This window comes from Bubalus kerabau, chromosome 19, assembly GCF_029407905.1.
Source record: "Bubalus kerabau isolate K-KA32 ecotype Philippines breed swamp buffalo chromosome 19, PCC_UOA_SB_1v2, whole genome shotgun sequence".
Lineage (NCBI taxonomy): Eukaryota > Metazoa > Chordata > Mammalia > Artiodactyla > Bovidae > Bubalus > Bubalus kerabau.
In genome coordinates, this window is record NC_073642.1 from 10,749,711 (window position 1) to 10,821,799 (window position 72,089).

The following is a 72,089-nucleotide window of genomic DNA, read 5'->3' on the forward strand; positions in this document are numbered from 1 at the left end:
TTGGAGAATGAGTATAGATTTTCATAAACTTTATAAGGTGATCTATAGAAGCAGTTCCATATATGAATTACTTACTGGAGCAAGGCAGCCTGTCTCCTACTACCTGCCACACACAGCTATTAATCTCACATCTTTTTTTTTTTCACTCTCTACTGATTTGCAAGGACACTAGAAGATTTTTGGTGTTTTTTCCCCCCACCTGGCAGGAACAGCAGCACATCCTGTGTGTCTTGCGGGAGGGTTTTGTTAGGTCTGATGCTCTCTGACATAAGCTAGTTCACAGAGGTCTTGCTGGTAAACACATGCCATGAAATGCCATATGGCTTCTCTTCATTGGTGGCAACGCTGCTGATTGGACCTGATAAGCAGGAAGTAGCTAGCACCCTCGCTACTAGTAAGGAAGGAACTAGTGGTAAAGAGCCTGCCTGCCAGTGCAGGAGATGCAAGACACGTGGGTGTGATCCCTGGGTCAGGAGGATCCCTGGAGGAGGGCATGGCAACCCACTCCAGCATTCTCGCCTGGAGAATCTCATGGACAGAGGGGCCTGGCGGGCTACGGTCCATGGGGTCGCAAAGAGTCAGACGTGACTGAAGAGACTTAGCACAGCACAGCTAACACCCCCAATAAGATATTTAGGATACATAAATGCCAGCAAGAAATAAAGACATATGAAAATTTGCAAGCCTGCCACCTTGGTGATATTTTTGGACACCCAATGACTTGGAATACAATGGAATATCCCTCTAAACAAAAAGCAGTTACTACATCTCACACTGCACAGTAGCTGTCTTTGGATTTTAAAGGCAATGAAGGCCACAATGAGTGTGCTCAGATCAGATCTGGCTACCTCATGCGAAGAGTTGACTCATTGGAAAAGACTCTGATGCTGGGAGGGATTGGGGGCAGGAGGAGAAGGGGACGACAGAGGATGAGATGGCTGGATGGCATCACTGACTTGATGGGCGTGAGTCTCAGTGAACTCCGGAAGTTGGTGATGGACAGGGAGGCCTGGCGTGCTGCGATTCATGGGGTCGCAAAGAGTTGGACACGACTGAGCTAACATAACTCATTTATTAAGTAATCTATAAAGTGGCCAGTTTTTAAAGAAGAATCTATAAAGGAGCCAGTAATCTATAAATATTGGAGTAATACACGAAGTGGCCAGTTATTAGAGAAAAATAAAGCCCTTTATCACCCATTCTATAATGCAGACTGCTCTGTTAATTCATGTCTGTGACTCAGAAGAGTCACCAGCAGGCAGGCATGTTGTTTAGAGCATCTTATAAACCACATTAGAGGAATCAGAGTGCAGACCCTCAGAGGTTTGTTTAGAAAAAGAAAAAAAGTCATGAGTTTGGGCAGATAATTCTTCTCCTTCTGAGAAAACACTTACATTATTTCTGGGCTCTGATAGCATCTGAAAGAGTCTGTCATACACTGGTATTGTACGGTCCATTAAACCAGGACATTGGGTGTTTACAACAGCAACTCCTCCATCAAGTGAAATGTAAGTTATCGTCTTTGAGCAGATCCTGAAAGTTACATGTAAGTATTTAGTCTCAGCCATACCTGTTGGTCTCCTCTTGCCCAACCCACAGCCATGACCTCACGGGAAATTCATCATTAGTGAGGAGAAAAAAACTTGAACCTCGGTTACCAATGTTCCTTTGCAATACACTGGTACCAACCAGAAGCTGCTTTTAGTATTACAGACACAAACAGGAAAGCTCCTGAAAGTAGTGAAGGAAAATCTGCACAGTGGAGAGAAGTTTAAACAATGTGTTTGGTGGTCCACAGTATCTGGACTGAAAAAGATGATCAAAGATATTGATTCATGGGCATCAAGAAAACTAAATGGTTAGAGACTTTGAAGGGAAAAGATTGATGATAAAGAGGCCTGGGAAGAGATTTCTACATGAAACTCTCTTCAAACACACACACAAGTTGGAGATATTTTTCTCTCAGGTGAATGCTTGCCAAATGGCTTTCATTGCAGGGTAGGCTGTCAATCATCAAACAGTAAACATTACAAATTCTAAAGGTGAGCGTGAGCCCCTTCCAGCAGGAATGCCTTATTAGCTGTTACAGTATCCCACCTACCACTGCTTCTGAGGGGAGATACATTCTTCTGACAAGAAACACACTTGTCAACAACAACAGCAGTGAGCTGTAGTGGGCTCATAAATAATGAACTGATCTTCCCATGTGGCCCATTACTCAGAAGCAGCAGGCCTGATAAAATGGCAGAGTAACCTATCGAAATCTCGGGTTTATAGTATCAGTGGGGAGACGACAACCTGACATACTGGGGTTTCATTCAAGGGTCCTTATATTTTTGAGCCATATAAGATGTGGCTTTCCCCATAGCCTGAATTGAGAATTTGCAAAAATCGAGGCGTGGAAATGGGAATGATTTCTGCCTCTATTAGCGCTAAATAATCCACTCACAGAAATTTTGCCTCCTTTGGAACTTTACTTAGAGGTATTCATTCCCCAGAAAGGTATGCTCTTACTAAGGGGAAGAGCATAGTTTCATTGAATCGGAATTTGAGACTGCCACCTGGCCAATAGGGGTTTCTCTCATCACTGAACCAAATAGGAGCATGATTCGACTGGCAGAGGTGATTGTTCTGACTGTCAGGGCAAAATTAGGCTGTTGCAGTGCAGTGGAGGAAGCCGGATATTGTCTGAACCTAGGATATCCTGTGGCCTGTGTCTTAATACTTCCATGTTCCACAATACATGTTAATTACAACTAGAGCAACCAATTTAAATTCAGAATCATGAAGATTTGGTGCTAACCGAAGAAAAGGGCAACGGGAAATGGGTAGTTCAAGAAAATGTTCTAAAATACCAACTGGGGCTTTGTGACCAATTACAGCAGCATTATTGCTTGCATAATTTATATCAGGTTATTTATTCCTTGCATAATTTTATATATATATAGATTTTTTTCTTCCAGTTTTACTGAGAAGTAATTGACACACAGCACTTTTTATAGTGTCCAGCATAATGATTTGACTTATACACATCATGAAATAATTACAATAATTTAGTGAATATCCATCACTTCATATAAGCACAAAAGTAAAGAGAAAAAAAAATTCTTGTGATAAGAACTTCTAGGATTTAATCTCTTAACAACTTTTGTATATCTTATGTTACTCTCTAAGTCGTGTCCAACTCTTTGGGACCCCATGGACTGTAGCTGGCCAGGCTCCTCTGTCCATGAAATTCTCCAGGCAAGAATACTGGAGTGAGTGGCCATTCGTTTCTGCAGGGGAATCTTCCTGACCGAGGGACTGAATCTGGGTCTCCTGCATTGCAAGTAGATTCTTCACCATCTGAGCCACCCGGGGAAGCCCATAACACTGCACATGCTCACATCTGCATGTGGGTGTGTGTTCAGTCCTCTCTGACTTTTGTGACCCCATGGACTGCTGTCTGCCAAGGTCCTCTGTCCATGGAATCTTCCAGACGTGAATACTGGAATGGATCACTATTTCCTATTCCACAGGATCTTCCAAACCCAGCAATCGAAACTGTGTCTCCAGCATCTCCTGCATTGGTAGGCAGATTATTTACTTTTGCCCCACCTGGGAAGTGATGATTATATTTATCATGTTGTAGATTACAATCCCTTGTTGGTCAGTCGCTAAGTCGTGTTCAACTCTGCGACACGGTGAACTGCAGCACACCAGGCTTCCCTGTCCTTCACCATCTCCCAGAGTTTGCTCAGACTCGTATCCATTGAGATGATGCCATCCAACCACCTCATCCTCTGTTGCCCCCTTCTCCTCCTGCCTGCAAGCTTTCCTAACATCCGGGTCTTTTCCAATGAGTCGGCTCTTCCCATCAGTATTGGAGTTTTAGCTTCAGCATCAGTCCTTCCAATGAACATTCAGTATTGATTTTCTTCAGGATTGACTAGTTTGATCTCCTTGCAGTCCAAGGGCCTCTCAAGAGTCTTCTCCAGAACCACAGTTCAAAAGCATCAATTCTTCAGTGTTCAGCCTTCTTTATGGTCCAGCTCTGACATCTGTACATGACCACTGGAAAAACCATAGCTTTGACCACACAGACCTTTGTTGGCAAAATAATGTCTCTACTTATTAATATGCTTTCTAGGTTTGTCATAGCTTTTCTTCTAAAGAGCAAGTGTCTCTTAAATTTCCTACCTGCAGTCACCATCCACAGTGATTTTGGAACCCAAGAAAATAAAATCTGTCACTGTTTCCATTGTTTTCTCATCTATTTGCCATGAAGTGATGGGCCTAGATGCCAGGATTTTAGTTTTTTGAATGCTGAGTTTTAAGCCAGCTTTTTCACTCTGTTCTTTCACCTTCATCAAGAGACTCTTTAGTTCCTCTGCATATCTGAGGTGTTGATCTGCATATCTGAGTTTGTTGACATTTCTCCTAGCAATCTTGATTCCAGTCTGTGAGTCACCTGGGCTGGCATTTCGAATGATGTACTCTGCATATAAATTAAATAAACAGGATGACGATATACACCCTTCCTATACTCCTTACCCAATTTTGAACCAGTCCATTATTCCATGCTTGATTTTAAGTGTTGCGTTTCTTAGGAGACAAGTAAGGTGGTCTGGTATTCCCATCTCTTTAAGAATTTTCCACAGTTTATTGTAATTTACAACATCCCTAGTGTTTATTAATCTTAGAACTGGATGTTTGTACCTTTCAGCAGCCTATACCTAATCCCCTCCTTCCCTATTCCTGGAAACCAGGAATCTATTGTCTTTTTCTAAGAGTTTGTTTGTTTGTTTTCAAATATAGTTGACTTTCAACACTAAGTTAGCTCCTGTTGCACAATATAGTGATTTGGTGTTTCTGTGTATTTCAAAACGATCATCATATTGAGTCTAGTTATGATATGTCATCCTGCAAATATATTACCTTTGTTGACTGTATTTCTCACACTGTATTTCGCACCTGTGACTGACTCATTTATTTTGCAGCTGGGAATTTGTACCTCTTAGTCTGCCTCACCTATTTCTCCCCCATCCCCTTCTATATTGCATACATGACATTCATATGGATAAGCTAATTTTGTCTTCCTCCTATTCTCTTACAATTATATACAAATTTTGTATCCAAATTTATATTTAGGTTACAAATTATTCAGTTAAAAGGTTGAGACTACACTGCAGGAGAAATATACATCTCCTGTGAAAAAGTTCAGTGATCTTTTTCACAAGGTAGGTACCATGACTACTGAGACTTTGAGTCTCTGCTTTTTGGACTGTAGATGGAAGCATCTTTGTTTGAGTCCCTTTGTTTGAGGGACTGTCTTCCTCTTAGAGTCAAACACAAAGTTGTTGTTGCATGATAATTCAAACACATGCAGAAGGATGAGTGTGCGTTCTGAGAATTCAAAGGGTGAACATGCCAATTATTTGTATATTGTCACTCAACTACAAATCTACTTTTCTATATTCCACACCGTGACACCAGGGCTGAGAAAATGTCATTTTGCAGACTTCTTTGAAACTGACTTCCTCTCAGGTTCAGAAAACAGGAAACATTAGAAGAAGAATAGAAAGTGAGAGAAGAAGAAAAGGGACTAAAAGGAAAATTTTTAAAACTTTTCTTTTTTGTTAGCCACTTCCTATCATCATCCAGACTCACCTCAACACACCTTTGTCTAAGGAATTAGCAGCAGAAGCAGGTCATATAAGCTCTTCAGTGTTTTGAGTGCCATGTTCCTAGGCTATCTCCAGTTCTCTGGCTCTGAAGCTGTAATTTTGGATATACTAAAGCATTATTTGTTGTTGTTGTTGTTTGCTCTTTCAATCCTCAGATACTTCCTAATATTAAATTCACTTCAATATATAAAATTAGTGTGTGTTAGTCGCTCTGCTGCTGCTGCTAAGTCGCATCAGTCGTGTCCAACTCTGTGCGACCCCATAGACAGCAGCCCACCAGGCTCCCCCGTCCCTGGGATTCTCCAGGCAAGAACACTGGAGTGGGTGTTAGTCACTCAGTATCCAACTCTTGGCAGCTCCACAGACTGTAGCCCGTCAGGCTCTTCTGTCCATGGAATTTTCCAGGCAAGAATACTGGAGTGGGTAGCCATTCCCTTCTCCAGGATATCTCACTGACCCAGGGATCAAACCTGGGTCTCCCGCATTGCAGGCGGATTCTTTTACTGTCTGAGCCACCATTACATCTGTTAAAACACAGGGTGGTTTCTCTCTTATCTGATCTTGCCTCAGAAAATAACAAATAAAACATGCTATTGTTTGGGTCTGGGGATTATTTATAAAAGTATTCAGTGGTATTTTAAAATTGACTTTAGAAGGTCCTATCTTGTTCTACTTAATCACTCATAATAAATGTTTAAAGTTGAAGTCATAGATCCAAATTAGATAAGCGATGAAATTCAGAACCCTTGAGCTACAAAGATTTTCTTCCAATAGGAAAGGCTATGTAGACACAAATAGAGTATTGCATTACATGCGATTGAAGATCAACGGTTTTCCAGGTGAGGTCTGTGAACTTTTGAGAGTCCCCGAGACACTGTCTTGATTTTAAAACTATTTCCTTAATACTATTGAGACATTGTTTGCTGCTTTCACAGTGGTTACAGATGTACTGATGGAGCAAAAGAAATGGGAAATAAAAGTGCTGGTGTCACTGCTTGAGTCAAAGCAACTGACATGAAAATATACTATACTATATTCTTCACCATTAAACACTCCTTGGTTAAAAAAAAAAAGTGAAAAAAAAATGTGAACTGAATGCCCTTAATAAAACAGTAAAGATGATAAACTTTATTAAGTCCCGATCCTTGAGTATAGGCCTTTTTGTTGTTTTTTAAAAATATTGTTTGACAAAATGCTAAATGTGTATACAGCACTTCTTTGGCATATCAAATGGTGGTCCCCAAGAAAAGCACAAGAGTTTGAATTGTGAGTGTGACATTTTTGTCATGGACTATTATTTTAAATTTAAAGAATGACAGATAAAATATAGTTATTTAGTTTTAAGTATTTAGCAGACGATTTTTCAGAAGTTCGCTATGTGAACTTATCCTTCCAAGAAAAGCCATTGACTTGTTTTTCTTGACAAAGATGGAATTTGAGCTCTCAAGCAAAAACAACAGTTTTGGAGAATTGGTATTCACCTCCACAAAGTGATGTCTTCTCCAAAACGTAAACTCATATCAATGGTAATGTTAATAACTGTGTGGGTTGTTTAAATTTTATTTGATAAATTATGTCAACATTTATAATATCTATATAATTTACTGCTAATTCTTAGCTAATATCTTACAAATTAACCAAAGCATGATGATATAAAATCATATCTGAGTAAAACATCCAAAATGCAAGATATAAGAAATAGTTTTAATGTAACTGAGTTTATTAATATGATTTAAGATTCTACTTTCAGTTAATCTTTTAAAAACTTCCATTTTTCAAATTATGGTGCAATATCAAAGAAGAATATATATGATTATCAAAAAGAGCTGATAAAACATTTTTTCCTCTTCTAATTCAATGTCAGTTTAAAGCTAAGCATTCATCTTTTTCAACCAAGAGAACATATCACAACAGATTGCTTTCACAGGCAGGTATGAAATCCCAGTCCTCTTTTGTTAAGCTGGACATTAAAAAGATTTATGGAAATGAAAATCAGTTCTACCTTTTCCCTATTTTTTATTTTTCCATTGAAAATGGTACGTGTGTGTGCTCATTCACTTCAGTCATGCCAGACTCTTTCCGACCCCATGGACTGTAGCCCATCAGGCTCCTCTATCAGCGGGCTTCTCCAGGCAAGAATACTGGAATGGGTTGTCATGCCCTCCTCTGTGGGATCATCCCTACCCAGGGATTGAACCCTCATCTCCTGCATTGTACATGGATTCTTTCCCAACTGAGCCACCTGGGAAGCCCTGAAATGCTATACAGATATGTTAACATGAAATGGGATTGTTACTGTTATTTCTAAAATATTTAATAAATGTTTAAAAATGATTATCAGTCTTAATTTCTTATATGGTAAACATTCATAGATAGAAGCCCTTTGGAATTTCTCACAAACAAAAGCCCTTCGGAATCCTTAATAAATTTTAAGCATAAAAATAGGTAGGGAGCCCAAAATTTTGAGACCTACAGAGATGTGATTATTTCTCCATGAAAATGTAAATACTAATTTGGGGCTTCCCTGGTGGCTCAGACAGTAAAAGAATCCACCTTTCAATTTAAATTGGGCAGGAGTACTATCAATTGATCAATAGGAATCATATTTTCATTAATCTTTGTGTCAAAGTTAGAAGTTGATATTCAACTTAAACATGAAATAATAAGACTCAAGCTAGCCTTATCAATTTTGAGGATCTTGAAGTTTTCTGGTGAGAATTCATTGTTCAGAGATAGCATGTTTAAGTGCATATGGTTTTCTTTTGTTTTATTACCCAGCTCTTGGGTTCACACAGGCATAAGCTTTCTTCCGTATATGACTGCCACAAGTGAGAAGTTCACACACAGCAACACTAGTTCCATGCTCCTGATCTGTCTTCTGAGTTATTTAAAAATCAGGCTGATTGCATTACAAGCTTATTACAATTCACTGTTGAAAAGAGATCAACGCAAAAGGAAATTTCCTCTCCAGGATCACAAAGTCACCCTCCAGCTTGGAGTTCAAATAAGTACTATGGCTATCTTTAAAGAGATTCTACTAATTATTACAATCCAGCCAAACTGTGAATTTACCTCTAAAAATAGCCTTTTTGGTGGCTGTATTAGTCAAGATAAAACAATCCTTGCACATGTATATGTTCAAGGCTAACGAGAAGTGCCATCTGTAGAACTGGGATATTTTTACACTCCTCCCTATTATACAAAACAATAAACCCTCTCCAGCTGATTTCTCTCATTGTGAAATGCAAATTGCCTATAAAAGTCCTCAGGGTGTGAGAAGACACTTATCAAACAGACATTACACATGCATTCATAGAAACTATGCAGCCTCAGACTCTATTTAAGATGCATTAAGGACCAAAAACATAGGTGTGAACCTGTCTGTGTAGCTATAACAATTATGGCCTGAAGTAGCTATGTTGGTTAAGATATGTAGATTACTCAACTGCTCCCACTAACTTTTGATCTACTACACACCTGCCTCCTACCAAGAGAAGTAAAATCTTCAGAACAATAAAAAAAAATGAAACAAAACACATTATGTGTGAGGGTTGAAAGACTGTCCTAAATTATTAATCTGGCTTTTACCAGTTAGCTGCATTTTACATGTGACATACTCAATATTATACTCTTTGCTTATTCCCCCGTGGAGATTTGCACATTCCCCTGTGTGATAAATTGACTGTTGGTAACAGGTAATGCAAGTTCCATGGGGTTAATGACCTTGAAGAATCCACATAAACTTTCATCCAGAAATTCACCGCTGCCCTTGGTGCATAAATAGTCAAACAAGGAAAAAAAAGAAAAGAATAACATTTCACAGAAAAGTGTTCAGGCTTCAATTTGTACTAGGAGAGAAAAAAAGTCTGCAAAGGCATTAGAATAAAATCTAAATTGAAAATACAAGGAAGATGTTAAAATTTTCAAATAAAATTAGCTGAAGATGTTCTAAGAGACGAAATCTTGGAGACCAGTAACATGTGAGTTATTTTTATATTTCCCATGATGCTTATGTCTTAGATACTATAGGCAATATAATATATATATATATAATAGATAAATGTATCTTAGATACTATAGGCAATATAATATATATATAATAGATAAATGTAAATATATAATAGATAAATTATATATATAATAGATAAATATATATAATAGATAAATAAATATATATAATAGATAAATGTAAATAGATAAATATAATATATATATAATAGATAAATAGATAAATATCTTAAATAAATGAAATGAATATCTTAAAAATAAAATCAAGATGCTTTATAAGCATAAAATGAAAAACACAAGGTCTGATTTAGATAAAACATTTAAATTCTGCTTTCTGAGGGAAATATTATGCATAATTATACCTCATCATGAGATTTCATTTGTTTTCCAAGGACCGTTTATAAAATTTGAATTTGCATTTCAGCAAGTTAAATTTTTTACAAACCTTATACTGAATTCAAGCTGCTTGTTCTATGAGAGAAGCAATTAAGGGCCAATCATTTTTAATACATCATAAATAATCTTCACACTTGCTGTTAAGTTAATTAATATAATCAGTAAAGGCAAATGCATCAAAATGAAGCTTATTTTGCAAACATGCAAAATGTTCTGCCTCATTGCCCTACCACCGAGACTAAATGACATTTTACTAACAACTGTTTCCAAGTTGAGCCCAAATTTCATCTTTTAAAAAGGATCACCTGAAGGAACACAGTGATGTCAATGGATATTCAAAATGATTGGCCATGGAAGTGGTGGTGGTCCATCTAGCTACCTAGAAAACATTCAGATACACTGGTACTAACCCAGAGCCAGAGGATTTGGTTTTAAAAACATAGTACAAATGATAACATAATTAAGGCAATCCCACTCTCATTCATTTTAAAAGTAATTTCTTTGGTGTTGAGTCTTTCCCTAGGATATTGCCTATTCAGGTAACTTGTCCAGAGAAGCCAACATATTACCAAAAAGCTGTTGAACTAGTCTATAGATTATTCTTCAGTTTTGTCTATCCATTTGTATGATATCTACAAATTAGTAAACTACCATTTTACAGTACTCACAAATGGTTTCATTTTCTCCAACTCTCATATGTATTGAAACATGTTCTACAACAAGATAAATTTCATTTTCAAAGGCAGAGACACAATTTCTGAGTACGAATAGCAACATGAAGAAGAGACTGCCTTTTTCTCTTCCTAAGACCTGAATAATGATAACAATAAAAACACTTACCAAAAGCAATCAAATCAGGAAAGGAATATGTATGTAAAATAAAAATTCAAAAGGTGAAGTGATGAAAAAAGGCAGAATATTCTAGTGCAGTTTGAGAAAGATGGGAGTACTACTTACCTGCAACCTATCTTCCAGAAATTCTACCAAAATATAGTATTGTCAAGTTTTGAAGTTTTGGACTTATGCCAATAATTAATTTATTAGACTATGTACTGTGGGCATGCCCTTCCACATCTATTCCATTTGCCTGAAGAGTGGAAGCAGTTCCTTGGAAGGGATGAGTGAAATGGAGCAAATGAACAGCTGGAACTAACTCTGACACGTCAGTAGATGTAACCTCTACTGTGTTTTGGGAGAGAGACCTAAATCCTAGAGTAGCCCCACCCACCTTGTTAGGTAATACTGGTGTGGCAAAGTCAAGAAATTACAGAAGCGAGTGCGGAACTTCATTCCAAAAGCAAACCCAGAACTTGGCATTAGGAAAAGAATGTGGCTTCTCCTCCCTAGAACCATCCTCTATGAGTCCGTGGAAGATTAATTCACAGAAAATAAACATGAATCAGAGAAGGTTAGACGCGAGTCAAAGAAAAGTTACCCACACTGTATTAGGGCCAGCAGCAACCCATACAAAGACTCATCCTTCAGTTCAGTCACTCAGTCATGTCCAACTCTTTGTTACCCCATGGACTGCAGCATGCCAAGTTGCCCTGTCCATCACCATCTCCTGGAGCTTGCTCAAACTCATGTCCATAGAATCGGTGATGCCATCCAACCATCTCATTGTCTGTCATCCCCTTCTCCTCCTGCAATCTTTCCCAGCATCAGGGTCTTTTCCAATGAGTCCACTCTTTGCATCAGTGGCCAAAGTATTGGAGTTTCAGCTTCAGCATCAGTCCTTCCAATGAATATTCAGGACCGATTTCCTTTTAGATTGACTGCTTTTATCTCCTTGCTGTCCAAGTGACTCTCAAAGAGTCTTCTGCAACATCACAGTTCAAAAGCATCATTCTTCAATGCTGAGCTTTCATTATAGTCCAACTGCCACATCCATACATGACTACTGGAAAAATCATAGCTTTGACCAGACGGACCTTTGTCGGGAAAGTAATGTCTCTGCTTTTTAATATGCTGTCTAGGTGGTCATAGCTTTCTTCCAAGGAGCAAGTGTCTTTTAATTTCATGGCTGCAGTCATCATCTGCAGTGATTTTGGAGCCCAAGAAAATAAAATCTATGACTGTTTCCAGTGTTTCCCTATTTGCCATGAAATGATGGGACTGAATGTCATGATCTTTGTTTTTTGAATGTTGAGTTTTAAGCCAGCCTTTTCACTCTCTTCCATCTTTATCATGAGGCTCTTTAATTCGTCTTTGCTTTCTGCCATAAGGGGGGTGTTATGTGTATCTCTGAAGTTATTGATATTTCTCCCTCAAATCTTGATCCAGCTGTGCTTCATCCAGTCTAGCGTTTTTCGTGATGTACTCTGCATATAAGTTAAATAAGCAAGATGACAGTTACACACGCTTGACCTACTCCTTTACCAGTTTAGAACTAGTCCTTTACCAGTTTAGAACTAGTCCTTTACCAATTTAGAACTAGTCCTTTACCAGTTTAGAACTAGTCCTTTACCAGTTTAGAACTAGTCCGTTGTTCATGTCTGGTTCTAAATGTTGCTTCTTGACCTGCATACAGATTTCTCAGGAAATGGAACATAAAAATTATACAAAGCCGTAGGCCAAGGATCACAAACTGGGAGGAATGTATTTTGTCTCACTTGTGCATTCTCTCTTTTTAAAAATTGTACCTCAGAGTTTTGATGTAGAGCATCCATGACCTGGTTTTTCATGGGCCCCATCACTTCATCTAAAGTAACCCAACTTACTTTATACATTTCTGGTAGGCACCAGCCCTGTGTCAGCCTTTAAGGTTATGACTTCTGACAGAAAGTGAGATTTCCTTGGACCTAAGGAAAAAATTAGTTGTCTGAGTGGTATATTATCTCCCAGATAAAAAAAATTATTAGCTTAGAAACAGAGCTTGGTTAAATATTGAACTTGAAGGGTAAGGAAAGAAATATTCAGATACCCAGGCAAAGAAAACAAATTAATTATAAGAGGAAAACAGAAAGGTCAGAAAGGGTTTGTTCATTTTATACACATATACACCCAGACATATTTATACATGCATGATATATGTGTGTGTATAATACTCACATGTGAAAATATGCATATATACTCAATAACACCCTATAATGGAGTAGCAACTACAAAGTCTTGAGAGAGACAAAGTTTGGATCCAAATTTTAAACCCAAGAAATAATCTGACTTTCAAATATGAAATATAAATATAATTGTCATTCAAATATAAAAGCATCAGTCGGGTAGACTAGCTACAGAATGTCATACCATCAACTCTTTAAAAAGTTACTAGATATTGTAAAGCTTTGGAAGATGTGATCAAAGGACTGATGCAATTCTCAGGCCAAGAGATGTTGGAAAAATGCCTAAAATAACCCTGATGGAAGGAAAATAACCTTTAAAAAGTATATCCAGATAAATTGTCCTTGATTTTTAAAATTGTAATTATGCAAAAGCCCAGGTAGGTAGCCCCAGTGAGACGTCAACCACAACAAAACCAGACCTACCTGGTGATCAAACTCAGGTAAGCATGATTTGGTGGGTGATCAGAAGTGAACACTGAACCCATTCATGCATAGAATTAATATTAAACAGTTGTGAACCACACAGTTATAGAACAGAATCTCAGTGTTACATATCCAGAAATAAAAAAGTTTATTCTATAAGTAAAAAAACTGAGAGATAAGGGAAGACTTTTTTTTTTTTTTTTAATGTTACAGTACAATTTTTCTTTCTTTCAGAGCAGGGGATCGATTGTCTTCATCTGAAATTGAAACAGGTTATGAAAAGATGGATTCAAACACTTTATGTTTTATTTTCTCTTTATATTTCTTTTTCATCCTTAGAGATTTCAGGAAGCAATGAAAAATATAAAATGCATACACTCATATGTATATATTAATATATGTTTATGTATGGTTTTTCCAGTAATCATGTATTGATGTGAGAGTCAGACTATAGAGAAAGCTGAGCGCTGAAGAATTGATGCTTTTGAAGTGTGGTGCTGGAGAAGACTCTTGAGAGTTTCTTGGACTGCAAGGAGATCCAGCCAGTCCATGCTAAAGAAAGTCAGTCCTGAATATTCACCGGAAGGACTGATGTTGAAGCTAAAACTCTAATATGTTGGCCACTTGATGTGAAGAGCTGACTCATTTGAAAAGATGATGCTAGGAAAGATTGAAGGCAGGAGGAGAAGGGGACAAGAGAGGATGAGCTGGTTGGATGGCATCACTGACTCAATGGACATGAGTTTGAGTAACCTCCGGAAGTTGGTGATGGACAGGGAGGCCTGGCATGCTGCAGTCCACGGGGTCGCAAAGAGTCGGACACAACTGAGCGACTGAACTGAACTAAACTGATGTATATTTCAGTGGGCTTCCCTAGTGGTTCATAAGGTCAAGAATCTGCCTGCAATGTAGGAGACCTTGGTTCAAGCCCTGAATCAAGGAAATCCCCTGGAGAACATAATGGCTATGCATGGCAAGGAGATCAAACCAGTCAATCCTAAAGGAAATCAGTCCCAAATATTCATTGGAAGGACTGATGCTGAAGCTGAAGCCCCAATACTTTGGCCACCTGATGTGAAGAACTGACTCACTGGAAAATACCATATTTCCCTAATGCTGGGAAAGATTGAAGGCAGGAGGAGAAAGGGATGACAGACTATGAGATGGTTGGATGGCATCACTGATGCAATGGACATGAGTTTGAGCAAGCTCTGGGAGTTGGCGATGGACAGGGAAGCTTGGTGTGCTTCATTCCATGGGGTCACGAAGAGGCAGACACAACTGAGCAACTGAACTGAAATGATTTTTGCCTGGAGAATCCCAAGGACAAAGGATCCTGGAAGACTATATAGCTCATGAGGTCTCAAAGAGTTGGACATGGCTGAGCAACTAACACTTCATATTACAGCAATTTCTTTTGTTTCCTTTTATCTGTTAAATTCAATTAAAAAACCACAAAGTTTATTAATTTTTATTAAAATGTACAGTAGTGTGAAACCATTTTCATAAAATTATTTGTCTGTATACTATTGTATCTGAACACTGATATACAAATATATATTAGTAAGTGAAGGTGAAAGTGGCTCAGTCGCGTACGTCTCTTTGCGACTCCATGGACTATACAGTCCATGGACTTCTGCAGGCCAGGATACTGGAGTGGGTAGCCTTTCCCTTCTCCAGGGCATCTTCCCAATCCAGGGATTCAACCCAGGTCTCCCACATTGCACGTGGATTCTTTACCAGCTGAGCCACAAGGGAAGCACAAGAATACTGGAGTGGGTAGCCTATCCCTTCTCCAGCGAATCTTCCTGACCCAGGAACTGAACCGGGGTCTTCTGCATTGCAGATGGATTCTTTACCAACTGAGTGATCAGGGAAGAAGCCATATAGTAATAATATTCATTTAATTATGGCAATTTCTAAGAGATGAGCATTGGATTGATTTTCTTTCCTTTTACTTTTTAATTTTTTGGTTCTTTGAAATAGTTAAATCATTAAAATGAGCTTGAAGTACTTTTTAAAAAACAATGAAATAGTTTAAAAACTAAGAATTAAGGCTAAAGTTTTGGGTTTTTGCATTATGCTTTTATGCTGTTGCAGAGTTATTTTTTTTAAACCTGAATTTCAGATGAAGTATATCCATATCTTCAATGCCTTAGGCCCTTCTTATGCAGCCTCAAAGTGATAAAATTTGGTAGAGAAAGCTTTCAGGCAGCAACCACTGTTTTCTCAGATATGATGACACACACAAAAAGGGAATATTTTTTCTTTTACTTTTTGACAAGGTAACATATTCATATAATACAACAATTAAAAGCATAAGACACACTTTTACCTAAAAAGGGCAGATTTTTGTTGTCAAAAGAAAAAACTGCAATTAATTATCATGTTTTCATTCTTCCTTGTATCATAATTCCCACCATCTTTTTGCTCTCTGGCATTTTAATATCAACTGATAATTTCCATCTTCTCAACTATTATTCTGTCCTCTGACACCCCTGGCTCCCCCATGACCTCCATACCTTGTGACTTCTTACCTTGACCCCTTCTTGGATGGGTATCTCACAATGGTCACCCCCATCAGCTAAGTGCTGCTTTTTGTGCCAAGTATTGGGACTTCAGCATGGCAACCCACTCCAGTATTCCTGTCTGGAGAATCCCTATGGACAGAGGAGCCTATAGGGCTACAGGCCACGGGGTTGCAAAGAGTCAGACACCACTGAGTGACTAAGCGCACATTGACAACCCAGGTCTCCCACATTGCAGGCAGATTCTTTACCGTCTGAGCCACCTCAGTTCAGTTCAGTCGCTCAGTCCTGTCCAACTCTTTGCAACCCCATGGACTGCAGCATGCCAGCCTTCCCTGTCCATCACCAACTCCTGGAGCTTACTCAAACTCATATCCATCACGTCGGTGATGCCGTCCAACCATCTCATCTTCTGTCGTCCCCTTCTCCTCCCGCCTTCAATCTTTCCCAGTACCAGGGTCTTTTTCAATGAGTTGGTTCTTCACATCAGGTGGCCAGAGTATTGGAGTTTCACCTTCAGCTGGGTAAGTTAACCCATTTTCAGCAAGTTCCAAGACCTCTGGAAAGAAGGTAAGCACAAAGTGAATACACATTTCTCAGATACATGTATCTAACTTATTAGTCATTGAAAATATAGATATTCTAAGCAGAACTGTTTTATATACAACAAAGAAAATATTGGGGAGCCACTATGGTCTTAGAATTGTGTGGCTTTTAATTGCCAAGTAATTGTCATAGGTCAATAATCTGATGTTAATGTATTTGAAATTATATAACAAATAAATTGGGAGGGGGACAGCACTCAGTAGAATATCAGATTGACCTGGAGTTGTTTTCGGATTTTCGCCTACTAACTTGGAATCTTGGAGGAATTATTTTAATGACTCTGAGCCTCAGTTTCCCTTTCTGTGGAGACTATAACACCTATCTGGGAGAAACACTTGGGTTTCCAGTATTTGCTTCTGTCATTCCTGGGCTCATCTTTTATCTCTTTCATAGTAAGATGGGTCATGTAACTGGCTCTGACTCAAAGGCATACATCATTCATGCAATAAGGCAGAGGAAAACCCTTTTGCAACCTTCTAACTCTCTCTCTTATATAAAGAGTTGAGGCCCTTATTAAAGAAGCAAGGCAGAAGATTGAAGAAGCCAGTATCCTCAGACTTGCAATATGGATCTGCAGTGGACTTTGTGTAAATGATAAGGTTCATTCTTAAGCCTCTGAAGGCTTGAAATTGTTTACCATACAGGATAAGCTCAGTCTGATCTAATTTGGTAAAGTCACTTCAGTCCTGTCGGATTATTTGTGACCCGATGGACTGCAGCCCTCCAGGCTCCTCTGTCCATGGGATTTCCCAGGCAATAATACTGGAGTAGGTTGCCATTTCCTCCTCCAGGGGATCTTCCTGACCCAGGGATTGAACCCGTGTCTCTTACATTTCCTGCACTGGCATGCAGGCTCCTTACCACTAGTGCTACCTGATCTAATATAGGGTGAGGAAACTGTGTCAGCTGAGGGTGGTAAAGAAAGGCGTAGGAAAGTATCATCCATGTTTGTTGTCCAGTCGCTCAGTCATGTCCGACTCTTTGCGACCCCATGAACTGCAGCAAGCACCTTAGCCAGGAGCAAAATGCATGCTAAACCTGTGGATACTTGGCAAGCGGACTACTTGCCTGAAGAACTTGTATCTCCAGGGGAAGGGATTGAAGACACAGCTTCGTCCTCATTGCTAGTGGCTAATAGCTACATTTGGCGAAGTATTACAAGAAAGGTATGAGTCTAGAAAAAAAAAAAAAAAAACTGGCGAATTTTCAAACAGTAGCAAGATTTAGTAAGAATAGAGAAACCCAAGAAATTTAGAGTATTTCGTGTTGACACCAAGGAGTAAGAGATAAAATTTTTAAAGATTTTGAGGGACAAATGCAGATTTTTAAAAAAAATTGTTTTACTTGATGTCCAAATGCCTCAGTTGACTAAAATAACTTAGGATAGAGATAAGATCAAGGATGTGGCTTTCCCACAAAAACCTGACAGCCCCCACGTAACACAGAAGCAGGAGATAAGGGGATGTAGCAAACCAAAGGGTTTTATGATGGCATCAGTCTCCCCCCAGTTATAAGGTGGCAAATTATCAAAAGAGAACTTTAAAACAATTATAAAACCAGTTGAAGATCAGCTTGACTTTATCATCTCCATATGCCAACAATCCTATGCCACCATGTCAGGGATACAATTCTCGATCAGTCTGAGGCCAACCAGTCTTTCCTCTCTTTTTAAAGCATTCTGAGCTTCCCTGGTGGCTCAGAAGGTAAAGAATCTGCAGTAAATTCTCCTGCCGTGCAGGAGACCTGACTTCAGTTCCTGGGTTGGGAAGATCCCCTGGAGAATGGAATGGTTACCCACTCCAGTATTCTGACCTGGAGAGTCCCATGGACAGGGGGGCCTGGCAGACTACAGTCCGTGGGGTGGCAAAGAGTCAGACACGCCTGAGTGACTTAGCACACACATGAAAGAGTGAGAAAGCAAATCAATATTTCAGACCGGAGAACCCTGTCATCATGAAGACAGGAGTTACTAAGTTCTTGAGTTGCACTGGTTGAGAATCTCTAGGCTTGGGGTAAAAAAGCCTATGCTTGTGAAGCACTCCTCAGTCCTCTAATATTCAGTAGTCAGGAATTGGACTTAGAGAGTTTCTCAGTCCCCAAGAGGGATGTATTTCCTCATATCCACTTTAGATGTGGCCAAGGAAAATAATAGACAAGAGAAAATTCTCCAGAGGACAAAGTATCTGCTACATAATGAGAGGTATACCTGTATTACCAAAAAGAGAAATACAAGGTCATATAATGTGCTCCAAACTCAAAAATATGAAGATTTAGGTTTAATGTTCTACATGGCTGTTGGATACAATGATTTACACTTATATAAAATGTATAATATCAAAATGATATTTGGCAAAACTAATACAATTTTGTAAAGTTTAAAAATAAAATAAAATCTAAAAAATAAAATCAAAAAAAAATAAAATTGTCACTTCTGAGAACTTACAAGCAGCAAAAAAAATAAATAAATAAATAAATAAAATGTATAATAGATACTGGGTTTCCCTGGTGGCTCGTATTATATTAACACAAGCATGCCTGGGTTTACTAAACTTTATTTTATTACACCTCACCAATACTGCATTTTTGCAAATTGGATGTTATGGTTACCATGCGTCAAGCAAGTTTATTGGTCACATTTATCTAACAGCACTATTTTTTAATTAAATTAGTTTTAAACATTTTTATTTTGTATTGGGGTATAGCCAATGATCAACACTGTGATAGTTTCAGGTGAATGGTGAAGGAACTCAGCCATACATCTACGTATATCCATTCTCACATCATGGGCTCAGTGGACATGAGTTTGAGCAAATTCCAAGAGATGGTGAAGGATGGAGATGCCGTGCTGTACCCAATGGGGTCAACAAAGAGCTGCACATGACTTAGTGACTAAACAACAGCAACATTGTCCCCCCAGTTCCGCTCCTATCCAAGCGGCCATATAACACTGAGCAGAGTTCCATGTGCTAAACTGTAGGTCCTTGTTGGTTATTCAGTTTAAATATAGTGCTCATGTCCATTTCCAACTCCCTAACTATCCCTTCCGCCCATCATTTCCCTACTTACTTTCAAAACAGAAAGAGACTCACAGACTGCACTAACAGTATTATTTTTTAAATTAGAATTTGTACATTTAAAACATATGATGCTATTGCACAGAGTCCAGTATAGTGTACACATAACATACACGCACTGGGAATATTCAAAATATTCATGCACCTTACTTTGTTGTGATATTTGTTCTATTGCTGTGGCCTGGAACAAAACTTGCATTATCTCTAAGATACACCTTAATAATAATAATAATAATAAAAATAATAATAAATGTGCAGTTTATTGTTGTTCAGCTTCTCAGTATTATCCAGCTCTTTATAACCCCATGGACTGCAGCTCACCAGGCTCCTCTGTTCTCCACCGTCTTCCAGAGTTGGCTCAAATTCATGTTCATTGAGTCAGTGATGCTATCTATCTCATCCTCTGCCATCCCCTTCTCCTCCCGCCTTCAATCTTTCCCAGTATCAGGGTCTTTTCCAATGAGTTGGTGTTTCACATCAGGTGGCCAAAGTATTGGAGCTTCATCTTCAGCCTCAGTCTTTCCAACAATATGTACATGGGCACATTTTAATTGTTTACTTTAAATGTTCTATGGCTTAATTTCTTATTTACTTGTTCTGTTAGATGTTGATGGGTGTTAAACTCTACTGTTATCATGGATTTTTCCACTTTTCATAACTCTGTCAATTTTGCTTGGTGTAGTTTGAGGCTCTGTTACTGCTGCTGCTAAGTCGCTTCAGTCGTGTCCAACTCTGTGCGACCCCATAGCCGGCAGCCCACCAGGCTCCCCCATCCCTGGGATTCTCCAGGCAAGAACGCTGGAGTGGGTTGCCATTTTCTCCTCCAATGCATGAAAGTGTAAAGTGAAAGTGAAGTCGCTCAGTTGTGTTTGACTCTTAGCCACCCCATGGACTGCAGCCTACCAGGCTCCTCCATCCATGGCAGGAGAAGCATTTTCATTTCCTCCGTCCATTTTCTAGGCAAGAGTACTGGAGTGGGTTGCCATTGCCTTCTCCTGTTACTATATATACACATATCAAAAATATTACATTTTCTTGACTCCGTTTTTATTATAAAAGTTTCTCTTTGTTTCTAGTAATGTTTCCTATCCTAGAGCTTACTTGTTCTGGTAGTATACTCATATTTCAATTAATGTACATATGTTATATTTTTTCATGTCCCTTCCTTTCAACATTTCTGTGTCCTTATATTTAAGATGCTTCCCTTAGAATTTGCATCTATGTGGCCTTTGCTTTTTATAGCTTTCAATTGGAGAATGTAATCTATCTACATTTGATGTAATTACTGTTATATTTGAATTTGTCATTTTTCTACTTCTTTGCTATTTGACCTAGTTATTTTCTTTCCTCAGCTCTTTCCTTCTTTGGGATTAATCATATTATTATTATTACTATTATTTTCTTATTTCTTCTCTCTTAGCTTGTTATTTAGGTATCATTTTATTCCTCTTTTGGGCTTCTCTAGGGGCTCAGTGGTAAATAAATCCACCTGCCAATGCAGGAGATGAGGATTTGATCCCTTAATTGGGAAGATTGCCTAGAGAAGGAAATGGCAACCCACTCCAGCACTCTTGCCTGGGAAATCCCATGGACAGAGGAGCCTGGCAGGCTGCAGTCCATGAGGTCACAGAGGGGTTGGACATGCCTTAGCAACTAAACAACAACAATATTCGTCTTTTAGGGATTCCCCAGATATTACCATAAAAATCTTTTGACTGACTTGATGAAATAGAAATTATTGCTTTGAACACTTCTCATGCAATTCTAGAACCTTAGAACACTTTCACCAGAAACCTGTGAATAAACTGGAAGGCTTACTGGAAGCGGCTCAAGAACTTTGTTAGAAAGAAACCATTCCAACACAGCTGAGAAGAGACAAAAATGAAGAAGTCCATTTCCTTCTTCTACCACCTCATGCTGATTGCATCTTGTCCTCCAAGTGAAAATGACATGTGTATGACCCCTCCCAAGTCACAGTTTTGCCTCCAAGCACCATTGCCGGGGTAGCATACAGCATTTAGCCCACTGTTGTACCACAAAGGACAGGAAAAGTAATTGGGACCTATTAGCAGAAGTTTTCATAATGACATTGGCAATATAAGCCCATTGTCTTCATGAATTAGGATCTGTGTTAACTATTATAGATGAAAGATCATTTTTGCTTGGGTATAGCAACTATCAAATAAATTGCAAGGAACAGTAACAAATTAAAGTAAAAGGCTTCAAATGGTGTTTTCAAAATTATATTCTTAGTGTAAATTATCTTTGAGAAAAACTATATCAGATTTTCCAATGTCTCCTACTTTAGAACATCTCAGGTAAAAAATGTTTAACAGTCACAACTGAATTTCAAATAGATATCAAAGATAATCTTTAAAAAGAATATTTTTTTAAAGGGGAGCAAAAGTCTATGCCCTACAATGCTTTATCCTGATATGATCAGGCATATTTGTTGTCTCCTATTTCAGTCTAAGGGCTTCTCAATCTAAAAAAGCAATACTGACTGAGGAAAATAATTCCATTACCTGAGCTACCTACCACATCACTGGCTAGAGTCTTTGAGAAACTGTAAGCTACCATTTGTAGGTATGGTGGTGGTTTCGTCGCTAAGTCTTGTCTGAATCTTGTGACCCCATGGACTGTAGCCCACCAGGCTCCTCTGTCCAAGGGATTCTCCAGGCAAGAAAACTGGAGTGGGTTGCCATTTTCTCCTCCAATTGTAAGTATGGTCAGTGAAATCAGCACACGACTGTTCACTAAATCTGAGAGCATAACAGTGACTTTCTCCAACAGAACAATGTAATACCATAAAAGACCTTAGCAATTATCTGCCTAGAAATCTGCAAACTTACTTTGTAATGGGTCAAATAATAAATATTTAAGCTTTGTGATCTCTGTCATAAACAGTAAACTCTATTGTCGTTGGACAAAAGTGGCTGTAGACAATACATAAACGGACTTGGCTATAATCCAATAAAACTTTATTAACAAAAGCAAACATTAGGTGATATATGAGGTGTGTTTCCTTGTTTCCCAATCACAGATCTGTTTCAGACTCTTCACTGAACATAAGGCAAAGCTAAGCACAAAGCCATCGCAATTTGCTCAAGAATATCCAGTCACCAAGTTGCCCTAGCAGTTCAGTTCTCATTAGAGGAACTTTTTCATATTAAAACAAACAGAATTAATTTTAGTAAAACTCTCTCATTCTCAGTTTCCTCATTGAAAAAAAATTAGAATAATGATAATGATAGAACATACCTTGCCTTTCATACAGAGTTTGGACAAGTGGAAATTCTCCTTGACTGTAGCAAATGTTCTTAGCACAAGGTCTTGATATAATGTTTGTGTAAAGACAAACAGGCACACTCACAATTGTACTGCACAACCAGAGGTGTGAGTGTATATGTGTGAGATGACTGTTCATGGAAATCTAGATCAATGGGACTTGGACACATACTGCCTTAGTGCACAGGGCAAAGAGAGCTTGGCACAGTATTTTCATATTTTATTGACAGCTACTCACTGCTTTGCTTTTCATATTTTGGCCAGAAAATATCACGCTGAAGTTTTATTAGAATAAAAGGAATAAAAATCAAGGGACCCTCAACAGACAAATCTACAAAGCCCAGGTTTGCTAGATAGATTTGTTGATGAATCTGGCACCTCTGAGATGGAGACCCCTTGCAAAGTGTCTCTGTCCATGATGGTCAAGGTTTCTAGAACCTTGTTGTGTGCTGAGCACTGGTGAAAGAAGTTCATGTGCAGGAGCTCGCTGAATGCTCACACAACATCAGGAGGTCTTCAGTCAGGCATAAATCTTCTTCTGGGCATTAAACGCTGGGATATGGCAGGAAAGCAAAATGAAAAAGTTTCCATTCTTGTGTGTTACACTCTTCAATAACTATATATATGATTCTGGGTGTTGGTAAGTGATATTAAGAAAAATAAAGTCCAACCCAATATATTAACACATTTATGCAGAATCTAGAAAAATGGTATAGATTATCTTATTTGCAAAGCAGAAGTAGAGACACAGACATAAAGAACAAAATATATGGATACCAAAGGGGGAAAAAGGGTTGAGAAGAATTTGGAGGTTGACATTGACATATATACACTATTGCTACTGTGTATAAAATAGATAACTGATGAGAACCTACTGTATAGCACAGGGAACTCTTATCAGTGCTATGTTGGTGACCTAAATGGGCAGGAAATCCAAAAAAGAGGGGATGTATGTATACACATAGCTGATTACTTTAATGTACAGTAGAAACTAATGCAGCTCTGTAAAGCAACTATACTCCAATAAAAATTAATTTAAAAAATAAAAGTAAGGTAAGGAGATGAAGAGATGGCAGAGCTCTTTAAAAGGATGACCAAGGACATTGACTCCTTTCAAGCATAAGCCTGAATAAAGTAGGTGAGCAAGCTAGGAGCACTCCTGGAGGAGTATGACCAACTTAGACAGCATATTAAAAAGCAGAGACATTACTTTGCCAACAAAGGTCCATCTACTCAAGGCTATGGTTTTTCCAGTAGTCATGTATGGATGTGAGAGTGGGACTGTAAAGAAAGCTGAGCACAGAAGAATTGATATTTTTGAGCTGTAATGTTGGAGAAGACTCTTGAGAGTCCCTTGGACAGCAAGGAGGTCCAACCAGTTCATCCTAAAGGAAATCAGTCCTGCGTGTTCATTGGAAGGACCGATATTGAAGCTGAAACTCCAATACTTTGGCCACCTGATGTGAAGAGCTGACTCATTTGAAAAGACTCTGATGCTGGAAGGCAGGAGGAGACGAGAACGACAGAGATGAGATGGTTGGATGGCATCACGGACTCAATGGACATGAGTTTGAGTAAACTCTGGGAGTTGGTGATGGACAGGGGAGCTTGGCGTGCTTCAGTCCATGGGGTTGCAAAGAGTTGGACATGACTGAGTGACTGAACTGAACTGAACTGAAGTGAATAATATGCAATGCAATATGTGTTATAATGATTGGGAAACTTACTGCTCATAATTTCCGTGTTGGCAGCCTGGAAGAACATACCTACACATCAACACAGTAAACTTGTAAAGATGATCAGAAAAGCTTCAGAAAATCCCGTTTTGATGAGATGACTGGAGCATTGCCAAACAAAATGACTTTAGTACTCGAGGACATTGTCAGTCTGCAGAATAGCTTGCTAGTGGGGTAAGTGCTGAATTCACTCCGTGGTAGCCCCAGCATCCACAAGACATTTCGGTGTGATTTTAGAATCAAACTATGTGACCCACATGTATACATATTCAGTCATGATTAAAGTTGGATCAGTGAACATGCTTTGACCTCCAAGGTCTCCTGACAACATTTTTATGACTCACTTGCCTCAAAAATGGGAGAATAAGGGCTTGTTAGACTGAAAAAGAAAGGTGGAGTAGAGTCTGTTTTGGAGGATAGTCTTTTTGAATGTCGGTTCTGATATGAATGATTTAAACAGAGATCATGGTGTGTCCTTTCAAAAAAAAAAAATCAGACTCCAGTAGACATTCTGATGGTACTCCTGTTTCTCATGAGGAAAGCCTCATGAGGATTATTCAAACAGAAAATAACAAATTAACCCAAAGGAAAAAAAAAAGTTAATGTCTTAGAGAGAAATTTTTAATGACAGCATGATGTCCATTTTACAGAATTTAATTCAAATAACAGGCAATACGCTTCCCAACTGGAACATTAGTTCTGTTTCCCAGCTACTTCATCATTATGTCTTCATTATGTTTTACCTTAAAGTTGCTTCCACCACATCAGAAATAATTTACCCGTAGCCAGGTTTTAAATCAAGGATATTCATCAACGCACACTGGTTTGAAGTGATGATGTTATTTTCAATACCAGGGACCGAAAAGAAATGAGTTGAAAATGTTAAATGTGGTTCAAGTTCTTGTCACACCACAAGGAAAACATATTTCAAGCCAAATTAATTTAGGAAGTAAGACATTCGAAAGCATCCTCCAGTCAACTACAGTTTGACATATTGTGATTGTCTTGATGAATAATGCAGCAAGATGTGAATTTCTCCAATACACTCACCAAATGAAGAGGAAAACAGAGAAGATAATATTCTTAACTAGTTACTCTTCAGACTTTTCCAAAAAGAACACTATTTGCAATACAGTTTCAAAGAACAGTGGGTCTTGAGCTGGGCCATGACCAGACTAGCTTGCTGGTCAATTCATGTATAACGTAGGTTCAACTTCACTTGGGCTGGAGCCTGGAGCCCAAAGCCTGTCCCCAGACTGAAATTCTTCTGTACTTCAGTTTTCCTTTTGTTCCGACGGCACTTCTCTCAACGGTGCTTGACAATGAGTGATGCTCTAAAACCCTGCTCTTTCACACCCGGTGGGTGACCTATAACTTTTCATGGGTCACCTTTGACCTGGGAGCTGACAGTTTGATTTATTGTCCGGTGTTATGATTTATGAGTATCTCCTCAGAATAATTAACAGACAACAGGTGGCAGCATAATAATTTTGATTACCCAGCGGTTCATGAAACCACGACAAAGGTGACTTCATTTTCTGAATAAGAGAAGGACAATAATTAGAAATTAAACAAAGAAATGCTTTTATGCCATAGTTTTCAGCCTTTTGTCCGTCACAACAGAAGACTTATTTAAGAAGCCTGCATTCCTCTTAGACACCAGGGAAAAAAATAAGGGACTTCTACTCAGTGAATATCAGAAGACACTTTCATCACCGTATGGATAGAATTATTTTCCTTTCTTTGGTGAAGTCTTGATTAATTGAGTTATGTCAGACCTGTCATGCAGACCACCTTTCAGCATCCCGTTTTTGACAATGGCCATTGCCCAGGGGAGAGCTGATGGTCAAAGGAAGTTTGGGAAAGCATTTAATTTTCTATAAAGCACTCTAAAGTAATTCAACCAACTATACTTCTAAACATTTCTGCCTGAGTATGCAAACAAAAGCCAAAAATACTCCCCTGCACAGAGTTTATTTTTATTTCAGAGTCTCAAAAAGCAATCTACATGTTTGTTTGTTTTTTTAAGTACTATACTATTATGGTCCCTGTTAGTTTCAACTTCCTCCCCTATTCTCAGTTTTTGTGATGTTTTTCTTCAGGAGACACTACATCTCTTTTATTCAAGTCAAGGGGGGAAGCCTCACTAGAGATTTTATTATGGGCACCTCACTCTCCTAGGGATTGACATTTATTTCCAAATGAATCCTCCATGCGTTTAGGTAAGCACCTACCTTTAAGAATGCCTAATGCCTTTTTTGTAATACTAAATAAAAATCAAGTCAGGTAAGATTTATTCCCCATAGCTCTCCATTTAATCTCTGCCGAAAATGGACCTAAGTGTTACTAATGAAATTGAAGTACACAGGCCTCTGAATATGTAACAGTCCTGCCTGCCACCCAAATGAGAGGTGGCTAAGGACCTCCCGTGCATATGAAATGCCATTTTGTACAGCTCCACCACAGTGATATTACAGGCTTATCATTTTAATTGACTTTCTGACATATAAAAATATTCCTGCAATCCTGCTTTACATTATAGTTTAATAACAGCTTAACACACATCTATGAAATATTCATTCCTGTTACATTCAAATTTTAAAATATCTGATGGAGAGCCTGGTTAATAGATAAAGGAGAGTTCCTGGAATATTAAAGACACTTAGGTGCAGGTAGGGTCCTCCACTGGAAAAGAAAGCACAATTACCATGAAGACTGCTGATTTTTATTTATTTTTTTTTAATTCAGAAAGATCCTCTTGAACCAAACTCTGGTGAATATAAGGGCAATTCTGTGGCAGGTTTTTTTTTTCTCTCTGACTACAGCTGCAAATTTCCTGTTTCTGTTCCATCAGCCTCACTAAACACAGCCATATTTCTGAAGAAAAATAGCAGAAATACCAGATTCATACATTTATGAATTGAAGCATTCTAGGGATAAAAACCTGCGTATTTAGCAAACACCTCAGTAAACCCAGCGCCACAGAAAATCCACCATTTGGTTATCATGTTTCCAGGATCTCCACCCACCTTTCAGCTTCAGCGAGCAAGTTGGGGAGAAAGTTTACTTTTCACACATGATACATGTGAGAATCATGAGGTGATTTTGGTACTTTGTTCCCTATCAATTTTTAAATTAATTATCTGGAAGCAAGCAGCGGTTAATTTTGGCCATAGACTTTTTGATTAGAAGCTTTGACCCCTTTTGCCTTTCGGCATCTTCTATACAATCCCCTGACATGCAGGGTAACCCTTGACACCTGACTCAACACAAAGTCACACCCTGGCCGGGCCATCTTCCACATTCAGCAATCCTTTTGTTGCCGTGGGACATTCACCCACCTCCATCCTCCCCTAAGAAACGCCGCTCCCTTGTCTTCCCCTTAAGCCTCTGCATCAAACTTACTTCCCAAGGAAAAGAACAGCTCCACGCCCCCACCCATACCGACTTTGTACCATTACTTCTGTTTTTACAAACTTTTCACTACGGCATCATCCCATATGTTTGTGCAGCGCACAAGAAGGCTTCTTTAGAAAGCGCTGATGCTAATTATAAATTTAATTTGCATTTTAATTAGAATGGTAGCAAATTAAAAGCGTGGCAGCTGGAGAATTTTGAACGCTTTGCAGAGATTTGGTGTCAGTATCTCCCTGTTTTTGACTTTGCAGCCCTTTCTCTTTTTCTCCCTTGCTATCTTTCCTTCACACAAGCTTATTGGCAATTTTTCTCCCCTCATCCCTCAGTCTCTCTCATTCCTTTCATTTGTACATTTTTCTATTCCTCCACTCTCCCCCTCCCCTAAGGATCAACTTATGCATTCTTTCTTTCTCGTGCTGATAAACGGTTGGTGCCTGGCTGGTGCCAGCAATCGGTGTGCAGTGGTGATAGTGTGTGTGCAGAGCCTTTTAAAAGCCCCTTCTGGTGTTGCTCAGTTTTGCGCTCCACGTCTGTCATACAGGTAGGAATCTGGTATTTCCTTTCCTGGAAGAAGGGACCTTTTGGACTCCTTGAGCCTCTGTTTACCACAAATTTTGGTCTCAATAACAGTGTCTTTAAATGACTCAAAATCCTGGCCACAGGCCTTGGACGCATTAATAATATATTCATCAGGCCCTCAGATGCCCCCTCCACTTCTGAGCAGAGGCATTGTTCAGGGTATACCTTTGGGCAAAAGCCCTGTGCCGTCAGCCCGCGGACTCCAGTGGCTGCGTCTCTCAGAGCTGTCTCTCACTTGGGATGTGAGCATGTCTGTTTGTAGCGCTCACGTGAGCACACTGAGGCAGTTCTGTCGTTTTCCCTATGTTGTGTCTCCATGGTCATTTTCCTTCCTTCTGTTCGCTTCCCCCACAGTGTCCTTGCTCAATAATTTTCATTAATTGATTGACAGCTCTGATAGACCCAACTAACCTCTATCTCACTCTCATGTCTGTTTTTAAATAAGTACTTGTACGTCCAATGACCTTGTCGCCTCATCAGCTATCAGAAAATGAGCATGCAGATATGGAAGGAGCTGATTAGCAAAATAAGCAATAGATCTCGTTGCTGGCTGAAGTCCACTGTGAGCAGTGACAGTGAAACTTTGCCATTTTACATTTCCGAAAGCATTAAAAAATAAAAGGGTAAGCAATAAACCGGTGATGCTGAAATGCACTGGCGTCTGTTCAAACGTTTTAGGAACAAGCCCCTGCCCATCATTTGGTCACCCTGAAGGAAGAGGAGGAAGGTGTGGGGTTCATGCCTCAACAGCTCAGGGAAGGAAGACACCTAGCAGTCACCTCACTGGTCCTCCTTAAACCTTGAACACAAACAGTTCTGACTGAGAGCATCATTCATGCTAAGAGCAGTTTGCTTCTACAGAATTCTGTGTGCACACTGTGTGTGTGTGTGTGTGTGTGTGTGTGTGTGTGTGTTACTTTTTCTCTACCTGGGTATTCTTGATTTGGGGGTATGCTAGATAGATCAACCTTCAAGAGTTACTATTGATAATGAGCTCTATGACTCTCATCCACCTAATAAGCAGGGAAATGTACTTCTACATGATCAAACTCCCAACACTGTACTAAATACTAAGACAAGATAAAGGATGGTAATCTGCATCTAATAGCAGCAAAAACTTGTTATAGCCTATTTTAAATATGCCGATTTTTATCCAAGTCAGTAGTCATACCCTATGAATGAGACTGAATTAGAAAGTTACTAATTACTTAATGGTAAGACATCACCTTTCTCAAACTACCAAAATACATACAATAAACCCACTGATACAAATGTCAAAATTTACATTTTAATTCCAAATAATTTTTAGTGGATACTACCACTCATTTTACTTGATGAATATTTTATGTTTTTCATTTCAAGGGTCTCGAACATGATTTAAAAACTATTTGGTAAAACAAATACAATATTGTAAAGTTTAAAAATAAAATAAAATTAAAAAAAATAAAATTAAAAAAAACTATTTACATCAGGGATGCTGATAAAAGTGGAATTTCCTAAAGGAAGAATTGTTTTACAAGTACCGTCTATAATTTACACCAAGTTTTGGAAGTCAGAGACACTTAAGTTGCCAAATAAACTATTTTGTATTTTTATAAGGTTGATTGAGGTTATTTCAGAAATAAAAAAGCCTGCCACAAAATTAAGTTCTTTAAAATTTGGACCCAGAAGAGTTAGAAAAACAGACGGCATTAGCATTTACTTTAAGTATAGGGGTGAACTGATAAGATGTGCTGAAAGTAACATTTTGATGATGGCAAAGGTATCTAGAGTTTCACAGTTTGATTTACTGTTAATTTAAACTTTGTTGTAAAGAGTGTTTTATTACATAAAAATTTGCTTCTTTATAATTTTCATTTGAGAATTCTATCTTGAATTTTCAAAAGCAGGAGTATCTCTGTGATACTGGCATTTTAAAAATGTTAATAAGCATATTGCCATCAAAGAGTAATTGCTTAAAATAGTGGATAATGGTATGCAAAACGTTGGCCATGACTTGCCCTAATTAAGTAACACAATTACAAGACAAAATAGTGAAAATAAAAGTTCTCATTTCTTGTGCCACTGTGGCATCCACCACTTGCCTTCTTCTTAGCCAAAATATACCCACTGTACTTTAAAACCATACATGTCAATCCCCTGGCTTTGAAAGGAAACACACATTTTTGATGGCATTTTGAGATGGACAAGGCGGTTTTCCGAGATACATCTTTTTCACTGCCACTTTGGAAAGGTTTAGTTTTTCTTCATGTAATTTTTTGCAGCTGTACAAAACACTTTCATTAACCCAAGAATGGATTATTTGGAGTGCTAATTAATTGATTCTTCAAAATGCCAATTGACACACTCCCAGGGAAAACCTGATCTAAGCAACTATGTTAATCAGGCCATTGTACTTGCGCTTCTGTCTGAATATCAGACCATCTGAAATGAGGAGAACTTTGCCATTACTCGCCTGGCCCTCTCACGGGCAGCTAATTAATATGAGCTGAATATGACGGTTGTACTTGTACGTTCGCCGTACTGCCTGACAATAACTCTATAAAATTACATTTCAGCTAAAGAATGGAAACAGTGTTAAATACCATTATTTGCCTTCCTTTGATGTCTCAGAGTCATTATGAAAGCAATTACAGCAGTTTCTCTGTCTGTATGTCTACGGGGTATTTATTATCTGTATCTGTCTGAATCCTTTGCCAGGTGGAGAATATATGGCATATTAAAGACAAGGGAATTCAGCCACAATTATCAGGATGGGAACAGAGAAAGAAACGAAATCAGAGTTTTGTGGATGATCCTGCCAGAAAACAGTAATTTGATATTGAAGTCTGGTGATCTGCAGGAAACTTACAGGCTCTTTTTATTTATTTAAATTAAAAAAAAAAAGAAAATTCTCCAGGTTCACAAAGCTCATGAATCTAGGGCAAAATTAATCAAAACCAATAGGGAACTGCAAAACACAAAAACAAAAGGGAAAAAAAAAAAACCTCAGGGCAGCAGCAGAAAACATATTTTGCTTCTTAATTATAAGCGAATATTCTCCTTTTCCACAAGCCCTTTCCTAAACAATCGGTGCGGTCCACAAGATGGGTTTTTGCTTTTCCAGGTAAAATGACTCATGGTCTTTTTCGCACATGGAGTGACAGACACCAAGGATTCAATTTTCTGGTCACCTCCAGGACTTTCCCAGTGCTGTTGAAATCTGGCATAATTCCGACATATCCCTGTGCCGCTCAGGTCTAACTCCTCGCTATGAAAGATGTCTCTGCACTTCAAAGGACACTTCTGACTGACAGGCAAGGCATGATGGCTGCCCGCCCTGTGGTGGAGTTTTTCTCCAGGGCAGGGTCTGAGGACCAGCCTCTATATGATTCAATTCAGAGAATATTGATTGCGTCTCCCTGTGTGTTCAGCATTCCGTGAATGCTGTGGCGAAGGAGAGATGAAAAAGGCGGGTGGGTGGGTTGAGGTCTCTCCCGCTTCGAAGGACTGAAGGAGAGAGACAGAGCCCAACCATCCTTTAGCCAGGCTTTGAGCAAAGTCCTTGATGTGCATTATCATGTTTCATCTGTGTAATGGCATACGAGGTGGCTTCTATTATCTCCATTCGTGGATCAACAAATCACTGTGCCCAAGGGTGAGGCAGTTTGCCCAAAGTCACACAATTGAGTGGCAGGGCTGGGCTTCAAACTACCTTCTGTCTGGTTCCAAAGCCTTGCTCTCTCTCCTAGCTCACATTCCTGCAAATGCCTAAGATCTTATTGGGGGCAACCATAGATGCTGTGGGTACCACTTGTTGCCAAGAAGAGGGAGAAAGAAGACAGTCTACAGGGAGAAGCTGGAGTTTTGATTTGTGCAGCCTCCTGCAGATGGACAGAACCACAAGGAGGAAGGGAGTCCCTACCTTTCCTCTCCTTCAGGATTCCTCACTAAGACCCAAACATGGTCTCCTACATAATGAAGTTAATAAATGTGATTTGCAAAACGCTGCACAGAGAAATGTGTTCATTAATATTACTGATCCTAAACAGATTGACATAGGATTAGCCAAGATATATTTGAAGGACACTGAAGAGATAGGCTGGTTAGAATGAAGGGTTGGAATTCTGATGTGCTGTGTCCATAAAGCTTTGATGGGCACTGCCTTGTATATCCAGAGAGCAGGGCCCTTCTGGGTGGAGATAAGTGGATACGAAGATGCTAGGCAAAGAGAACTTAAAATAGTACAGGCACTACAACCAAGAGTTTGACAATCTCAGCTATGACTAACGGTTCTTTTTTTTTTTTTTCCTTCTTCATCTGCTGCTGCTTCTTTTTTGACCGGTGCATTGGAAAAGTTAAACCACTGTCCAGAGCAGGAAGGATGCTGTAACAGGCCATCAGTATCACAGTCTGAATGGTATCTTGCTTGCAAATATAAAATTGTTTCAACTACTGTAAACATAAAGTCAGCTGCTGAAACAGTTAACAAAAGGCTTACATGAATTGGACAAAGGGCTGAATGTATATTCGTGATGCTAACACCTGGAGTCAGGGAAAATATAGATATTTATTTAACAAGAAGGACCATGGAAACATTTTATTTTTTTGTCCCAAGTAACTTTAACTCAAGTAACTCAACAGAGTTCATGGAGTTGGCAATTCCAGTACCTACAAAGACTGGATCTGAATTGAATCATGTTTCTGTTTTGTCTCCAGAAAAAAATGTTTGTATATTTTTCAAGTATGTGAGTAATAAACTAACTTATGTATTTGTATTAATAAACAAAGTAGTAAACCACTTGTAAAGGAGGAAAAACAACAAGGGCAATAAATTAAGACCAACCTGGGTTCAAGGTTGAATCTTTCCATTTCCATCTCTGTGCATTAGAGGATGATTTTTTTTTCTTTTCCCCTTGAAGAGAAATATCATTTGCTTCCCATGGTTACTATGATGTCTTAAGTAAAATAAAAGATACAAATTATCTAGCAATATATATGGCATGTAGTAGATGCACCATACGTTATCACTCCTTTTCAGTTTTTAATTTGGTGCACAAAATTTTATTTGGAGTAGAAAGAGAAATTGTCATACAAGCTTCAATAGCAATTAGGACTGGGAATGGCTTAAATAATTTCAGCTTTTAAAGACACTTTGTATGTTTCTTTCATGAGAAATTCAATTCTTGTAATCCATGATGATTTTTATTTTGAAGGTTTGTAATCATCACTAAACATTCATTAGGGAAAAAAATTCAACATGCCTGTATCATGGGTACATGTCTGTATCACGGGTGAGGTTATACTGCAGTAACAAACCATTACCAACAACGTAACTCAAAACCCTCAGGGTCTCAGAGCAGCATGAGGTGTTTTCCCATGTCTGCTTCACATCCTGTGGAGACTCTGCAGGATCTGCTCCATGCTGTCCCCACTCAGGGACTTCAAATTTTTCTTATTCCTGTGGCAGAGGGGAAGGAAGCTCGAGGGTCCCTCTCGGACGAGTAGATGCTCCAGCCTGGAAGTGACCCGGGTCACCTCTTCTCACAGCTGATGCACCTGAAGCAGTCACAGGGCCCTACCTAACTCCAAGACCCCAACTTTTTCAAGCCTACCATTTCCCCAGAGGGAAAACTGGGGGTAAGTTGTGAACTGGTTGCTACACTGGTCTTAGAGGACCATTTTCACACGTTTTCAACCTGCTTATAAACATCTGAGTTTAAAACTTAATGGAAGAGCAGAGTGCAAAATCAAACCACTTTTTTACAACTATAAACATGTCTCATAATACTCTTTTCCAAGTTATTAAGTACCAGGTTGTCTTGATTTTTTTCCTTTGGGATCAGGTCGGTCACAAGCATGAAGACCCGTGAGACTCTTTGAAGCTGAGCAGACCTCTTGGATATTGGCTGCAAACTCGGGTGAAAGCTTTTCTCCTGGCCATCGTCAGCACTCCCTTTTGTGCCCTGATCAATACCTCTAGCTACAAAAAGCATCAAACATCTCAAAGACATCCCAAAGGCACAGGTCGCCAAAGGGAATAAAAAGAAAACACCGCATACATTAACGTTCTCCTTAGGCTGCGCAGACATCCTTGTAGGCCCGAGGCCTACAAGAGGCCAGTGGTGATTGGGATGCTTCAAATTAGAGACTTGAACAACATTTCTTTATGAAATAGCTTTTTGAGCCTCTAGAGAAAAGAATTCTCATTCAAAGAGTGACAGTTTCCTGTTTCGCAACCTGCATTTTCTCACCAAGTAGGTGAGAAAGGACAAAAAAAAAGAAAAAAAAAAAAAAAAAAAAAACACAGGAGAATGATGCCAAGGATACTGATAAATATATAATAACAACAATAAAGATCGAAAATAATGTAAATACCAGGTGTTGACAAGAATGTGGGGTCAGCTAGCAATCTCATCCATCGCTGGTGATAGCGTACATAGAAAAAAACAATTCTTGAGGGCAACTTGGAAATATGCAGCAAAATTCTCAAAAAAGAAAAATGCATGCCCTTTTACTCAGCAATTTCACTGTTAGGATTCTACCTTAAGGAAGTAATCAGAGATGTGTTTAAAGGCATGTTTATATGAATTATCATCATATTACTTATAACAGTGAAATAATAAAATATGCTGAATATACAATAGGAATTTAATTAAGTACATTCTATATGTGAAATGCTGATAAGCTGTTGAAACTCACATATGTGGGTGCATTCTATATGAGCAGAGAAAAAAACACTGGAGCAAAGCAAACAATTCTAAAGATATTTGATACAAGACAGAAGAGTAGGATATGACAAATTTGTCCTTTTTGCTTCTTTTTCATTTTTTTGGCCCATGTACATTATTTGGAAAAAAAAGAAAAAAAGATAGAAGTAAATAAAAGTAAGCTTTTAGTATGACCCCTTAGAGTTACTTGCTAAGTTATGAAGGTGGGTTCTCATACATCCCAAAATGTATATGAGGTAGACAAGGAAGTACAATTACTCCTATTTTCCAGAAGAAAAAATGAGGTTCAGAAATTTTGAACACTATCTTAAACTGGTTTTATAACTGCAGTGGGCCTGTGTAAATATTAGTATCTAATGATACAATCAAGATAAACCAGTAATTTGTAAATTAATGAGAATATACACTGAAAAGTGAACTGAAGGGACTCGCCCTGTTTGTCCAGTGGTTAAAAATTCATCTTGCAATGCAGAGAGTGCAGGTTCCAGCCCTGATCAGGGAACTAAGATTTCACATGCCCTGGGGCAACTGAGCCCACTGCAATTACTGAGCCCTTGCAATGGCAGATCCTCATGATGCAGCTAAGATCTACCATGACCAAATAAATAAATAAACATAAAAAAAAAAAAAGGAAAGAGAAGTGAACTGAAGCAGTAAGTTACTTAAAATATCTTTTGTATTATGTTATATATACTTTAATTTTAAAGCATCAAATTTTAGTTGTCATATTAAGATGGAAAATAAGTCTTTTTTTCTTTAAGGGTAAGATGTTAGACTCAAGAGATAGGAATGAATTGTTAATATATCACTTTTTTGAAACACATTCTGACATTTGTTAATTAAACTTTTCTTAAGGTTTAATGCACTGTCAACAGAGGGCACATTTTCAGGAAAGCCTTGTGATCCTCCCAAGATTTAAAATAATCCAAAAGCTCATTTTGACATTCTACCTAATGTAGATAAAAGAGTATTTTAAGCTCATGCAAATCTAAAAAAACAGGGAAATTTGATTCATCCCATTAATTAGTAGGTAACACACTTATGTTTCTCTGAAAGGATGATTAATGCAGATTTAAACACCCTTTTTGGTTTTACAAAGTTAATACTATTTAATTACATGAGATTAAAGTTATACCATACCACATAGTTCATTCAGTATAGATGGGGTCAAAAGTTACAGTGTTTAGCCAAAATCACCTTTTGCATTTTTCCAATATTGAATAAACATGGCAATTTTAAATTATAAATGCTGACATATTTAAGAGGTTTCTCATGTCTTTTAATTTGAGCTTAACAATCTTCTCTCCTGATATCACTAATTTTCTTGGGGTCATAATTCCATACAATGAAATGAACCAAGAGTGAGGATAAAACCCAATCTGTAATCTGAATGTTATCGGATTACAGTCAAGGTGTTATCTGATCAAAAGCTTCCTACAGAATGTGTAAATGTAATTAATGTGGTGGCTTGCTAGGGAAGTAGATACCCTGCTATCTGCTCAGTCTTACACAGAATCTGGGAGACCTATGCCTCTTAGCGACCCTCTCCAGTATTCTTGCTTGGAAAATTCCATGGACAGAAGAGCTTGGCAGGCTGCAGTCCATGGGGTGGCAGAGCTCAACACTACTGAGCACGCACGAATGCACACACGCCTCTAGTCACTCTCCAGAAGCGAGTCAGGTAGAGTGGGAGCAGCATGGACGCTAGCCCACCTTCTTAGCCATGCGACCTCCAGCCGGTGTACAAACAGGCAACACACAGGCTGCATCAAGTCTTGCAGTGAGTAAAAGGTGACAGTGTGTGTAAAGGAGATGGTGTACTAAAGGTGTTTCATGAATATCAGTTTCCTTGCCTCTCCCCCACCCCCATAACAAAACATTAGACTGTAAGGGTTCTAACATCAGGCAGAGGCAATCTATCTATCAAAAGATGAAGTGCATCTGCAAACTGGTTTAACTGGAATGACATGTCAGTCTGAACTGATAATCATAAATATATGAGGCAGATATTATAAAATACCTAGACATTTTATGTAATGATGGATTTTTAAAAGAAGAATGAAAATGGGGAGAGGGCAGAATTAATAATAAATACTATTTACTTAAATCATTAATTAAAGATCTGATTTAGGTTTGGTTCTTTTCCAAAGTGACAGAAAAAGCATGCTTTACTAATTCTGATTCCATCACAAAAGTGAAAAACTGAGAAAAAGGAGTGCTGACCTCCAGATTAGAAATGAAATTAAAATACCCAGATGGAATCTTGGCTTTGGACAAGGTCAATGCGACACAACACTGTCCACATATCTGACAGCGGTGGATTCCTTTCCTGGAGTCTGTTATGGGGACTTGTCTTGCTGCCATATTCACTGATCCAGACATCGAGTCACCACACTGAAGTCAGTCCAGAACTCTGCTGAACACCAGAGATGCAAGTAAGAATAAAATTTAAAACTCGACTGCAAATCTCTCCATAAAAATTAGAATAGTAACTGTCTGCACTTATATCACAGTTTCTAAAGAACTTTGGTGTGTCTTCTGTTTGTTAACAACCCTGTACAGCAGTCATTATCAATAACCCCCACTTTCAGAAATGTGAGATGGAGGCACAACCAACTAAGGCCATTTCTTGAAGAACTACTCACTCAGTGGCAGAAATTCAAGACATCTGTAATCCATGATCCTTGATTGAAATTTGGATTAAAAAAAAAAAAAAAACAAAACTAAACTAAAAGCAAAGCAAGCATACCAAGAAGAAAGAGAGTTTTGCAGATGATGGACTGTGAAATCCAGGAAGTGAAGGGGAAGGGCTTAGGCGGTTGGGAAGGGCGGGAGGAGAGGCAGAGGAAGCAAAGTGCGGGGGTTCATGGTGATCAGAGCATGAAACAGGACAGCAGGACCCACGCACCAAGGTTGAAGGCCATACAGGACATAAATGGCAGAGCGAGAGAGATCTGAATGGATACAAGGCAGACATAGTAGAGAGAATGCAAAAACAAAGGGGCAAGGCACATGGGTGCTCAACTCCAGATCTGATCAGCAGTCAACTTCTTCAAGCTCCTTACTTTCCCAAGACGACTCTTTCTTCCACAGGGAAGCGGCAAAAGGGGTTGAAATGTCTCGCCTACAGGGTGGGCCACTCCGAGTCTGGCCCTCATACTAACTGTCCTCTCTGAGAGAGAGGTCCGTGGAGCTCGCTGCTCTCAGTCTAAGCCTGCAACAGTTTTCAACACCCATGTGATTTGCCCCTCTGGCATCTGGTGAAGCTTGTGAACCTTTCTCTGCATGTTTCTGAGTACAAAGGTAACCTAAGTGGGCTTAGAGAGAAAACAATCATTGAGAAATAGTTTGTAAAATATAACTTTAAAGTATAAAGTTTTCTATAAAGAGAGCTGAGCACCAAAGAATTGACGCTTTTGAGCTGTGGTGTTGGAGAAGACTCTGGAGAGTCCCTTGGACTGCAAGGAGATCCAACAAGTCAACCCTAAAGGAAATCAGTTCCTGAATATTCATTAGAAGGACTGATTTGGAAGTTGAAACTCCTGATGCGAAGAACTGACTCATTTAAAAAGACCCTGATGCTGGGAAAGATTGAGGATGAGAGGAGGAGGGGACAATAGAGGATGAGATGGTTGGATGCCATGAACGACTCAATGGACAAGAGTTTGAGTAAACTCTGGGAGTTGGTGATGGACAGGGAGGCCTGGCATGCTGCGATTCATGGGGTTGCAAAGAGTCGGACACAACTGAGCAACTGAACTGAACTGACTGAAAGTATAATAGAGAAAGATATGGGCTGGTCTCTTCAAACATTAACAGTGAGTCTGATAGCTATCATACTTTGAGATAGTGTGAGCATAAACCTTGTTTTATCATCCTGGAATGTGAACACATCCTGGAATGTGAAGTCAAGTGGGCCTTAGGAAGCATCACTATGAACAAAGTTAGTGGAGGTGATGGAATTCCAGTTGAGCCATTTCATGGACTGTAGCTCTCCAGGCTCCTTCATCCATGGGATTTCCCAGGCAAGAATCCTGACGTGTGTTGCCATTTCTTCCTCCAGGGGATCTTCCCAACCCAAGGATTGAACCTGTGTTTTCTGCATTGGCAGGTGGATTCTTTACCACACAGCCACCTGGGAAACTGGATCACCTCTTCTGTGGCCCTTAATATAGCGTTTGTAAGTTTTCTTAAATGCTGTGTTTTTCATATCTTCTTTGTGCTTTGTGTCCAAATTAAGATCCCAGTTATTACCTATTCTCCAAAATCCAGTTTCAAATAAACCAACTTTAAAAATGAGTTTTAACCTAGAATCCACTGTAATGACTTTTTTTGAGATATTCTAAACTAATTTTTAAAAGTCTTTCTACCAAGTCTTCTCACTTATAAAAAAAAAATAGATAAAATACAGAACATTTAGATATCTTATATAATGGACAGAAAGATGTCTTGAAATACAATTCTATCATGTATTGACCATGTTGGTCTTTGAGAATAAAGGCCACTTAATTGCTGTCGTATCTATTTAAACCACACTTCATTTAGGTGGCTTCAATAAGAGTATATGTAATAACATAGCTAAAAAACACAAATGAAAATAACTCATGCAAGAAAAAAAAGTCCAGGTCAGGAAATGTATATGAAATAGAAATTAAAGGAGATAGTTATTATAAGTAAGCATCCAGAGGATCAATGTAAGAAATAACTGATGGTCATTAATTTTAGAAGAAAGGTTAAAACTTCTGGTTTACAGGAAAGTCCAAACATTCCTAGGGCTTTTCTAGTGGCTCAGTGGTAAAGAACCAGGCTGCCAATGCAGGAGATGTGGGTTCAATCCCTGGGTTGGGAAGATCCTCTGGAAAAGGAAATGGCAACCTACTCCAATATTCCTGCCTGGAGAATCCCACGGACAAAGGAGCCTGGAGGGCTATAGTCCATGTGGTTGCAAAAGAGTCAGACATGACTTAGCAACAAGAACTAGTCTTTCCCAGAAGTAAATTTCAAAGCAGTTTCTCCATGGAACCTTATGCAGGAACACTGACTGGTGACAAGGAGCATACCTTCAGTAACTTTCTCACAGCAGAAAATGGTAATGTGTTACATATAGCTGATCTTGTTGTATTCTTTTGACTTGACTGTGAAAACAGTGTGAGTTAATATGGACTGTTATGGACCACGTGCACACTTAAAATCCATCCTTTGGGTACTGTGGCTGGGAGGCTGTTAGGTGGACTCAGCGAGCCACCTTCTGGTGTTCACATTGTTGGCTAGTTAAAATAGGAAAAAGGAGTCCAAATGGCGGTGGCTATATCATGTATGAAACGAGTTGCCAGTCCAGGTTCGATGCACAATACTGGATGCTTGGGGCTGGTGCACTGGGACGACCCAGAGGGGTGGAATGGGGAGGGAGGAGGGAGGGGGGTTCGGTATGGGGAACACATGTATACCTGTGGCAGATTCATTTTGATATTTGGCAAAACTAATACAGTTATGTAAAGTTTAAAAATAAAATAAAATTAAAAAAAAAAAAGACAAGGAAGGGGAAAGCCCGTGAAAATAGAACAAAGGAAGGTCTGAGGACTGGAGTGAGGACCTCAGGTAGAACAAACAGCCCAGCTGGCCAGCCCAATTGACATAGGGCAGGCCCAGGGGGAAGAGAAAAAACATATAAAAAGAGGAGCCAAAATTGGGCTGGGGGGCCTCTCTTCTCTTCATGTCTTTTGGGTCAGCATGCCTCACACCTCGAGGATGTATCTTCCTTTATTTTCTAAATCAAACTGAGCTGTAACTCTGGTCTGTCAAGAGGGCTATAATGCTGGTCGCTTCAGATCTTTGTTGCGACTAGACAGAACCACGGAAATCACACCCTCCCCGACAATACCTTATATGATTCCTGTTCCTTGAGTGTGGACGGGACCTTGTTTCTAAGCTATGGAATGAAGTGCAGGTGATGGGATGTCAGTTTCCTGACAGTGTTACCTGAGATTGGGACTTGCATCTTGCTAGCAGGCTCTGTTGAACCTCTGCCTTGCAGCCTCTGATGGTTAAGACTTCTTAGGGAAAGTCCCATGTTACAAGGAGCTAGGAGGCATCCTCCAGTCAACAGCCCTGAGCAAACGGCTGAATTCTTCTCACACCATCTGAGCTTGGAGTTAAGTCCTTTCACAGTTGAATCTCAAAAGGTGGCCCCACCCAGGTCATCACCTTCACTGTTAAAGCCAGAGGACCAGCTAAGCTATGCCCAAATCCCTAATCCACAGGAACTGTAAGATAATAGATGGGTGCCATCTTAAATGGGGGATTTTGTGATAATTTCTTATACAGAAATGGATAAGACACAATAAATAAGATAAAATACAGTTTTAAGAAGTAGAAAAGAGGCTATATTTGTGTTAGGCTGTGTGTACCACTTGCGTGGTGCTCCAGAATATTGGATAGTATGATGTTTCAGCTTTTGGTCACTTTGCTAGCTTTTATGATCTCATAGTCTCTCGTTAGCACAGATGCCAAATCACAAGCAGAAAAGCTTATGGTTCGTATGTGAATAACCTTGCCATAAAATCAGAATTATGGAGATTAACTATGTGCATTCAGATAATTAGAAAATCATAAAGTCATAAAACAAACATGGAATGTGTATATTGTTGGGCTTATGACAGGTGGCATGAGACAATTCCGCTAGCTACTTCAAGCTTCCCCATATAGTTTGACATACAATCAAGGAAAAACCAGTGGTTTCAGGGAAATATACATATTCAGAGGGGAACACGGGCTCTGGATGAAGATGTTTAGTACAGAGAGTAATCTAATTTGGGGGAGGAAAGATCCAGAAATTGGGAGATGGATTAAAGTGTTTATTTGGTCATTCATTCAGCAAATAACTTTTTACAATCTTCCGTGAGCCAGGCCTTTATTAGATGATAAAGATTTTTGTCTTGCCATCAAACTCACTGTCCAGCATGAATAAAGACTATGATCATGTATTGGAAAAGTATGTTCTAGGATATGACAAGAACTCTACACACTTTGACACATTTATTCAGAAAACAGAAGTTTGATATTTATCCCAATTTAATTGGTCAGCAAACTGAGGTTTAGAAATCACACAGCAAGCACACAGAAAAGCTGAAATTTGATCCTGAGTCGTTTGACTGTAGAAATTGCTTTTGACCTTTCTTACTGTCTTCTGGTGCAATGAGAGTACTAACTTAAAAAATTTTTGCAACCTAAAAGTTGAGGTTATATTTTATTTGGTGGGAATTTTTAGGACTTTTTGTTTGCCTAGAAAACAGCATCTCAGGTGACCCCAAGATAATTGCTCTGATGAGGTGGGGAAGTCAGGTTATATAGAAGTTTGCAACAAAGGGCAGGTGGTCTGAATATCATGTTATTGCTAATTAATGAAAGAAAATCAAATATTTCAAGATAAGGAACTTAGCACTTTTCTATGTGTGGAAAGATATAAGAGTCTGGGCTCACTGAAATGATTCTTTTGACACACACTTCAGCAATCTGAGGGCTTTCCCTAGTAAAGAGTCTGCTGCAACACGAGAGACCCAGGTGTGATCCCTGGGTTGGGAAGATCTCCTGGAGAAGGGAATGGCTACCCACTCCAGTATTCTTGCCTGGAGAGTTCCTTGGAGAGGAGAGCCTGATGGGTTACAGTAAATTGGGTCACAGAGTCAGACACTGCTGAGCAACTAACATATCATCAACAGCCATCTAGGGCCAGGACCTTGTTTTCAGGTCCTGAGTCCCTCGGGGCTCACCACAGGGAGTGGCTGTAATCTGATGGTTGGTAGATGGCAGGTATTCTTCTCATTCCTGAGTGCCCTTAGGGCTCACCAGCTCACATTGGAGGGCTATAATCTTTAATGACTGTGACATCCTTGTTTACTACTGTGGCAGGAAATATTTCACTTCTCAAGAGTCTGATGCCAAAAAGTCGGCCTCTGGGCACCAGTGCGAAGTCAAATCTCAGAGACAGAGTTTTGGGTGAAGCAGAAAAGAAAAGCTTTTTGGCTTTGACAGGCAGAGTGGGGACACTCTGGGCTCTTGTCTCTCAAAAGGGTGTGACCTGAGTTGGGAGGATTTGATGAGTTTTATAGTTTAGTCTAGGCTATGGTTTTTCCAGTAGTCATTATGGATGTGAGAGTTGGACTATAAAGAAAGCTGAGAGCCAAGGAATTGATACTTTCGAACTGTGGTATTGGAGAAGACTCTTGAGAGTCCCTTGGACTGCAAGGAGATCCAACCAGTCCATCCTAAAAACTCCAATAATTTGGCCACCTGATGCAAAGAACTGACTCACTGGAAAAGACCCTGATGTTGGGAAAGATTGAAGATGGGAGAAGAAGGGGATGACAGAGGATGAGATGGTTGGATGGCATCACTGCCTCAATGGATACAAGTTTGAGTGAACTCCAGGGGTTGGTGATGGACAAGGACGCCTGGCCTCCTGCAGTCCATGGGGTCGCAGAGTCAGACACGACTGAGCGACTGAACTTAATAGAGGAAATTCCTGGGCCATCTCTGGTAGCAGAGACAATAGATGTAACCACATTGTGGCTTCAGTTGTGTGGAGAGCATTGACACCAACACACTGATGCTTATCAACAGAAACCACACTCGTGCAGACACACGCGTGACACCCATGACCATTCACTGGAGAAGGGAATTTCCTCACATTTTAGCCTCACCCAGAAATGTGTGCAGCTGAAGTCCCAGGAACAGTTTCTGAGTCTAGCTTTTGATGCCATAACTAGAAACCTGGCCTAGAAATATCTTTTCACCAAATGAAGCAGTATAGCATGAGGATGGATACAGAAAATGGGTTGACAATTTTTTTTTAAGCTACAGACGTGTGTCTGCAGCAATTCCTCTGGCCTTGTTAAGTAGTTACAGACATTTTGATCAGAATCTGAAGGGATTCATATTTTTCCAGTGTTTTACCAACAACTACAACTCACAGCTGGTGGTTCAGCAGTAAAGGATCTGCCTGCAGTACAGAACAAGCGGATTCAATCCCTGGGTGGAGAAGATCCCCCAGAGAAGAGAATGGCAACCCACTCCAGTATTCTTGGCTGGAGAATCCCAGGGACAGAGGAGCCTGGTGGGCTACAGTCTATTGGGGCTCAGCATCAGACAGGACTTAACAACTTAATAAGAACAGCTATTCACAACTGGTGGCTTCAGGGCCTCTAATAGTCCTCAAATCTGACATTCATCAAGTGCCCTCAGGTCTGGTGTGTGCTGAGTCTGAACACCTTATCAGGCAGACTTGGTCCCCCCATCGCAGCCTGCACACACAGCAGGCCTGGCTCACTGTCAGCTCCACCCTCGTTCTTCTTCTAAGCACCCTGGGCCAGTCCCAAGCTTGCCACTTCCTTACACGTGAAATCAGAAAAGGAGTGCAACATCTGTGTACACCACCAAGAAATATTTTTATTCCAAAAGGATTGTGCTGAACACATGTGGCAAGTTCTGAGCTGAGTCCTAGGGATCTAGAAACGCATGGGGAACAGTGTCCTGCCCTCCAGAGCATGAGAGGAGCAGATACAAAGTCAATTAAGAGGGTGTAACCCAAAACTGGGATTGAGAAGAGTCCATATGGGGAGAAGTTGGTCCTGAGCACACACGATGGATGAAACAGTCCAGATCTAGTGCTATGTCCCGAGAAGTTTGGGAGCAGTGTTCTCGGTGGGGACCAGCTAAAGAAGTGGGGGAGGAGGCCGTGGCATCAGCAGGACTGGAGCCTACTCGGGGGGCCTGGGGTGGGGTCCCATGGGCACTCACCTTCCATTTCCTGTTGAGGACAAGAAGGAAGTACAAAAGGACAAGAACCCGATGCCCTGCATCCTTCATTCCCTTCGGGATGACCAACAAACTCAGTGTCAGGGCGGTCCCAGCACCGCGGTTCCTGACACTCAGGGATAGTAGCACAGAAGAAACAAGTGTCTCCTCATCACCGAGTCACTGAGATAGGCACCTGAGTGGAATCAGGTGGGGTCCTCCTCCTTGAGCCTCTTGGCTCCTTGCATGACTTGAGGTCCAATCTTCCTTGTGATCAAAATTAAATATATATATAACAAAACAAAGCAAAGAGGGTATAAGAGGCAGAAATCAACACATTGTATATAATGTGTACAGATATGTACAAAATGCACACAAAGCATCCATCTGGTGGAGAGGGAAGAAAAAGAGGAAGTGAGCACTGGAGCAGTGCTTCCTGAACTCTCTCACTTCTGGCCCAGGTGGAGAGGATTTTACGAGGAGCACTTGAGGGTACCAGGGTGTTTGGCCAAGGCCCCTTCTTCTGTCTTGGGGACAACGTGTGTCATCTTCTCCACACACTTGTCAACCCATGCTGTTGGGAAGCTGCAGAGAGATCTCAGTGACCTCCAGGGAAAGAGACAAGGTGATGGGAGGTGTTCAGAGGCAGAGAGAGAGAGACACAGAAGCTGGGGAGACTGCCTAGGACTAGGGGTTGGGGACTGGTGAGTGGAACCAGGGGCTGGAGAGAGGGAGAAGGCTCAGTGTGCAGAGCTGACCGTTCCTTGTGGTGTCTCCTCTGCCCTGCAGCTCCTGAGAGGAGCAGACATAACATCTCAGGGAAGGAGCCGCTGAGGATGCAGATGTGCAGCCCTGGACGGGGAGGGGAGGGGTGCACAGGGCAAGAGAGATTTCCTGACAAGCGATGTCCTCGTCCTCCCTGCCAGCCCGGGTGGCAGCTACTCCAGGCCCAACCTTGCAGGCCTCCAGCTGCAGGGACACGGCCCAGCTTCTGGGAACTGTGGCTGGGAGCGCCGACAGGGGAGAGAACCAGGCCGGCAGGACAGGCTGTCTCTCCCAGTTAGGAGTCCATTGGGAGCCAGAGCCCCCTGGCCCTGCCTCTGGCCCCGGGACTCCTACCTCTGGGGAAGGGTCTTCACCCTGGGGGGTCGCACCCCGGGCTGCGACCCTCCGATTCCACCTGGGAGCTCTTCAGCAGGTGCGTTCAGACCAGGTCCAGCCCTTCCAGCGCAGGCGCACTAGGCAGGGTCTTTGGCCCCCAACACCCCTCCAGCTTGACCCCAGCCTCTGGTCTGAAGGGAGTCCTGACAGCCCACGGCAGATCACTAAGGAATGCTGGCAGCTTGAAATGTTTCTTTTCCACAACATAATGGTCACTTAATATGAGTCAGGCCTTCACCCAGGGAAGGCATGTTTAATGCTGGGACGTTAGACCTTTGGGACAGACAGCTTCTGGAGGGAGGCAGGAGTCTCTTGGCAAAAGAAGGGGCTCTCCCAGGCCCCTGAAATCCCAGCCTAAGCAGCCCCTCCTGCCCTTCTTTCCCTAACGCCCTGGCTGCCAGAAGAAGCCCCAAGGCCAGGAAGGGGCTTAGTGGCTCTGAGCAGGGTCAGAGCAGCCGTCTCTGAGCAAGAGGTCTGCCCAGGCCATTCAGAAGCTCTTGCTCCTGGAGAGTTCCACATCCAACCACATGGAGAAGGGGTCGCTCTTTAGGCCAACTGACAACCCTGCTGGGCCTCCCTGGAATTCCCAACGGAAGCAACTGTCTCTGGATGGGGGTTGGGGGTGGGGAGGCTTTAAAGCCTGGTTCCTCCCACTGCCCCGCATTCACTGTCCTGCTCTCCAGCAGGAAGATCACAGCTCTGAGACCTGAAGGGAGGAACCACGCGGCTCCCACCTGTCCTGGGGGAAACAGGGCTCAGAGATGCAACTGGATAGCTTTTGGAGGCCTGCCCAAACATGCCACTTCGACTAATGGGTCCTCAGATATATATTGTGTATATACACAAATACATACAATTATATAGAGAGAATATATAGGGTGGCCACCGTCTACCAGAAGCAGGATTGGTAGCAAGGTGGGGAGCTGCACCAAGGGGGCACCTGGCCCAGGGGGCACCCACAGCTTCTGAGCCCCCGCCTTGGGCAGAGAGGAGCCCAGAGGGTGGAGGCTGTGTCTGCCAGGTGCGGGCTTCTCCCCTCCCCGAGCCCCCATTCTTGTGAAAACAGAGTGGAAAGGGCAAGGGAGAAAAGGAAGGGAAGGGCACAGGGTCCAGGGTGGGGGTAGGATGGAGAAGTTTACAGAGATAAAGTAGACAAAAGAGAATCTCTGGCAAGATGGTGTCCTGAAGCTGTAGGGGAGGGAAGCGATGTGACGCAGAGCAGAGGCGTTGGAGGGGTGGTTAGATGGAGGGGCCGCAGGGTGGAGACGCGGGGTCAGCAGGGGCAGGCGGGCACAGCACTGCTGAAGTTGTGTTGCTAAAGCACTGACTTGACTGACCAGGGCTGGGGGGCTGGACCCGGGGCCTGTGAGATGGCTTCCTGTTCCAGGTCACCCCTGAGGGGAGGGAGGGGGAGACAGAAGCAGAGGGTAAAAGCTAAGGGAACAAACAGAGCAAGACAGAGGAGGCCAGACAACCCTAAAGTGCCTCTCTCTCTTTTTTTCCATGATCCCCAACCCACCAAGAGCCTACAAACCAAGGAAGGGGAAAGGACCAGGTAAAGTAGGGTGGAAGGATGGGAAATGAGCATCCTTGCCAGAAAGAACGTACAGCTTGTCAGTAATCAGTCCAGTGACCGGGAAACAGCTCCATAATGGTGGAGGGTTAAGGATCCAGTATAAAGCTCTGGGGGCGAGTGGTGTGGTCAGGCTTGAGAGCCTTTCTGAGCCCCTCAGGATGCCAGCCTAGGTCACCCCTGCAGGGGAGCTCCAGAGAAAGTCAGGTCTCAGATCTAGCCATGGCTCCAGACTCAGCAGGAAGTTGGGCTGCCTCTTCTGAGGGAGATGCCACAATTTACTTCAGACGAGGCCGGGAACTGGCAGGAGAGATGGGTGCTGGGGCTGTGTCCCCCACAAGACAGCCCTGCCAGCCTGCTCAGGAAACCCGGGCAGGAGCAATCGCCACTGTCCCTTCCCAACCCCCAGCAATGGGGGGACTCCTCCTGGGGCCCTCCAGTGGTCTTCCTGCCCACTTGATCCTGTGGCCCCAAGGTGGAGATGGAGACAGGCCATGAACAGCGAAGGAACCATGTGCCCTGACGGGGAGGGATAGGGTCTCAAGGACGGTGTTCAATGACGTTCGGTGTGCCTCAGCGACTGTCAGCCAAGTGGGGAACAGCTGGATTCAGGTTTTTCTCCAGGCAGGGGCACGGGGATGCCTAACTCTGGTGTCACTGTTGGAACATGCTCACAGGTAGGGACCCAGCAGACCTGGGACCTAGGATTTTGTGGAAAGATTCCTTCAGAAGACGGTCCCAGCCAACCCAACTCCCCAGCGCCAGGCCCTGGGCAGAGGGGCAGTTCTGGCCTCACTTCCCTTTTGATTTCCCTGTTGCCGCTATCTTCTGATATCTGTTCAGGAACGCACCCACCCACCCATAAGCCCACTGCTGTATCAAATGTTTCTGGACCTTTGCTGGGTAGTGGTGATACAAAGATGAATGAGGCAAAGTTCCTGTGTTCCAGTACCCTCCCTCCCTAGTGAGAAAGGGCAGATTGACATGCTGAGAATGAAGTCAGCTACAAAGGCAGGCTGACGCTGATGACTCAGACATAAGTGATCCCTAGTTCTATCCCACCCCAACCCCCACCCCCAAGTTGATACATCTACTCAGAGAAAACTAACACAAAAAATAATCTCCTGTACTCCACATGTCTTTGCCAACAATTCCCGCAGGTGGGCGCAACAGGGTCAGCTAACCGAGAGTCTTGGCTGGTGCATAGTTTCACTCAAAGAGGACAGTAGTGGTTTTCTATCCAGCCAGTCCTTCAGTCCTGAGTTTCTTTCCTTCTCCTCTTCAAACTTGTTAGTTCATCTGGCCTCACTTGGCGATTAGTAGCCAAGGAGATGAATCACCCTGTAAGAAGGGAAGTTAGCTCACGTATCTGTGAATCCCACAAAATCTTGCTAACCCCATTCCAGAAGAACCTGGAAAAGCTCCCTGAGCCATGCTCCTCTGGAAGCTCCTCATTCCTCGTTTTGTCTTTTTGAACCACGAAATTCAGAACAATTTGATGATGCTCCTGGAGAGCTGGCCACCTGGGGCGGAGTGTGGCCAGCCGCTTCCCCTAGTGGCCCCAGACCCTCCTCCATCTATGAGGAGGGGCTCTCTGGCCCTTGGTGGGGAGGGGAAACTTGTTGGCACCTCTAAGGCCCTGACACATTCTCCTCTGACCTTATCTCCCACCACCACTCTTGTTTTTCCTCTCTGTGTTGCTTCCTCTCCTTCTCTGTCTCGGCAAGGTTTCCCTCCCCACCAAGGGCCAGATGCCCTGGGCCTAAGGAGTCCTGGACCCTGCTGCTGCTCTTAAAAGCCAGACCCACAGCCCTGCCCACCCCTTAGGCTTCTGGACGCCTTGGTTAAGCTCATCTCCAGCTTGAACTTGTATGGTGGCACCTAGACTTATCAGGTCCTGCCGGGATTGCTGGCCCAAGCCACTTGGGACATAGTCCTCCTTCTTCCCCTTCCCCCTTCCTTGCTCCTGACTGGCTCTCCTTCCTAAAGAGGCTGAGAAAGTAGATTTACTTTCCTTCCGCCCTGTCCCACCAACTCTTCTCTCATGATGCTTGCATAAATAGTAATGCAACACTCAGAAGCAAAAGGTGATGGTGCTTGGATGGATTTATTCCCCCAAGAAAGTTTTATCTTAATGCCAAAGGACCCAGGGATATGGGGAAACCTTATATTGTAAGAGACTTACATGAAAAGTCTTAACCCTGGAACTTTCTCACTTTACTCCCTCCTGATACCCAGGTAGGCTTAAGAATCAAAAACTAATAAAGCTTTTGAAGTTGGTCCCAGGTACAGTTCTCCTAGGGGGAAGAAGCAGATCATTTAGGAAATGCCCCAAATCACAATTGCATTAAATAAACCAAGGAATCAGAACTGAGGTCTTGGACTAGGACTGCTCTTCAGTCTTCACAGGCTTTCCCTTAACCAACGGCCTCTGAACTCAGCTAACCTCAAGAGATGTGTTTCCTCTAGGATATCCTACAGACTTCTATTAATAAATTTGCTGAAATTTAGAAAAGGACCTGAGTCCTTGCCTTACAAGAACATCTTGCCTTCAATCAACTCACAGTCTGAGAAGGGAAGATAGGCAAGTGTATAATCATATGACCCTGTGGTTATAGGGTGAATGTAGGCCCCTGATGCCCCAACTCTGAGAACCCTGGCTTCACTGAAGAAGTCATAATAAAAAATTGCAGGGCCTGGGAACGCCGATGGCAGCGCTGTTTGGAGGTCATTGGTCTGTCTTCAGACCAACCTGGGAACAATGAGTCAGGAAAGTGTGGAGGGGGCGCAGGGAAGGTTTTCCTGGACCCAGGTTTAAGGGGTTGACATACACGGTTGGATCAGGAGCACTTTACTCTTTCCAGCTGAAGAACCAGAGAGTTGAGTGGGATGGGGAAGGAACTCGTCCCTAAAGAACTGTCCCTTTCCAGGCTGTGGAGACTGGAAGCATCTAATAAGGTGGTGGCAGTTTAGTTGCCAAGTCATGTCCGACTCTTGCAACCCCATAGACTGTAGCCCATCAAGCTCTGTCTGTGGGATTCTCCAGGCAAGAATACTGGAATGGATTGCCATTTCCTTCTCCAGGTCATCTTCAGGACCCAGGAATCGAATTTGGGTCTCCTGCATTGCAGACAGATTCTCTACCAACTGAGCTACAAGGGAAGCCCATCTAATAAGGGAAAGGGGAAATGAGGGCCACCTGGCAAGTGAATCAAGAAAAGAACCAGGAGCAGAAAGAAGGTGGCTGTGTCCTTTTTTCCTCTTCGAACATCCTTGTGGTCCCTATTTTGTCAACCTGGAGACAATTTTTTCTTAGTTGTTTTTTTTTTTTAAGTGGACTAACACAGACACAGGATATACACTATTCTGAGACAAGAGGAAGTAGGGAAAGAAATAGAGAAGAGCAGCAGAAAGGGTGGGGAGATGGATCCTGAGAGAAAAGAAGCAGAGCAGAGGCATGGAGAGGGAGCAGAGGTTGGTGTAGTCACGGGGAGGGTGGAGGGAGAGAGGGCACAGACCAGGGAAGGCAGAACCAGGTACTGGGGGGATGGATGGGGAGGGAGCCAAGTTTTCTCTTTCAACAAATGCATGTTGCAATCGTGCTTTGGAAAGAGAAGTTTTCTGGAAATGCAGCGATGGCCAGGCATTTAGGAACAAACTGCTGTCTGACTTGTCTGTTCCTCCTCCTGATTGTCAGCTTAAGTTTCTGGGGAAGATGGAGTCCACAAAGCAAGAGCATCACAAGTCTGCCCAGAAGGCAAAGACTAGAAAGGAGGTGTTTCACAAAAAAGGAGGGGCCAAGGCTGCTACTGTCTGGCCCTAGGCTGCCCACACTGCAGGGTGTGTGTTTAGGTTGGAGGGGAGGGTATGGGGCAGAGTTGGAGGGCTGTGGTTGGGGGAAGGATTAATGGGGGTACTCCAAGCTCTTGTGAATCCAGGTGCCAGGCCTCTGGGCTGTTCCCTTGAGATCTTCATTCTGATGTGGTTCTCAGCCAGGCCGGAGCCTGGATTAGGTACTGAAGAGAAAAAAACTGACCACGACCCACAGATTCTCCCTTCAAAATAGGCATTCCCAAAACAAATGGACTTGGACTAGGGCCCCACCACCCCTGGGGGAGAACCATAGTATTTAGGTCCAGTCTTGATTTCCCTTTACTCCTGGAAGGGACATATATCCTACCAGGAAGTGCGGTAGGCTGTCTGCCCCAGGGTGGGACAAAGAATGGCTTTCCAACCATAGTTGGGGCATAAGCCTATTCCCATATCCTGGGGAATTATCAAATGGCCTATTGGTATAGCGCCCTAAGAAAGACAAGGCAAAGTTGGGTTGTTCTGAAGAAAGTAGTTTTGTTGCAGGTGCCTTCACCAGCCACCCTCCTTTTACCCCACCCTTCTCTTTGCTCAGGATTGCTTCCCCTAACCCCCATCCTGGATTTCAACCATCCAGACTTCATTCCCACCTGTCTCCTTTGGATTGGTTCTTCCAGCAGGACTTTGCTCCCACTGAGCCCCTGGACAGCAACCTGCTGCCCTGGGCACCTGGGAATCCTGCATCTTTGACTGATGTGGCCTGGTGTTGCAAATAAGAGAGGACGCCTATTTTGAAGGGAGCATTTGTGGACTCTGTTCTTTCCCACAACCGTTTATGTAAATCTGTACATTTTAACACATGCATTTGTTATTAAACTTAGCAAAGGGCTATAGGGGTTTGTCTTGATCTGTAGTTCTGGCTACACCTGCTTGGGAAGACATTACCTTCTGGGAACTCCTGCCACCTCTGAGTCACTGACTGGCTCATGTTGTCTGGAATCTATTAGAATTCCTCATTTGCGGGTGCTCGGACACACAGAAGCTAATACCCATCCAGTCCTTTCTAGAATTCATGGATTCATATTCCCCGCTTTCTTTTCCTGGCTTCTTTACCATTTCTTGCCTCCCAAGCTGCTGTATATGTTCTGGTTTCTTGTATAACATAAAACACTTGGAAATTGAATACTAATTCCATTCAAAACACACCCATGGAAATGCAAATATTCAGATACTCAAATAAGTCTTGGGATATAACAATGAATGAGAAACAATGTCTTTTCCTCTAAAAGCACTTAATCTTATCCACTAACCTTCAGTATTTTCCATGACACTAAAGGTGAGATTGAGTTTAAAATATAGGAAGTCAGTCTCTTTAACGGGAAATAGAAGAAATCCTTGAAGACACTAGGTCATGAAAGGCTGGGGTTGGTTTTAAGGAACCACTAAGAAGAAGCCTGCTGACAAAACAGATGCTCCCTCAGACTTATAGGAAGCAGAGAAGTTTCAAAGGATTCAGGGTTTCTAAATGTGGGATCTATAGTTGGAGAGGTGGTAAGCTGTCTTATCAGAGTTTCTAGCTGGAAGGCAGAAAGCTAGGTGGGAGGAAGGTCAGAAGATGTGGTTTCATGAAAGTGAAAGCAGCAATGTTTCTCGCTCAGTCCTGTCCAACTCTCTGCCACCCCAGGGACTGTAGTCCTCCAGGCACCTCTGTTCATGGAATTCTCCAGGCAAGAATACTGGAGTGGGTTGCCATGCCCTCCTCCAGGGGATCTTCCTGATCCAGATACTAAACCTGGGTCTCCCACATTGCAGACAGATTCTTTACCATATAACCCACCAGGGAAGCCCTGATTTCATGGTGGTTTCATGAAAGTGTCAGTTAAATAGTGACTATTGTAAAAGAGAAGTGTAATCAAGGATGCAAAGCCAGGAGAGACCAGAGGGATGGAATACCACCATAGGCAAAAAAAAAAAAATTCATTCCCCCTTGCACCAATCCCTAAGCGGGTTTGCTGGAGCACACACTGAGAAGAATATCCATGTGGTGTCCAATTCCACCCCTGCTTTCTGACCCCACCTCAGTTTTCCTTGTGTCTTTCCTTTCCAGGAAAGAAAAGGTAAAAATGTCCTCACCAGAAGGGGGAAATCTGATAGCATAGAGAGGTAGCAATACAGATAGAGATGTAGAAGACAACAAGATGCTGAGATCATGTAACAAAAAGTTATGACATAAGAAAAAAAGCAAAAGTACAGGAAGCACTCCCTGGGAGCAGCAACATTAAGATAAAAAAAGATAAGAGAATATCAGCAGAATGCAAAGAGATTTCTTCTCTATCAGAAACCTGACAAGGTTCAGAGAGGGCAAAAGAGCAGAAGTGGAATTACAATGTCCTGTTCCACTGAGGATATTATTCCTAGCACCCCAAACTCCTTCCCACACATTGATGGACAAAGGAGCAGAGGAAAGCCCTGAGATGGAGCAGGAAGAAGGAGTGAAAAAAAAAAGGGCAGATATGGGAAGCTTTTGAAGAAACAGGGGAGGAGGAAAGGATTCTGGCCCTGGTGTGGGTCACATCATGCCTGAAAGGATGGGTATGCACCCCACCACCATCACATGCTCCCACTCCCAAGGAAGCCTCTTGCAGGGTACACGTGGAAACAAACAAAGAAAACATAAGTACTTGGTTGAATGAGGGTCAGACAGCTTGGGAGCACTGAAAATTCCCCAATGCGTTTATTTCTCCTACTTCTGAAATCCAGTATTAAACTCAGTGCTGACACTTCCCAAAACACATCTAGACCTGTCACTGCCTCTTTTCCCTAAATGAAGGCAAGAGGAGGTTTCCAGTGGATGCCCATGATGTGGATGCACGTGATGTGGTCCCTGGGGCCCAAGGGAACTGATTCTTGGCTGGTGCAGTAGAGATGAATGTGCCGTCGTTTGCAAGCTTTTGGCCTCATATGAAGTCCTGATCCTGTGTTCTGGTTGGTACTGGGAGCCAGACCTCTGGACTCATTTCATCTGATAAATAAGCCTCTGATGCAGTAGTAGGGAGAGGAGACAGTTGAAAGATGACCTTGAGTTTTGGGCAGGTCTTTAAAACAAAAGCACTGACATATGGGGGACCATTTCTTCTCTACTTTTTAGTCTTGATACAATGACTATATAAGAAGATTCCTCAAGGTAGAAGACAGCTGTATTTGTTTTGCCATCAGTCGTAGGAGGGCCTAGAGTACATTCTTCCCATTTCAATAAACATCTATCCAGTACTTAGTAAATCACACTAGGATGTCTGCTGCTTCAGAAATTTTATCAAAATATTTTTTGAGGCTAGGCTCAATTCCAGAGACCTTCAACTGTAGTCTGACCCAGATTTCCTTGCGGCAAGCTATGGATGGGGGAAGAGGGTGGCACAAAAAAATCTTGCATTGCTCAAAAAATGGTCCCATCGCAATTCAGGTCAATAATAAGCACCCGATCCTAAAGTATGGGACCAGACTTTCCATCTGGGCTAGCTGGGATCTGGGGTTGGTCCTGATTTATTTATTTCAGGAGAAAATCACCTTTGTGGGGCTCCTTACAGTGCAGATGTAGGGTGACTGAGAAGCCACAGCACTCTCAGGACTGTTCAACGAACTGGCTCCAGCTATAGGGTTTATGCCTTAAAAAAGCAGCCTAGTATTCATCCACTTTTTCCCCTCCTTTCCTTTTAGATTCTCTCATCTTAGTAGATACACAAAAATATTTTAGAATAAATCTAACATAAATTTATCACTCTAGTTAACAAGCACTTATTGAGCCTTGTTTAACGCCAAGCTTCTGGTAGTGTTGGGGATTTGAAGTCAAAGTGTGGTTTCCCCCTGAGTAAGACACTATTGAGAAGGGAAGGATTAACTTCAGAAAGGGAGGCTGGGTCTGGTGTTCTTTGAGGAGTTATTTCTCCGGGAATTTACAAACAACACTGGGGATCAAGAAAAAGTGTGTAATTTCTTGCTGGTTCCAGTTGGAGAATAAAGATGATGAATGAGGCACTTGATCCCTTCAGAGAGCATTCTTCTCATGCTGCTGCTGCTGTTTAGTCACTTCAGTCGTATCTGACTCTGTGTGACCCCATAGACGGCAGCCCACCAGGATCCCCCATCCCTGGGATTCTCCAGGCAAAAACACTGGAGTGGGTTGCCATTTCCTTCTCCAATGCATGAAAGTGAAAAGTGAAAGTGAAGTCGCTCAGTTGTGTCTGACTCACAGGGATCCCATGGACTGCAGCCTACTAGGCTCCTCCGTCCATGGGATTTTCCAGGCAAGAGTACTGGAGTAGGGTGCCATTGCCTTCTGCATTCTTCTCATAGACAATATCAATAAGTGCAGAGGTGGAGAGGGGCTGGGACACCTAAGAAAGAATATGAAGTGGGCTACCCTGATAGTTTTCCAGGGAAGGATAAATCTGACTGAATTGTTTGTCTCTTGGCTGGTGAAATGGTGCTCTGTCTCTTTCCTTCCATATCCTTATTGTCCCTGTAGCAAATTCAAGCTTCAGCCATCCCTCCTTGTCTTAAACACACTAGATGAGCAAGATAAGAGACAAACACTCAGATCCTGACTCTGGAAAACTGGAAAGAAAGAAGTGAAGAGACAAGTAATTAAAAAAAAAAAAAAAAAAAAACTGCTTAGAGAGAGAAATGTTAGAGCTATAATGGCAAAAAAAAAAAAAAAATTAAAAAAAAAGGTTGGAAGAAGAAATCTAAAGATGGAACAGGGGAAAAAAAGCAATGGAGGGAAATGTGATCAGATGGGAACGCACAATAAGGGAGAATGATGGGCAGCTGGAGGAGGAAGGACAGAGAGCAGATGTGGTGGGAGCCATCAACCCCACCAGGGCGTTCTTCTCCCCTGCTAGACGGTGGCCAGGGATGCTTGAATTCATGATTCCTGAAAAGGTAAAAGCTTTCTCAGCTGCAAAAGAGATGGAACCAGAGACCATATAGGGAGCAGCTAAGAAAGCTGTGTCAAGAACATGGAAGAATCTGAGGGTCCCAAGAATGCCCATCCCTCCCTAATTGACCCAACCTATTCCCACACTGGGAATAAAGAGAGTAAAGTAATAAATATGATAAGTGAAGGACTTGGGCAGTGGGTATGCTGTTTGGCAGCCTCCACCTATCTTCCTTGTCCCCGTCTAATTTGGTTGAAATAACACTGCCCCTTACTTGAGGGTAGCCTTTGAAGGAGCTGACAACCCCAAACCATCCACCTTTTCCTCTTAAGAGTGATTTCTGTGCAGGGCTGAGGTAGAGATGAAGAGAAGTTATTGAGGATGTGCCTGTGAAACAAATTTAAGGACCATTCCTTTTACTAAGATAAAAACCCAAACTCTTTTTGTGAATATCAATAGGATGATAAATGGAGTATTACTCAGCCATTAAAAGTAATACATTTGAATCAGTTCTAATGAGGTGGATGAAACTAGAGCCTATTATACAGAGTGAAGTAAGCCAGAAAGAAAAACACCAACACAGTATACTAATGCATATATATGGAACTTAGAAAGAAGGTAACGATAACCCTGTATGTGAGACAGCAAAAGAGACACAGATGTATAAAACAGTCTTTTGGACTCTGTGGGAGAGGGAGAGGGTGGGATGATTTGGGAGAATGGCTTTTAAACATGTATAATATCATATAAGAAACGAGTCCCCAGTCCAGGTTCAATGCAGGATACAGGATGCTTGGGGCTGGTGCACTGGGATGACCCAGAGGGATGGTATGAGGAGGGAGGTGGGAGGGGGGTTCAGGGTGGGGAACACGTGTGCACCCATGGCGGATGCATGTTGATGTATGGCAAAACCAATACAATATTGTAAAGTAATTATCCTCCAATTAAAATACATAAATTTAAATTTTTAAAAAAATAAAAATAAATTTTAAAAAAGATAAAAGGATATTAAAACAGGACTCTTGTTTTCATTGAGGTCTAAAGGGCCAAGAGAAAAAATAGGTGGAAAATTTCTGTTGCATGGTTGGAGGAGTTAAGACTCAAAGATGAAGTAGGCCCAAACCAATCCCAAACCTTAATCATAAACCCACAAGAAGGGTATAAAAATGTGTGAGCATTGGAAAAGAAAAGAGACTTCTTCAGAGAAAGTTCTTGGAGTGACATTTTCCTTGTCTGCATTGTGGAGCAAAAAGAGTGTTCCTTCCTCATTGCCACAAGCTGAAGGGACCAACCACATGGGGCCCCTGACCCGTCTTTCTGGGAGTTTGTGAAGCCAGCCCACTGCCCTGGCACTGACCGACAGGTGAAACTCTAAGGGAAGGCATGGAGATAGCAGTGCAGGAACTCGGCTTCAGTGGGAAGAGGCTACACTGGCCCCGACAGACAGCGGAGAGCCAGGATGGTCCAGTGTTTCATGCTGACCACACTTGCCACTCGAGAAGAAATGCTGGCCAGAAGCCTATAAAAATTATGTCCAGGAGCAACGTGGTTGGGGGGGGGGAGGGGGAGTGCCTGAGTGAAAAGGAAGAGGTAATCGTGGACCTGAGGGCGCACTTTGCCCCTGGCTGGGAAGTGCTGTTAGATGTGCTCAATGGAGAAATCCAAGGGACATGCAGTAGCACCATACAGAAGAGTCAACCCGGAGCTCGCACCAAGCCCAGAGCGTGCCTCACCTGACCCCATGCAAACCAGCCCACCTGGCCATTCCTGAAGGCTGGGGTGGAAACGGAGGCTGCGAGTGTGGGGAGAACAGAGCAGAAAAAACTCGAGACTGGGAATTAGTGAGAAGCTCATCACAAGCAAGATGGAGAGTGGGCAACAGCTCTAAGTGAAGTTTGCTCTTTTGACTATTACCCAGGACTGGGTCCTCTAGTTACTCAAAAGTTTCTGTCTTATGGCTAAAGCTGCCGGGAGGGCTGGTTTACCTGAGAGTTTCTGGAAGAAGTGTGGGATCAGTTGGAATTTTCTCGCCGAAGTAGGAGGGCCAGAAATGACTTCACAAAATAGATTTTCAATCAGCAGTACTCCTTGACTTGTGGGGTATTTGGGTCTTGTAAATGGTTAGAGGAACTTTCCTCACTCCTTCCTTTGGCCTCACAGGCTTCCTCCGGCCCCAAAGGACCTGTTCCAGGCAGAGAGGGGCACCCTGAGTATTATAAAAGACTGCTTCTTTCTCTAGCTTCTTGATCCTGCCACAGATTTTTGAAAAACTCTGTAGGAGAACACATCCTCCTGCCATTTTGCTCACTCCCTCATCCTTTGGCACAGACCTGAGATTTGGCTTCTTTCTAGAAGTATCTGGAATTTCTCCCAGGTGATGGGGAGGGGTGGATCACAAAGATTCTACCGGCACCCTCTGCTTGTCTCTGGCTCATAAGTCAGGGTCATCATCGCCTGCTTACTTTTCCTCTCTGTCTCTTAAAATACTGTAGATTCCTTGAGGGCAGGGATTCTATCTTATTTACTTGTTAGAGAATGTCTGGGCACGTTGTCGATGCTCACCTAATGTTTATTAAGTCAATGCATGAACACACTTTAGCAGGACTAAAGGACAGAGAAAGAGGAAAAGAAACTGAGCGGGCCACATTTCCTTCTGAACAAAGCATCTTTCAGAACAAAGTTCTCACTGTGTTTTTGGATGATGTAGTTGGTCCAGAATCATGTGCACATCATCCTGGAAGGGAGCGGCCCTGTGGTCTCAGGCTCTGTCCACGCAGCTCTACTCCCCAGCCTTTGTTGGCTTTCAATGACCTGACCCTCCCCAGGATGGGGACCGCCTCCATCCCTCTTCATTGATCATTGTCCTGTAAGCTCCCAGGGATGGAGGGGGTGCTCTTCCTGCACCATGGGTTTTCCGCAGTCGGCACCCCGAATGCCTTCCTCCCAGCCGGGTTCCAAGGTGCTCCAGGCTTCACCCCTTGTTCACGGGTGACAGGCGAGCTGTGTGACGAGCCCTCTACCTGATTTCTCCACACAAACTCAGCACTCGTGGCAGCAGAAGATGGTGCCGCCGGCCCACCTCTTACTGTGTGGCTGTGGCTGGGCTCCACACAGGGCTACATGGCAGAGAAGGCCAGTCCCTGTCCATACATGAAGTTAAGAAGAGGGTCACAGGATGTGATCAGGATGTAGATGCATACGTTAAACTTAAAATAGTAGATGAGGAAGTGCTAGGACTGTGCAAAGCCACCGGGAAAAATAATAATACACTGGTCCCTCAGTATCTGTGAGGTTTTGAATCCAGGAATTTTTTGAATCCAGGGGTTTTGAACCCCCCTCCATGGATACCAAACTCCCGGGATGTTCCAGGCCCCTGTATAAAATAGTGTCAGCCCTGCATATCCACAGGTTCACATCTAATTCTACTCTGGAAGTACCTACTATGTACCATAAACTGTTGTCAGTGCATCCAAAACAAAGAGAAAAATACAAGCTCTGAAGCCTGACTAATGAGAAAGCTTAATTCCGTATCTTACTAGGTATAAACTGCTATTTTGCCTGTTCTTGAATCTCTCTGGCCTTGTTTATGTAACAGGAGGGAAAGAGGCAGGACACAAGTTTTGCAAGAATGACATAGCCCAAGGACACAATATAAACCAATTAGAATCAAATAGATTCAACATGGCAGACAAGTCGACTTTGATTAGACCTTGATCCTCAATCAACAAGCTAAATGACACACCCAGAGATGTCATGACAGTTCCAGGGCACCATCAAAAGACCAAGGAGTGGGCCATGGCCCAATCCTGGAAATCGCCACACATTCCCCACTTGCAATAATCTTCCCATCTTAGCATATGAAATTACTCTGCCAATAAAAACTAACCAGACCCATATTTCATGGCTGCACTCTCCCTCTGCAATGGCCCACAAACAAAAGGTTCCAGGTCAGAATATTTTATTGTATAAAAAAAATAATGAAAGGAAGTGGTCATGTCAAGTTACTTTGAATGTTTCTTCTTACAGGATATTACGGATGGGAAATTCCTTGGAGATCATCAACTCTAATGCCTTTATTTTGTAACAAAAATAAGGCTAAGAGTAACTGACCTGACAGAAACTGATTGTAAATATTAGTTCTGACTTCTTCTTTGAGGCTATTTTGAAAAAAAAAAAAAAAAAGATGTCTTATCCCATGTCAATTACTCAGGACTTCAGGAAAAAAAAAAAATGATAAACTCATCTGTATCTTGGGGAAAAATGACCCTAGTCAAAATAATGCAGGTGCTGACAGTAAGTCAAAGATGATTTTTAATGTTAAACAAATATTTACTGTATGCCTTCTGACAAGGAGTTAACCAGCAAAGAACAGAAAAAAATACCAGCCCGGCTGGAGAAGGAAATGGCAACCTATGCCAGTGTATTCTTGCCTGAGAAATCCCATGGACAAAGGAACCTGACAGACTACAGTCCATGCAATTGCAAAAGAGTCAGACACCACCAAGCGGGGAAACCACCACCACCACCCCCCGAACGAATGCCTCTGCGTCCGCCACTGTATGTTCTACCACCCCTATCCCGGGGTCCTGTTCAGGGCAGACCTTGGTTTTGCAAAACCCAAGAGACCGTCCTCGACCGTCCTCAACCATTAGCTTGTCGTCCAGCAAGATGTCAAAACCAAGGACCTCAAAACAGGCACACATGTAGCTCCACTCAGATACTGGGGGAAACAGGTTCGGTAGTTGTGATGAAGAACAGAATGTGCCAAAATGATGGTTTGGGTGACTATGTCCTCAGTGCCTCCCTACTGCTCACTGCAATTTTAGCTGTGCTCTCCCAGCCAGGCGTTGAGTGTGGACAGCCTCCTGTGAGGTCCAGCATTCAGAGGAAGATGGGAGGGGGGCAGGCCACCACCAGGAGGCTCCCTAACATTGACCCTGACCCTAATTCCATGCCTAGGTTCCTTGTGTTTTCAGGGATTGTCGCCAGCTAGGAGCAGGGTTTCATGAGAGGGTAGGGTTGGGGGTGAACTAGGTGGTCGGCCCCAGGGCAGCAGTCTATAAAACTGGAGCCAGCTCAACCTCCCAAGGACTAGGTCATCTGTTTCATGGGCTGCTGACTCTGTGGTGCTAAAGGACAGAGAAAGAGGAAAAGAAACTGAGTGGGCCATGCCTCTTATTTCCTGCAGCGTCGACCTGGATAAAGTTTGCATTCTGTTTTTGGATGACGTAGTTGGTCAGAATCACATAGTTGGCACATCATCCTGGAAGGGACGGCCCTGTGGTCTCAGGCTCTGTCTGTGCCACTCTTCTCACCAGCCCTTCGCTGACTTAGGATGACTTGCACCTCCCCAGGATGGCTCACGCACTGTCCCTCTTCACTGAGACCATCCTGCAAGCTCCCGTGGAGGAAGGGGTGCTCTTCCTGCAGCCGTAGCTTTCCCACAGATGGCATCCCTGGATGCTTTCCCCCAGTCGGGTCCTGACGTGCTCCTGTCTTCCCTTCTTCACAGGTGACAGGCTAGCTGTGTGACAAGCCCCACAACCTGGCTTCTCCACACAAACTCAACACTTGTGAGACAGAAGATGCTTCTGCAGGCCCATCTCTTACCCTCTTGCTGTGGCTGGGCCCCAGTAGGACAAGATGGCACGGCAGGCCAGTCCCTCTCTGAACATGAAGTTAAGAAGAGGGTCACAGGATGTGACCAGGTTGTAGATATGCCTGTCAAACTTCAAGTCGTGGATGAGGAAGGGCAGAGAGCATGCAAACCCACCAGGAAATACAGTAATACAGTTGTCCCTCAGTCTCTGAAGGGTACTGGATCCAGGAATCCCTACACCACCATAGATACCAAACCCCAGGGATACTCTGGTCTCTTGTATAACACAGTGTCTGTCTTCCATATCCACGGCTCCACATCCGGCTGTACTTTGGAAGTACCTACTATGTACCATAAACTGTTGCCAGTGCTTCCAGAATTTAAAAAAAAAAAAAAAAAACACTCTCAACCTGATTAATGAGAGAACTTAATTCTTACCAGGTATCTTACTAGGTAGAAACCACTATAAACCACTTTTGGGTGTTTTTTAACTCAAAAAAAATTTTATTGTATGCCTTTTGTTTGACACTGAATTAATCAGCAAAAGATAAAAAATAATCCAAGCTCTGCTGGAGAAGGAAACGGCAACCTATTCCTGCTTGGAAAATCCCATGGAGAGAGGATCCTGGTGGGCTACAGTCTATGGAGTCACAAAAGAGTCAGACACAACCAAGCGAGGAAACCACCACCACCACCCAAACTAATGCCTCTGTGTCCCCCACTTTATCTTCCACCACCTGGGGACACTCCTATCTTGGGGTCCTGTTCAGGGCAGACCTTCGCTTTGCAAAACCCAGGAGACAGCCCTCAACCACTAGCTTGTCGTCCAGCAAGATGTCAAAACCAAGGATCTCAAAACAGGCACACATGTAGCTCCACTCGGATACTGGGGGAACCATGTTCGGTAGTTGTGATGAAGAACAGAACGTGCCAAAATGATTGCTTGGGTGACTATGTCCTCAGTGCCTCTCTACCGCTCACTGCAATTTTAGCTGTGCTCTCCAGCCAGGCGTTGAGTGTGGACAGCCTCCTGTGAGGTCCAGCATTCAGATGAAGATGGGAGGGGGGCAGGCCACCACCAGGAGGCTCCCTAACACTGATCCTGACCCTAATTCCATGCCTAGGTTCCTTGTGTTTTCAGGGATTGTCGCCAGCTAGGAGCAGGGTTTCATGAGAGGGTAGGGTTGGGGGTGAACTAGGTGGTCGGCCCCAGGGCAGCAGTCTATAAAACTGGAGCCAGCTCAACCTCCCAAGGACTAGGTCATCTGTTTCATGGGCTACTGACTCTGTGGGGCTAAAGAACAGAGAAAGAGGAAAAGAAACTGAGTGGGCCATGCCTCTTATTTCCTGCAGCGTCAACCTGGATAAAGTTTGCATTCTGTTTTTGGATGACGTAGTTGGTCAGAATCATGGGCACATCATCCTGAAAGGGACGGCCCTGTGGTCTCAGGCTCTGTCTCTGCCGCTCTTCTCTCCGGTCCTTCACTGACTTTGGATGACTTGCACCTCCCCAGGATGGCTCACGCACTGTCCCTCTTCACTGAGACCGTCCTGCAAGCTCCCGTGGAGGAAGGGGTGCTCTTCCTGCAGCTGTAGCTTTCCCACAGATGGCATCCCTGGATGCTTTCCCCCAGTCGGGTCCTGACGTGCTCCTGTCTTCCCTTCTTCACAGGTGACAGGCTAGCTGTGTGATGAGCCCCTCTATCTGGTCTCTCCACACAAACTCAACCCTTGTGGCAGCAGAAGATGCTGCTGCTGGCAGGGCTCTTCCCAAGTTGCTGTGGCTGGCCTCCATGTTGGGTTAGGTGGCACGGCAGGCCAGTCCCTCTCTGTACATGAAGTTACGAAGAGGGTCACAGGATGTGATCAGGACGTAGATACTCATGTTGAACTTGAAGTCATAGATGAGGAAGGGCTGAGAGACTGTGTCAACCCACCAGGAAAAATAATAATATGGTCATCCCTCAGCATCTGTATGGTAACGAATCCAGGAATCCCCACCCGCCCATGGATACCAAACTCCAGGAATTCTCTATTCCCTCGTATATAACATGGTGTCAGCCTTCCATATCCACAGGCTCCACCTTCCACTGTACTTTGGAAGTACCTAGTATGAACCATAAATAGCACTTCCCCTCGCCCCCCAAAAAATACAAGCTCTGAATCCTGACTACTGAGCCAGCTGTATCTTACTAGGATACACTGATATTTTTGGTTTCTTCAACGTTAAACAAATATTTACGGCATGCTTTTTGTTTGACACTGAATTAACCAGAAAAGGATAGAAAGTAATACAAGCTTGGCTGGAGAAGGAAATGGCAACCTATGCCAGTGTATTCTTGCCTGAGAAATCCCATGGACAGAGGAACATGGGGGTTACAGTCCATGGAGTCATAAAAGAGTTGGACAGGACTGACGAAACCACCACCACCACCACCCAAACTAATGCTTCTGTGTCCCCCACTCTATCTTCCACCCACTAAGAACACTCCTATCCTGAGGTCTTGTTCAGGGCAGACCTTGGTTTTGCAAAACCCAAGAGATAGTTCTCAACCACTAGCTTGTCGTCCAGCAAGATGTCAAAACCAAGGACCTCAAAACAGGCACACATGTAGCTCCACTTAGATACTGGGAGAAACAGGTTCGGTAGTTGTGATGAAGAACAGAATGTGCCAAAATGGTTTTGGTGACCATGGTCTCAATGTCTCCCCATAGGTCACTGCAATTTTAGCTGTGCTCTCCAGCGAGGCGTTGAGTGTGGACAGCCTCCTGTGAGGTCCAGCATTCAGAGGAAGATGGGAGGGGGGCAGGCCACCACCAGGAGGCTCCCTAACACTGACCCTGACCCTAATTCCATGCCTAGGTTCCTTGTATTTTCAGGGATTGTCACTAGCTAGGAGCAGGGTTTCATGAGAGGGTAGGGTTGGGGGTGAACTAGGCGGTCAGCCCCAGGGCAGCGGTCTATAAAACTGGAGCCAGCTCAACCTCCCAAGGACTAGGTCATCTGTTTCATGGGCTGCTGACTCTGTGGGGCTAAAGGACAGAGAAAGAGGAAAAGAAACTGAGCGGGCCATGCCTCTTATTTCCTGCAGCATCAACCTGGATAAAGTTTGCATTCTGTTTTTGGATGACGTAGTTGGTCAGAATCACGTAGTTGGCACATCATCCTGAAAGGGACGGCCCTGTGGTCTCTGGCTCTGTCTCTGCCGCTCTTCTCGCCAGTCCTTCGCTGACTTTGGATGACTTGCACCTCCCCAGGATGGCTCACGCACTGTCCCTCTTCACTGAGACCGTCCTGCAAGCTCCCGTGGAGGAAGGGGTGCTCTTCCTGCAGCCGTAGCTTTCCCACAGACGGCATCCCTGGATGCTCTCCCTGCAGTCGGGTCCTGAGGTGCTCCTGTCTTCACCCCTTGTTCATGGGTGACAGCGGTCTCTCCACACAAACTCAGCCCTTGTGGCAGCAGAAGATGCTGCTGCTGGCAGGGCTCTTCCCAAGTTGCTGTGGCTGGCCTCCACGTCGGGCTAGGTGGCACGGCAGGCCAGTCCCTCTCTGTACATGAAGTTATGAAGAGGGTCACAGGATGTGATCAGGATGTAGATATTCATGTTGAACTTGAAGTCATAGATGAGGAAGGGCTGAGAGACTGTGTCAACCCACCAGGAAAAATAATAATACGGTCATCCCTCAGTGTCTGCAGGGTAATGAATCCAGGAATCTCCACCCGCCCATGGATACCAAACTCCAGGAGTGCTCTATTCCCTCGTATATAACATGGTGTCTGCCTTCCATATCCAAGAGCTCCACCTCCCACTGAACTTTGGAAGTACCTAATATGTACCCTGGTGCCTCAGAGGGTAAAGAGTCTGCCTACAATGAAGGAGACCTGGGTTCGATCCCTGTGTTGGGAAGATCCCCTGGAGAAGGAAATGGCAACCCACTCCAGTATTCTTGTCTGGAGAATCCCATGGGTGGAGGAGCCTGGTGGACTACAGTCCATGGGGTCGCAAAGAGTCGGACATGACTGAGCGACTTCACTCACTCACTCACTCAACATGTACCATAAGCTGTTGTCAGCGCTTCCTAAAGAACAAACAAATCAGTCCAAGCTCTGAAGCCTAATGAGAAAGCTTAATTCTGTGTCTTACCTAGGTATAAACTGCTATTTTCACTGTTCTTGAATCTCTCTGGCCTTATAGGAGGGTAAAGGGCAGTGGCACTACTTTTGAATGAATGACATAGCCCAGAGATACAATATTAACAGATGGGAATCTAATGGGTCCAGCATGGCAGACAAATCGACTTTATTAGACCTTGATCCTCAATCAGCAAGCTAAATGACTTACACAGAGGTGCCACGACAGCTCTAAAGCACTGTCAAATGTTCGAAGAGTGGGCCATGGTCCAATTCCTGGAAATGTCCACCCCTTCCCCAAAATAGCCGTCCCACTCATTAACATGAAATTACCCAGCCCATAAGAACTAACCAGGTCACATTTTGCAGCTGCACTCTGCGATGGCCCACACTCTGTGGATTGTGTTTGTCTCTGAATCGGAATTATTCCACACTTTACCTATCATTTGTCTCTCACTGAAATCTTTCTGCAATGAGACATCAAAACCTGAGCATCATTAGGTCCTGAAACCAGATACCATGGGTTTTGGCAGGGTTCAAGTCCCAGTCTTGTGGGTTCAAATCCCAAATGGATTTCGGCTGAATTCATGTCCCAGCACTTGGTTCAAGTCCCAGCACTTGGTTCAAGTTCCACTCTGAGGTAAACAGTTTCATTTCCTCATCTGTAAAATATATATTTGAATATTTTTTAAATCATTATAAAGGTAGGATGATACAATCTTTGAAAAACACATATAACAATGGAATTGTTGTTGTTCAGTCACCAAGTCATGTCCCACTCTATGAAATCCCGTGGACTACAGCACACCAGGCTTCCCATCTCCTAGTTTTCCCAAGTTCATGTTCATTGAATCTGTGATGCCATCCAGCTATCTCATCCTCTGTCACCCTCGTCTCCTTCTGCTTTCATCTTTCCCAGCATCAGAATCTTTTCCACTGAGTTGGCTGTTCGCTTTAGGTGGCGAAAATATTGGAGCTTCAGTCTCAGTTCTTCGAATTGTGTTTAGGGTTGTTTTCCTTTAATATTAACTGCTTTGATCTCACTGCTGTCCAAGGGACTCTCAAGACTCTTCTCCTGCACCACACTTTGGCACTCAGCCTTCTATATGGCCCAACTCTCACATCTGTATATGATTATTGTGAAGCCAACAGACAAATGAAGTCTTTGTTTTCCAATACACTGTCTTGGGTGTTCATAGCTTTCCTTCTAAGAAGCAATCACCTTTTAATTTCATGGCTGCCGTCACCATTCACAGTGATTTAGAGCTCAAGAAGAGGAAATCTTTCACTGCTTCCACATTTTCCCCTTCTATTTGCCATAAAATGATAGTGTCAGATGCCATGGTTTTAGTTTTTTTGAATACTGAATTTTAAGCTGACCTTTTCACTCTCTTCTTTCACCCTCATCAAGAGGCTTTTTAGTTCCTCTTCACTTTCTGTCATAAGAATGGTGGTGGTGGTGGTTTAGTTGCTAAGTCAAGGTCCGACTCTTGTGATCCCATGGACTGTAGCCTGCCAGAGTCCTCTCTCCGTGGGATTTTTTAGGCAAGAATACTGGAGTGGGTTGCCATTTCCTTCTCCATTAGTATGATGTCACTTCCATATTTGAGATGGTTTGATTATTTCTCCCAGCAATCTTTATTTCAACTTATAACTCATCCAGCCCAGTTTTTTGCATAACGTGCTCTGCATATAAGTTAAACAAGGTGACAATATACAGTCTTGTTGTACTTCTTTCTCAATTTTGAAAGTCTGTTGTTCCACATGAAGTTCTGTTACTTCTTGACCCACATTTAGGTTTCTCAGGAGACAAGTAAGGTTGTCTTGTATTCCCATCTCTTTTAGAGTTTTCCACAGTTTGTTATGATTCACACAAAGGCTTTAGCAAAGTCAACGAAGCAGAAGTAGCTGATTTTTCTGGAATTCCCTTGCTTTCTCCATGATCCAGATATTAATCAATTATCTTCTTCAGTTAAGGGGTTAACAAAACCCTTCCTCTTCCTCTGGGGGCATTTGTTATTGGATTCGCTTTTTACCAGTTTTACTGAGATATGGTAAAGGCAGAAAGTCAACTGTGTTTCTAGGCAACACTGTTGCTGGTTAAAGTGATCCCACACTAGGGAATCGCAACTCTACCTAAGAGAAAGTATAAATAAGCTTTGTGTTCTGATTCTTAGAGAAGAACATGGTCCTTGAAGGGACCCTGCAAGCAAATCCAAAAATCAGTTTCAGAAGATACTGGTTTCTAGTTGGAACGTGGAGCTTCTAAGCCAGGAAGTCTCCCTGGTTGTTCCCCGGGGTAAGTCTTCTTCCTTTACTTGGGAGCTGTCACTTGAGGGAGCTGTCACAAAAAGGAACCCTGGGACAGATGCACAGACTTCTGTGAGGACCATTCCTGATGCTGCTTTCAGGGTACTGCATGTTTTTTGCATCCTTCAGAGAGTCAGGTCTGGCCTATGGCAATCATGCAGGCCCATTCTTCTTGGACTTGGGACATCCCCGGTAGGGCTCTGCATCTTCCCACAGCCATGCTGAGGACCTAAGACATGGAATAAGCCTTGGAATATACCTAAGGGTTTCTGAAGCATTCTAGTGATAAAGCATTGCATGCATGAGTGCTGTCTAGTCTGCCACTGCTTCCATTTCCCCCCCCTTTTGTTTGCCTTGACATGACGGGACCAGGTGCCATGATCTTAATTTTTTGAATGTTGAGTTTTAAATCAGCTTTCTCACTCTCCTCTTTCATTCTCATCATTACTAAAGGAGAAAGAAGATGCCAAGTAAATTAGGAAATTGCATAACAGCAGCAGGAATATCTTAATAGAGTAAGAGAAGGTCTCCTGCTAGATGTAAGAAGGCAAAATATGACTTTTAAAAATTTGGCAATATAATTGCTTTATAATATATTAGTTTCTGCTGTAAAATGAAGTGAATTAGCTGTATGCATACATATATCCCCTCAGTTTAAAGCTCCCTCCCACTCACCCTCATCACACCCGTTTAGGTCACCACAGAGCACTGAGTTGAACTCCTTGTTGTATACAGCAGGTCTCCACTAGCTGTCTTACATGTGGTAGTATCTATATGCCAACTATAATCTCTCAATGTGTCCCACCTTCCTCTCCCTCCCTGTCCCAACCCCATGTCCACATGTCTGTTCCTATGTCTGTATCTCTATTCTTGCCCTGGCAATAGGTTCATCTACACAATTTTTCTAGATTCCACATATATGCTTTAATACTCAACATTTTTTTTTCTCTTTCTGACCTACCTCACTCTGTATAACAGGCTCTAGATTCATCTACATTCTACAAATGACCCTATTTTATTACTTTTAATGGCTGAGTGATATTCTACTATATATATATGTATGTATCACCGTCTTTATACATTCATCTGTCATGGGACATTTAGATTGTAAATTGATACAACCACTGTGGAGAACATTATGGCCGTTTCTTAAAAAACTAAAAATAAAACTACTGTATGATTCAGCAAACCCACTATTGGTAATACACCCTGAAAACATATGCACCCAAGTGTTCACTGCAGCCTTATTTACATCAGCCAGGACATGGAAGCATCCTAAACATCCAAAGGTCAAATATGACTTGAAGAAAATTGAGAACACTGGGACCATTTATGACAGGTATTGAGTGAGTCAATTATTTAGCTATTAAAAAAAGTTATCAAGTGGAAGAATGATGTTATGAAGTTGCAGTGGAACCCACAATCTCAATCACAAGGCTTTCTGCAGAAGTTGCTTTAAATTTTTTTTTAACCAATAGATGCATCAGTACATTGTAGATGACCACCCATCTGTATACATAGTTCCCAAATGTATAAGACAAATTGTAAATAACAAAAACTTGTGTGTATCCCAAGAATTTCCCAAAAGAACTTTCTGCCCTACTAAATATAATGTAACTTATGGTCTACTGATATTTTGAATGTATCTTCTGACCCAGTCCATTGATTTTAGAGCCAGAGTCTTGAAATGTAATCTGAAAATCACTCATTCAGTTCAGTTCAGTCGCTCAGTCATGTCCAACTCTTTGTGATGCTATGAACCACAGCACATCAGGCCTCCCTGTCCACCACCAACTCCTGCACTCCACCCAAACCCATGTCCATTGAGTCGGTGATGCCATCTCATCCTCTGTCGTCTCCTTCTCTTCCTGCCCTCAATCTTTCCCAGCATCAGGGTCTTTACAAATGAGTCAGCTCTTCGAATCAGGTGACCAAAATATTGGAATTTCAGCTTCAACATCAGTCCTTCCAATGAACACCCAGGACTGGTCTCCTTTAGGATGGACTGGTTGGATCTCCTGGCAGTCCAAGGGACTCTCAAGAGTCTTCTCCAGCACCACAGTTCAAAAACATCAATTCTTTGGTGCTCAGCTTCCTTCACAGTCCAATCCTCACATCCATACATGACCACTGGAAAAACCATAGCCTTGACTAGACAGACCTTTGTTGGCAAAGTAATGTCTCTGCTTTTTAATATGCTATCTAGATTGGTCATAACTTTCCTTCCAAGGAGTAAGCGTCTTTTAACTTCATGGCTGCAATCACCATCTGCAGTGATTTTGGAGCTCTAAAAAATAAAGTCAGCCACTGTTTCCACTGTTTCCCCATCCATTTGCCATGAAGTGATGAGACTGGATGCCACGATCTTAGTTTTCTGAATGTTGAGCTTTAAGCCAACTTTTTCACTCTCCTCTTTCACTTTCATTAAGAGGCTCTTTAGTCCTTCTTCACTTTCTGCCATGAGTGTGGTGTCATCTGCATATCTGAGGTTATTGATATTTCTCCCGGCAATCTTAATTCCAGCTTGTGCTTCTTCCAGCCCAGTGTTTCTCATGATGTACTCTGCATATTAAGTTAAATAAGCAGGGTGACAATATACAGTCTTGACATACTCCTTTTCCTATTTGGAACCAGTCTGTTGTTTCATGTCCAGTTCTAACTGTTGCTTCCTGACATGCATACACGTTTCTCAAGAGGCAGGTCAAGTGGTCTGGTATTCCCATCTCTTTCAGAATTTTCCACAGTTTGTGATCCACACAGTCAAAGGCTTTGGCATAGTCAATAAAGCAGAAATAGATGTTTCTCTGGAACTCTTTTTCCATGATCCAACGGATGTTGGCAATTTGATCTCTGGTTCCTCTGCCTTTTCTAAAACCAGCTTGAACATCTGGAAGTTCACAGTTCACGTATTGCTGAAGCCTGGCTTGGAGAATTTTAATCTATAATTGTCATCTCCCAGATTAATACAGGTGCCTATGATTCCCTGGTATCTCTTTGGCATAAATGTATGAGTCAGAAACGTCAGGAAGAGATTCTGACCCGATATTTCTGAGTGGAAAAAGAAAAAGAAAAAAAAAAAACCTGCATGAACCTGGAGATAAATAAGAAACAGTTTTCTGCTTGATGACCTATCAAAAAATAGCAACCTTGTCATTCATTTTATATGATCTCAAACTGTTCAGAGTTGTTAGAATTTGCCCAAATTGAGCCTTGTGGAGCCCTCTATGGAGTCAGAAGTTGAGCCCCTGTACCCTGTTCTACAGAGAAGGCAATGGCACCCCACTCCA